This window comes from Artibeus jamaicensis, unplaced genomic scaffold (genome assembly GCF_021234435.1).
Source record: "Artibeus jamaicensis isolate MK-2021 breed Jamaican fruit bat unplaced genomic scaffold, CSHL_Jam_final contig_354, whole genome shotgun sequence".
In the NCBI taxonomy this organism is placed as follows: Eukaryota; Metazoa; Chordata; class Mammalia; order Chiroptera; family Phyllostomidae; genus Artibeus; species Artibeus jamaicensis.
Genome location: NW_026521803.1, coordinates 37,393,446 through 37,465,534, shown reverse-complemented (window position 1 = coordinate 37,465,534; position 72,089 = coordinate 37,393,446).

Genomic DNA, 72,089 nt, shown 5'->3' with positions numbered 1-72,089 from the left:
CATTTAATACTAAAGTAAACAAATATTTGTTTACTTAGTAATGAGAAGAAAATCAAGTTAACAAAAACTGAAGTAACATACAATTTAACCCACATTTGGTTAAATAGGTAACATTATATGCTACTAATAAGAATGTAAATTGTACAACTACTTTGTTGAACAATCTTGAATTGAAACTTTAAAAGCCTTCCTAACTATTGACCTAGTAATTTCTTTTCAGGATTTAAGAGTTTATTCTAAATGCAAAAAAAAAAATAATCACCTTTATATCCAAAGTTAGAAACTGGAATATTATTTATTACAGTGAAAAATTAAAAATAGTCTGATAGGCTTTTAGGCTATTTTAAATATACTACCCTACATTCATCTGATGTCTATAAGGAGCCAAAAATAGAGTAATAATGAAGCAACACTACTTTAAAATATTTAAAGTATCCAATACAAAATGCAGCGATGAATATACGGTTTGGTCTGTTATGGGTAAACAAATGCCAGGCCAGTCACATTTGGATCAGTTGGCTGTCGTTGACCTTGTAGCTGTGCTCCTGACCTTCATCTGAACTCTGTGGTCTCCATGCCCTCTCTGTGCTGTGCGGATGTTGGCCTGGTTGGACTTCTCAACACTAAACCCTTCTGAATTGGCCCAGGACCCTTGTTTTCCGGCCAGGAGTATCTATCTGGTTTGCTGGGGGAGATACTGTGTCTCCTGAGGTCCCTGACCCTGTGCGTGGTGGTATTTTTTTCCTCCAGTCCCTGTGGACCTGAGCTTTGGAAAGTCCTAGATGTGTAATGCTCAGACCTGCCTAGCATGTGACAGAGATGCAGAACGACTGGCATTCATGTTGGGTCACACTTTGCCACTTTGCCTCAGAAAGGTGATGTTTGATTTCTACCTGTTACTGGGACCTAGGAACTGTGGTGTTTGATGTATAATACCCTTCACTAATCTCAAGTCAGCGCCTGTGCTAAATATTTAATGTGTAGTATCATCTGTAATCTACACAGCACTTTGACAGAAGTAGCAATTTCCTCATTTTATAGATGAGGAGGCTGATGCACAGGCCTGGCTCCCAGGTGCATTCCCAAGACCTCGGGCGATGTCTTGTACCTGGTGCGCGGTCCATGGTATTTCATCAGCGAGAACAGCAGCAGCTTCCTGAGTGCCTACTATGTGTCTGCGTGCTCTACTGCTGGCTGCAAAGGCAAGAATAATTGGGGAGGTGATCGTACCCTTTCCAGCGCTGAGCACACAGTAGGTCAGCACTGGATTTTAGTAGAATAGGTAAATGCTGAGTAAATGAAAAGAACTCACATTCATTTAATTTATACTTAACCTCCTAAAATAAGGCTTTGTTGGGTTTAATATTCACAGTCTTTGAATGTACCAGTACATTATATGTCACATTATTCGAGAAATTACTTCTTTGATTTGACCACAGTTGCTAATAAAAATGACCTTTCACACAATGATTTGCATGGCACACTCATGGGATGTGCCTACTTTGTTAGGCAATCCATCCAGCACACTCCCCCAAATTATACATTTTATATATGTGAATAAAAGCAATTTAGATGTTTCAGATATACTCCAAAGCTTTTGTAGGTGAAACAAGATACGGTTTTTCATCTATACACAGTCAAATGGTTTCTTAATAACACAATTATCTTTTGCTGATTGATTCTGGGAATTTTGCTAGTTTTTTCCCAATAGCACTACAATATTTTATGTCACATATGACTTCAATTTTAAAGGGAAAAAATAGTATTCTCACTTTTTCTAGTACATTTTGTCTTTTGACAGTGCCAGCTATGAGTCTTCAACTGGCAAGTCCTGGATTCCTGGAATCGAGAGAAAGTTAGCCAGACTCATAAACTCCATGCATGGTCTCCCACTGCATGCAATATTTATAGGAGAACAAATATAATGACCAGGTTTCCAAAGAGAAGCTTCTTTAAAGCACACTTCCATGAAATCTTGAGTTCACTAATGAAATTGGGGATACCATTGGCTACCATTTAGCATACATCCACCTTTTAAGGCTTTCACACTGAGTATCTTTGGAAATGAAGGAGCTCCTTTGTTATTGCTCCTGGAGCCCCCACAGCCTGGAGGTTTCCCTGCCGAGGGAGGCGTCACAGTTAAATGGACAATCCTGTGAAGAGGTGGGTTGGGTCTTTCTCTGAGAGTAGCTTCTGGGAGCTTCGGAGAAGTCCTGCCCCGTGTGCTAGTGTGGCGCACTGATCTAGGCCGACAGCTCTGATGATGCCAGGGGGCCCTATGTGAAAATCTTGTGGCAACAGCACCTCCATAAGAATTCAGAAACAGCCCTCTGTAGTTTGATAAGTGGAGGTCAGAACAGCCCAACTGCATAACATTCATGGTCAGTGCATTGTGAGGTTATAGTGTCTTTCAGTCATTTTGCACTAAAATGACAGGGCATAAAGCTGGTGACAGTTGTACCATGCGGAAATAATCATACGCAATGGACACAATTGCATATGATCATAGAACAGTCTTTTTCCCGCCCTCCTCCCTCCCAACAGAAGATAAACCTTGAGCGCCCTCCTGCTAGAGGGCAAGGCGGTGAAGAAGGCTGGAGCCCGCTGCCCGCCGGCCCCACGGCTGGGTCTCCTTCGCCCTGGTGCCTCGCTGAGGAGTTTCACTCTCTGACTCCGAGAACGTCCCAGGTGCGGGCCGTCCCCATCGTCTTCATTCCTCTTGCTGGTCACTTGCAGGGCGCCCCCAGATGCACTTAAAGTAAAAGAGATGAAGCCACGGTGCTTTCTAGCATCACCTACATTATTTTCTTGTCTCTTCAGCTTTATTGAGGTTATACTGACCTGTAAAATTTGCATATGTATAAGCCGTACAGCATGATGATTTGATATTGTGAAATAATTACCCAAATCACAATCGAGCTAATGAACACATCCATCTCTTCATCTAATTACCTTTTTATGTTTCTGGTGAAACACAGGATATATTCTCTTAGCAAATTTCAAGTATACAGTACAGCATTTATAAATAGAGTCACCACACTGTACATTAGATTCCTAGAACTTATCTCTATCTTATCTTTGAGAGTTGCCCCCTTTGCCCAGCACCTCCCCCTTCCCCCAGCCTCCAGCCCCTGACAGCCACCAATCCACTCTGTCTCTGTGTGTTGAACTTTTTTAGATTTTACGTATAAGTGGGGTCATGCTGTATTTGTCTTTCTGGCCTGGCTTGTTTCGCTTAGTAGAAGGTTCGTCTATGTTGTCATAATGGCAAGACTTCCTTTTTCTTATGGCTAATATTCATATAAATATAAATATATATATATATCACATTTTCTTTATCCATTCATCTGCTGATGGACACTTAGGTGGCTTCCATATTTTGGCTGCTGTAACCAATGCTGTAAGGAACATGGGGTGCAGAGATGTCTTCGAGATAATGCAGTCATTTCCTTTGGATATATTCCCAGAAGTGGAATTGCCCGGATCATATAGCAGTTCTATTTTTAATTTTTTAAAAGATTTTATTCATTTATTTTTAGAGGGGAAGGGAAAGGAAGGAGAGAGGGGAAGGGAAGGAGAGAGGAAGAGAAACGTCAAAATGTGATTGCCTTTCCAGTGCCCCCTACTGGGGACCTGGCTTGCAACCCAGACATGTGCCCTAACTGGGAATCCAACCGTGACCCTTTGACCCTCGCCCAATCCACTGAGCAACACCAGCCAGGACTACTTTTAATTTTTTAAGGAACCTCTATGCTGTTTCCATAATAGTTGTGTCCAACATTTTTTGACATTTACCCTTTGAGTGCGATATCATATTTTAATTTTTATTATTATGTTAACAGAGAGACAGTGACTATGAAGTCACAAAATAAGCTTTGTACAAACAAAGGAGCAATTACATCCTGATCCTCATAAATTCTGATGGGGCTCTAAGCCTTTTGGTGGAGGAAGACGGGCCTCACTCAGGAACATCCTGTCCAGCATGCACACCCAAGCCCCACGTGGGGGATCTGCAATTCTATTTCAATCACTGTTCTGTACCAGTTCAGCCAGTTAGTTCATATTGAGGGTCATGGACCTGCTGGGATGCTGACATCTAGAGGGAACTCTTACAAATAAGATATTATTATCTTTATTAGTGTTATTATTATTGTACTCTCTTTGGTGCTTACGTTCTCCAGTAAGAAGTAAAAGCAGGAAGGAATGATTAAGGAAATATCAACCATTTAATTGATATATCGAGGAAAGAGGCCGCAGGGGGTTATGGGAGAAAGAACACGTGGAGGAGAGCTGAGCAGTTGCTATGGGAACCGGAGGCTACAGCCTTCTAAGCAGAGGTGGTTTTCCTGTGCCCTGTGACCCCCGCTGGAAGGACAGGATGGTTGCCCACCTCTGTTTCAGTTTATGAACGACATGACCATGTTTATTCCCATTTTACATGTTAAAAACAATACGCCTAAGGAGTCGAAAGCCACACTTAGTATTGGTTCCTTCTAGAATCTTGAGGAGCTTCACTTCTCCTGATAGGACAGACCTTGGTGGTGGCGGTGGTGGTTTTATCTGAAGAACTGCAAAAGTCTAAAACAATGGGAAGTAGTCTACTGGATAATAAGGCCAAGATGTACAGCTTCTTGGTCTTATTAGAAAAGTCAAGCGAAGCCTCTCCTGTACTAGCGAAAAGACCTCACCTACAATGCACCTGAGCGCCTTGTTTTCAAATAGGCAACGTGAAGGCCTATATGCGGTGCTTCTGAAATTCTGTCCGAATGTCTTGAGGAGGACATTGGGTAAAGGTCGTTCAGAAGTGGCGACAAGAAGCAGAGCTCTAGAAAACTTAAATATGCAGACATTTGAATATCTCAAAACTGCATTAGAGCTGAGGAGAGAAAGCCATGAGACGCCACCCTTTCTAGTCCTGGAGGATTTATTGTTAACATCAACTATGATTCAAAAGCAAATAAACTGAAGTCACTGCAATAAGAATGCTGTCAGAAACCCAGCAGGACAAGACCTTAGCTCGGGGCGCCTTCTTTCTCGGTGCTCGGGTGGCAAGGCCTCGACACCTCGGGTAAAACGCAGCAAGAAGGAGCGTGCAGGACGGCGTCTCCAAGGAGAGAGCAGAACGAGGCCTGTGCAGGGAGAGAGCCGGCTGCCAGCCCAGCTTGCTCCTCAAGGGCCAGCATCCCGGTTAGCAGCTCCGAAGGGGGCCTGAGTTCAGAGCCGCAGCGGGCTGTGCACTTTAACACCACCTTCATCGTTCAGAACTCAGGCTCTGCTGTGTAAGACGTACTTAGAAAGCTTCCTAGAATATAATTTTCTTACCTTGCTCATAAGAGCGTACGTGGACTTATAATCACAAACAAATGCTAATCATGAGTCTGTTTATGGTAGACTAACTCCTGCGGTTCTGAAGGAAAGTGTATTACGCTCTGGCTTCAGAGGGAAGAAGCGGGAGTGTTTATGAACAACTCCATTAACTCTAACTTTTATAACCATGTTTAAGGGGAGGAGATAACATCACCGGTTTAAATGCAAGGCCTCTAAACCACCTGAAAGATTTACCGTGTCGGGGAAAACCTCTGCTTGTTTCTGCATTTTAATAAAATTAATCCCTGTAATTTGTATTTGGGATCACATATATGACCTCATATTTTGAATGCTGACAGAAGATGAAAATTTTAGTGGACCATAAATTACCTTTATTTCGATTTTATCCTTGTATCAGTTGGCCATTACCTGGAAGAAATGCAGAAATGGGAGAGTTGAGGGTTGTTCTGCTGAAGAAAATTTAAAGTCCAAACAATTAGGGCTAAAGTGCTTACCTAAACTGAAAAACAAACAAACAAACAAAAAACCTTAACTCTTTTGTCTTTACAATTACCTTTCTTTTTAATGAACCAAAAATGTTGGGGGTGCTGGTAGGTACAGTATGTTCTGAGTTCCCTCTCCCTGGTTTGCCGGTGGCTGTCATCTCCTGCAGTCCTCACACGGCTGTCCCTTCATCTGTGTGTTGTCCGTGTCCCATTAGATCAGCGTCCATCCACAGGACCTCACGCCAATGATCCCCTCAAAGGCCCTGCCTCCCAAGGCAGTCATGTCCTGAGGCACTGGGAACTGGGACTTGGACACAGGAATTTTGGACACATAATCCCTGAACACCCTGGTGTTGGTTTCCCAGCCCTGCTGGGACAAATCGGCCCATGCCAGGTGAGTGAAAGGAACGGAAATTCATTCTCTACAGAGGCTTCTGGAGGCCACGTGTCTGACAGGAAGACACAGGCAGGCTCCAGCTGCCCCAAACCCTCTAAGGGAGAGTCTTCCCACTTCTTTCTGGCCGCTGGGGGCCCTGCCCACGTGGGCCGTCCCTGGTCTGTAGCTGCATGCCTCCACCTCTGTTACCTGTTCACCTGGCCCCTTTGCACGAGTCTTCACACGGACTTCACACACGGAACGCAGTCACGGGGTGTAGGGCGCGTCTTGACTCCCCGTGACCTTCTCTGAGCTCATCACACCTGTGAGAATCCTCTACTCAGGGACAGTCACATTCTGAGGTTCTGAGTGCACCTGGATTTTTGAGGGGTGCTGTTCAACCCAGTGCACCTCCTAATATAAGTTTAACTTTCATTATCCGCAATAGGTGATGTCTCACAAATAAACATTTTTCTTTTCTCATTTTGGAAATAGAAAGATCGCATGTGAGGAAAAGAAATGTGAGTGCTTATGACCACAGAAAGCCAGAGATGAATTTCTTCACGCTCAATCCTTGGCTCTAGGTGTCAGAAATTCTTCGAGGGAGACAAAATAGGCACTTGGAGCATTAAAGTGCTTTTTCCGTTCTCTCAGCATTTATGGCATTGTTCTGCATTTAGGACATGCTGGTAGCAGTTTTTATTCCTTTCTCTGTCTCTGTCTCCATTATGTCAAGATGGACCACTTTATTCCCATAAAGGCTTCGGAATTAGAGAAAATTGAGCTCCAATAGGCCAGTTTTTGAGTCAGAGTTTTCCTCATCTGTGAAATTAATATAACAGTGTTCAGCTCTCCAGGCTGCTGCAAGACAGTAATCACTTGGCCTGTCATATATGCTCAAGTGACACACAAGACACTGCATTTCAGTCTGTGGTTCTCTCTGGCCACCAGAACCTGCGTTTTGTCCTCAGGAACAACTTCAAACGGTGACCAGCAGGGGTTAGTGTGTGCATGTCCCAGCTCAGTCACCCCTGGAGGGCATAACACTGATGTGTGTCTTCTCACTCTGGCTCCCAGAATTCCCTTGCCAGATTATGCTGCAGGATCCCACAGAGTCGTAACTGGATACAGCATCCTTTACCGCCTCACTTCCTGTCTCTGCCTCGCTTTTTTCTTTAGCTTTTTTTCTTAATGGCAATTTACATTCAGTATTATTTTGCATTAGTTTCCGGTGTGCTGCCTAGTGGTTAGACGATCATCTACTATACAAAGTAATCTCTCGGATATTTCCAGTGCCCACCTGGCACCATGTGTAGTTATTACAACATTATTGGCTGTATTCCCTGTGCTGTACTTCACATCCCTGCGACTGCTTTGTAACTACCCTTCTGTACTTCTCAGTCCCTTTGCCTTGTTCACCCAGCCTCCCAACCTCCCTCCCCTCTGGCCACCATCAGTCTGTTCTCTGTGATCTACGAATCTGTTTCCCTTTTGGTCAGTTTGGAGATGTGAATGGGTCTAATGCTTGTTCTTCTCTCTTGCTAGTATTTTGTGTTTGTAATCTAGGAGATACATAACCCACAGATGAGGGTCTTTGGGGAGGATGATTAATGCATGCTCTTTGTGTATTTCAATGATATTACAAGTCTGTTTACCCTAAAAATGTCAGTGTGGACCCTGAATAGGCTCTTGCATGTGGCACACAAGTTAAATTCTTCTGGCTTGTTTACTGGTTCATCCAAAGGAGGGCATTGGAAAGTGAACCCTGAGTGAGGACAATTTTAGCATCTGCCTTTGCCGTCAGTCAGTCTGTGCACGTGAATTCAACTAGACAGTGAAAATACCGAGCTTCCTCCTTCACAGACTCCATGGTGCTACGTAACTCCACTCCATCTCGGTCACCCACACACTCAAAAAAATACATGAATCTACTAATGAAATGGCCAATTTTATTGGTTTTTGTTTTTCAGTGTAATGAACATTGCTTTTGAGAGAACACTAATAGTTTACCCCAGACTTCCCCAAATACTCTGTGAGCTCACAGGTACTGGGTTGCGGCCAAGGAAGATGGGCAGCATTCTAAGCAGACTCCCTGCTGTGTTCGCTTTCACTGCCATGTTCCTTCCCTGGCCCCTCCTGACGCCGCCATCTGCTGCCCCATTTCTAGATCTAATCAGTGCCTTCCTTTCCAGAATCATCCCCTTCTCCTCATAGGACCTGCTCTCAGCCTGTCCCATGATGAACCAATTCTTACAATTTGAGAATTAATGAGCAAGTCTCAAAGTCCTAACCTGTGGTCACATTCTTTCTTATGTCACTGGCGATCCTAGTCCAAGGGTAACCTCTGATTCAATGTCTCGCCCATTTGCCTTGTGTGTGTCCAGAGATCACCCCCTAAATGAACTTCCTTTATTTGAATTCTTGTCTCAGCATCTGCTTGGGCGAACCCAACCTATGACAACACTGTTGCATCACTATGGAGAATGAAATGTAGAGCTTTCAAAATGCTCCAAGGTTGTCTGTGTCCAGGCTTCGGGGAAGGTTCTTATCATCTCTGAGACCTGTTCTCCATTGGCGACTTCGGATGCAACCTGCTCTCCATTTCCCTTCTCATCCGGCCGGCTTTTCTCGATGGTCTGTTTGAGCATTTTCAGTCCATTGTGTTTTGTCCTTGCTAGCATCATGCGATTTTGTAGGAAACTGTCCGATCTTACTCAGGTGCGATCTCTCTCTCTCTCTGGGTGACTTTCCTCAACCAATTCCTAAGTCACATTCCATCCTTTGTGTGTACCCCTGATGCTCTTTTGAGACTCGTTGCCCTGTGGAGTTGGTGTCTTTCCTATTCAATTATTTAATACATAGGTATTGAGTGCCGGCTCTCCACCAGGTGTGTACTGGTCTAAGGAGGCGGGCAAGATGAATTCTCTGACCTCACTCACTTAGTAATAAGCAGCAGGAACAAAGGAGATACTTTAACTAGATGAAAGGAATTTATTCGAGCGCATGGAGTAGCCCACAGAATTTTTAAGAAGGCCAAAGAATCCGGTTTGAAAGCTACTCAGCCAGGAATAATACCCAAAAGTCACATCCCAGAAATGGTTTGTCAGAGCAGAAGTGCCATCATCACCGCTGCTGGAGCTTCCATACTGCTGGACTGACCTGGGTGGAGCAACTGGCGGCCCTCTCTAGAGAACAGATAGATGCCACACTTTCTGCAGGAGGCCCTTCTAAAGGATACCAGCAAGTGCTGCTTCCTGTACTCACATCCTTCCATAATGCCCACCCCCTAGTGTGAGTGAAACCCAGGGACTTGCTTCTAATGAACAGAGTATGTCAAAAGTGATGGGATATCATTGTGTAACTAAGTCATTAAAGATGTGACTTCTATCTTGCATGCATGTTCTCTCTCTCTCTCTCTTTCTTGTTTGCCTTTCTGATAAAGCAAGTTGCCATATTGTAAGATGCCCATAAGAGGCCCATGTTGCCAGGACTGAGAGCAGCCTCCAGCACATGGGTAGTGAGGAGCTGAGGTCTACCCTCCAACAGCCCGTGGGGTACCAAATCCTGCCAACAACCTTAGAGTCAGACCAGCTCCATTTGTACTTGGACACGGCTGCAGCCGCGTCCTGAGTACAATACCCTGTACTCAGGGTACCCTGAGTGCAACCTCAGAGAGATGCTAATCAGAAGAACCAGCTCTGCCGCAGTCTGAACTGATAGATACTCATACAACTAATGTGTGTCTGTTATATAACTACACTAAGGTATGGTGCCATTGGCAAGGCAGTGATAGGTAGCTAAGATATCACACGTAGTTATTTACATTACTAGTAGCCAATTCCAAATCTGGTAAGAAAACATTCACCTGGTCGGACCAAGATCATGCCCTTGTATCTCAGCTGCATGGAGACAGTGAGGGCAAGCAGCCAGCATTTTTATTGTTTACAGTGGGAAGTGGTTTCTTTCTCACAAAAGACACATGGGGGGGTTTCCTAGATATAGAAAAAGCTTGCACATGCTAGTCAATTAAAAACAGTTGAGTACTGTTCACTGTGAGTCCATGGCCAAAGAAACAACCCAAATCACAGTCCAGTAAGGAGCCAGTGCCCTGCCTCCCTTCACATGCATTTGGTAGCATCTTCCTTCTGAGCTGTCTTTGCAGGCTAATCCTTCAGTCACTTTCCTCGGGACTCCTGAAACCGGTGGGACCTAGAAAGAGCCAGAGAAGTATTCTATTTGGGATGCTTACTCATATGTAGGGTATGCATTTATGTTAACCCATGTGACTTACTGGAGAGAATTTAATTCTGCTGGACTATTTCAATTGCCCCACAGTTATGAGCCAATTGAGGTAAGAACAGGAGTGCTCTGAAACCTTCACAGACCGCCTTTTCCTGTGGAGCACATGGAAGCAGAAGCCTTTCCAAATAAATACCTCCAGTGGAAATAAAAGGTGTTACAAATCCAATGGAAAGCCCAGATGTCACAGCAGTCCTACCCAACAGCAAAACCACAGGCCTGAGGGCAGAGAGGAGACAGGCAAAGACCGGCTGGCACTGTGAGTCCTGCACAGGCGGCTGGGCAGGCCCACCTCCTGGTCCACGGCTGCTGCAGCTCCAGGGCAAGGGATGCCCTCTTGAAGGCAGACGTCCACCAGTGGGTGAAATGTTGTAATTGTGAACACTATGGAGGGGAGTAGAAGGCAAGCTCGTGGACTCCACAGGATATACAGTGGCGAGCCTCACCCACAGAGAAGAGAAATCCCAGGGGGAAGAATAACCAGGTGTTCTTCAATACCTGCTCAGGGCACTTGACACGGGCACTGGAACTCTTACAGGATGAGAGAAGCTCGCCCTGCCTCAGAGTAGTGCCCATGACCTTGTGGGGAAACAAAGATGAACACAAGGACAAGACTTAAGGACACAAACGAAGGCAGACTGGAAGAGTGCGGAGGGAGGAGGACATTGTGTGCGCCTGTGGCAGAGGTTGGGGCCCTGCTCACTCTCCCTTCTTTGTTAAACCTTTTACTAACCGAATGTGTTCAGAGGATTTGCAACTGTGAGAAGTGCGTTGTCCAAAAGGATTCATGCTTTGATTTTATTTTGAGGAGAGAGCCAGGCAAATTACAGCATCCCTCTAAAAGATGGTTCCAGAAGATGACTTCACATATTGGATTCCTGGGCAAAAGGGTTATGTGAAATTTTCACATCACTGGCACTGCCTGTTTCATTTTATTTTTTTCAGTGATCATTATGATCTTGATGTGTAAACAGAACAATGCTTTATCCCATTGACTGACTGTGTTGCTTCTCTTGGCCCTTGAACAACTTCAATGAGTTAATTAATGACTTTTTTGATGCATTTTCATTAGTACATATTAAATATGTGAAACACAGTACTTTCTGCCTAACCAAAGTCTGTACAATTCTTTCTGGCAAATTTGAATATACTGGTGATAACAATTCAGAAGAATTAATGGAGTCACAAATTGCATAGTGTATTGAAGAAAATCATGATTGATAGAAAAAATGATTGTTCATTAATGTAATTTAAGAATGGCTTAGGTAATTTCATTGAGGAAGTTGAGCAATTATAAAATACAGTATGTTAAGATTTCATACAAATAAGCAATCTCTACTTATCTCATTATTATACCACTTATCTCATTCTTCTGAGTTTTTATTTCAGTTTATTTTTCTTCTTTTGGTCAAGTTGTTCTTTCTTAAATTTTACAGGGTAGAAGGTTACAAAACACCTGATATAATAGGCGTTCAAGAAGTACATTTAATTGGTCATCCTCTATCTTTGACATATAACCTAGCACTATAGAATTATGTATCCACAGGTTAGAGAGATGTACATCAATTCAAGTGTACTGAATCTGTAGCCATATTAGGCCTGAGTCGACCTGAACAGTGACTACAAAAACTGGTGTGATTCAATTCCACTATCACATTGAGTTTTTCAGTAGGAAGAGAATTGTTTTCATAAGAGGCTAGTAGGAATAATCATATATTCTTGAGCAATCATTGAAAGAGACAATTGCAATAAAAATAAAACAACATTGTTGCAAACTCTTTATGTAGCATTTGTGTGACCTTATAGATTAACCTCTCAATTAATGATTTTTTATAATAATTCTATGTATTACCCTTTTTGTTGATGGACCTTGATCCATGGTTCCCTCATTTTGGTTTATTTATGTGCTTTTTCAGTTGCCCACTATTTGAAAAAAATACTTAGTGAAATATTTTACTGACTTAGATGACTAAATATCTTAAAGAACATGGTTTGTTCTCACTGATTTCTCTTTTAAAGTCATCTCTTAAGCCATGTTATTGTAATGTTTTTACAGCTAAACCTATGATGAAATTAGCAAAAATTATTGCAAGAATTTTACTTTGTTAAAATAAAAGTAATATTTAAGGTAGATGTGGTTTCTAATACTGTGGTACATTTGTTGGTTCTGCTATTTTTTATTTTAAAAGCTCTTCAGCCAAATGATCTGCAATTGTTTATTTATTTTACCTACAAGCAGCATGCCAAAGATTTGAAGGGTGAAAACATCTAGAAGATTTCTGCCATAAGTCATCCCATAAAATTATAACTAGAAATACAAGGCTATATGTGATTCATCCAAAATGCATTGGGCTTAGGAAACACCTAAAGTGGGAGGTCAAAGGGTACAGAGTTCCATGTGGGCTGGAGAAGAATGCCTTTGGGGGGGTGGCATGTGGATTTGGAAACAGAAACTTCAGAAACAAGTGAGAGTGAGTGGGGTACAAAGGTCCTGAGTGAGCGCTGGAGCCGAGCTGGGGGAAGAGCTGTCAGGTGACACTGGCAGGGGTCAGGGGCCGAATCAGCGTGTGGGGAAACGGTGAGGAGTCAATAAGAGGAGCAAGAGCAAAATAAGGCTGGGAAACATGTTTGAAGCATATGTCAAGTTTGCACCAACGACTACCAGTTTCTTGAAGTTACAGAGGAACAGGATGATTTGGGAAATCTAACTGACTGGTTCTAAAATCTGTCCAAATCAGGTGCACCTGGAATAGTTGAGGTGATGTGGAACACAGCTGGAAGGTTTACACCACCAAGTATTCAGACTTGCTCTGAAGATTTAGAAATGAAGAGGCGTATCAGCACAAGAATGGACACCTAGTCAAGTGGATTAGCACAGGGAGCCCAGAAATAGTCCTGCACCCGAGACACAATCAAGGCACCAATGCAATGCACCAAACGGTGCTGCATCAAAGTATGTATGTGTGGAGATTAAAAAAATATGAACCGTATGCTGAATTTATATCACACACGGAATTTGAGGTGGGTGATAGATGGTTTAATATGAGAGATAAACAAACAAACAAATAAATAAGCAACATGAGTTTTTACAAAATAGACATAGTCCTTTAACAGTCACGCCAGAAAGGATGTTCAAATGACCAAGATGAATGTGCAGTGTTGCTCAGCTTCATTAACCGTCATGTAAATGCAAATTAATATAATAGTATAATAATCACATACATTCAACTCCTACCATATTGGTGAGAACCCTGACAATCACCAGTATGTAGTGTTGGCAAGGGTATGGCCAGTTGGAATGCTGATTTTACCAGGTGGGATGTAAATTGTTTCCACCACTTTATGAAACTGTTTGGCAGTATCTTGTAAAAACTAAACATACGTATGCCTTTAACTCAGTAATTCCACTCCTGGCTGTATAGCAACCAATGAGTATTAATGTCTATTAAAAGACATGTTTGTAAAAGTTCGTAATAAAAGATAGCAGCTTTACTCATAATCACCACAAAAGGGAAATAATCTAAAAGTTCATCAATAAAAGGATACAAAAATTATTAAATATTCATAGAATAGAATACTTTACAGCAATGGAAAACAGCCAGATAACAAAGTGGGTAATTCTCGCAGACACCATGTTGAATGAAAGAAGCCAGACACAAAAGAGTGAATATGTTATTATTTGTATGAAGTTCAAGACAGGAGTTAAAATACTAATTACCTTTGAAGGGTGGTGTTGCCTGGAATGAACTGTGAGAGAGCCTTCTGGGGCTGTAACATGCCTTCTATTTTGATTTGTACGGTAGTTATAGAGCTATATACACATGTAAAAATTTAATGAGCTCAACATTTAGGCTTTATGCACTTTACTGTGAGCAAATTACTCTTCAATTTAAAGTCAGAAAGTTAAACAGATTTTAGGAAGTCTCTTACTTTTTAAAAATTGCTTGTCCACATTTTTTTCTTTATGTTTCCACTTTTCTACGCATATAGTACCATCTCTTCTCTTGCTGGTTTCTTCTTACTCATCTTGTCTGTTGACCAGGTCTCTGCCATGTTTTTCTGCATTGGTTCCCCAAAGATAAATACCCACTCCCATTGGTGTTTGTCACTTATTTTCATCTGTGAGATACCATTCATAATCACTGATAGTCGTTGTGAGGTATCGGGCTGATTAACCTGCATTATCCCACTTCATTCACACAAAAAGCTCGTGAGCCACTACCGTACCTCATAATGCCCACGTTCAGGATGAGCCCAGGGATTCTGGGTGGGAGCAATGTCTCTACCTTTGCTGTGGCATTATTCAGAGTTAAATCATTTACGGGTCTCTTTCATTAAACAGTTTTTAACAACTAAAGATAAAAGGGAAATTAAAAAGAACACGAAAATTAGCAGGGGAATGCATGAATAAATGTGAATCCAAGATGAAAGAAGAGACCTATGTTAGTGCCTCCTGACCACTTGAACACTAAAATGTCCTAGAGCCGACTGGAACAACCTCGTCCGCCCCTCACCTGCGCCCTCAGACGCTGCTGCAGGAGTTATAAAGCATCATCTAGTTTGAATTAGGTGTTTTAGGTAGTGGACTTGAAGCAAGGATTTGAATCCTTTATCTATTCCTTTTTATTCTTCTTTTGGAATTAATGAGCAGATTTTACATGGTGATTTTTTTTTTCAGAGGAAAACAGAATATTCTATACCTGTAGCTAAAACCGCGTCAACACTGTTTTCTTTTTCTGTAGAGACTAAATTTTTAGGCTTTACCATGTGCTACATTTTGGAAGGTGAGATGTCCCTAATGCCACAGGATATGACAGAGCACTGTCTTCCCCATATAAACGTGCACACATTTAGTTAAAGAAAATTTTGTTCTGCGGTTCTTATTAATTAAAGTTTTGTGGTGACTGATAATTTTTCCACAGTTACAAGATAAAAATGATTGTTAAATTCCTTCCATAGAAACAAACAGTTGAATAGAAATGTATCTGTGATGTCAAGTTCAGTGTCAACCGAGCTGTGACCCCCAGAAAGAAGGGAATTCTGACCTATGCTACAGCACTAATGAAACTTAAAGACACATGCTAAGTGAAATGAGCCAGATGCAAAAGGGAAAATGTTGTTGGAATCCAGAGCTGTGAGGCACCTGAGTGATCAAATTCACAGAGACAGAGAGTAGAGACAGTTACCAGGACCTGGGGAGAGGGGGGTGAGGGGTTGTTTAATGGGTAAGAGTTTCTGTTTGGGAAAGTGAAAAAGTTCCAGAAATTCATGGTGCAGATGGCTGCACGTGATGTGAATATACTTAATGCCATGGAACGGTGCACTTATATCGAGATTAAAATGATAAATTGAACACGATGTGTATTTTATCACAATAAAAATAAGCGCTCCTGTCATCAACTCTCCCGCCCATATGCTTCTCTGCCTGATAAAACCCCAGCCATTGTTAAATCCAAATCATTCAACCCCACGCACTTTTCTGGATAAACTTGGGCTGAAGCCGAGTGACAAACTTCACTGACCAAGCTTTCTTTACATTTGAAACCACAGCAGTCAAAGTGACCCTTTATAAGGCAAGTCATCATGTTGCTCCCCTGTGGAAAAAAATCCACAAATGATTCTCCATCACAAAATAAAACCCAAGTCCCTGCACGACGTGGCCCGTTCTTTTCTCTTCTATTTCATTTCCGCTACCCTTCCCCTTAATCACTCCCCACCTGGCCACACTGGGCTCCTCACGGTTCCGTGGAACGGTCAAGGATACTTCCACATGGGACCATTGCATTGCCATTCTAGGCTTGGAATGCCCTTCTGTAGATATCTCTTTAGGTAACTTTCCTATTTGCTTTGTCTAGTCCAAGTTCCCCTTCTTAGAGAGTCTTTCTCTGTCCATTCTGTCTGAAGTAGAAACATTGCCACTATCTTTACCATTATGTTGCTTTATTTTTTCTCAGAGTGCCGACCAGTACATGCTTTGCCACATGTAATACCAAAGTATTACCACATACTTGGTTCTGTTGTCCCTTGCCTTTTTTCATCATTAGAAAAATACCATGAGGACACTGACCTTTTTATTTCCTTTCAATTCCAGTCGACATACAATGTTATATTAGTTTCGGGTGCACCCATGCTCCAGACTCACTGGGCTGAGCACCTCCTAAGGCACCAAATGCCTGATCACAGTATTGTAAGACATTGACTTCTGTTCACTGCCACATTCTCGGCACCCACAAGAGTGTCTGCCGGCTGGCTCCAGTAAACACGCAGTGCATGATGGGATTATCTCACAGATCCTCAAAAGGAGCTCAGAAAGCAGCCCAGAGAACTAGTTAAAAAGGCAAATCCTGATTTATCTTAACATTTTTATTCTTCATATACAAACTCCTTCCCTTTTTGAAAATATGATTTTTGTTGTCCCAGAATGAATGGTCTCTTCTTTAACCTGTGTAATAAGCAAAGCATGTTTTTTATGACTGTAATTAAATAGCCTAACTGTGACAGTCTATTGCTATGTACATTGGCAATCTTGCCCCACGTGGCTGAATTAAATAGACTACACTGAAGAGCCCGGGAACCTCCTGTCTTCTTGGAACAGTGAATTTGTGTAAAAGCTAACACTAATCCTAGGGAACGTCCCTACTGCTTTTTACCCCTGGGATGAGGGCACCTTATTTATGTAATTCATGTTTTCCTGTGTTAAAGTTATGTTTATTCTGACCCTCTTCACTGCTGACTTGTGGGCTTTTTTTAGGTGAATAATGAAAAAAAGATATGTTTTTTTAAAAGAAAACAACTATTAATTAAGGAAAGTACTTCAATGGGGGTCAAAATATTTTAGGACATTAATTATTCCTTTATGAGAGGTTCTTTATGATATATAACTCAGGTTCCATTGATATACAACTATGTGTGTGTATACACACACATAAATATATATATATGTGCATGTGTGTATATATGCACACACACACATATATAATTATGTATGTCCTATAAATGTGCCCTGAAAAGTCTTGCCATGTTTTCTACATGACCTCCATTTATGGTTTTCCAAGAAAAACTTTTAATCAAACCAGGCAGTTCTCTTTCTGCTTAACCGTGTGCTTATCTCTGTTGGAAATAGTATATACAGTAGAAACCTGCTGATATTCATCCACCAGAAAAATGCCAGCCAGTTCTCTCTTTGGGACCAGATAAAGCTGCAATTCATGGGAGCTGGCCTGGAGTGTGCCATTGGGTATTTTAGTACCATCCGGTTCTGAAACTCCAAACACTTTTAATGATGAGAACCATTTCACCAAATAAGAGGCTTCGTGGTAAAAGTGATTGACTAGTTGCTATCTGCAAACAGCAATTTATAATGAAAGGGGGCTCTAAGATCCCGGAAATAATTGGCAGCTCATTATTTGGATTAAATTGCTTAGTTTAGCTTTACATTTAAGTTTGAGCAAAACCACGTTTACCAACTATTAGTGTAGGCTTGGCGAATTAGTGCGCTGTCTCATATCACTCTTCTAAAATGACAAAATGACAGGGGAGCTATAAGTGGGTAGCGGTGCCAAGGCTTAATAATGCAATTAACTAACACAGTCCTCAATAACAAGGAGGTTTGCTCCCACCTTCAAAGAGCTATCTTTGCCTTAAACTTTCCTTACAAGTGACTCCAAAACTTGTTAAACAGAAAGGTGTTATTTGGAACTTGGCACTGAGTGAGCACCACGTGGGACCCCAGTAAAGGGCAAGGGCGCTCAGCTCTTTGCAGCCCTGGGACAGGGTTGCCCTCCTTCCCACCCAGCCTTTGACAACCACAGCCCGCAAATCAGACGGGGATGGGGCCACTGCTCAGGGCTCGGGGTTATGTGCTCCTGTTGTCCTCTATCGTCCCCCATGAAGGACGGCATCTGTGGTTGTCCTAGAAAAGGTCTCCCGACTCCAACCCAGAAAGAAATGCTCAGCACGTCCAGGTACTGTATGAGACCCTTGGCCTAAGGCCGTTACAACCTTCACAAGCACCCAAAGAGAAGAGCCTCATCACACCCAGTCTGGGTACGAGGACACCAGCCATCAGAGCTAGGGAGTCATCTGAGTTATTGAGATTTTAACTGAGATCATTTGACTGCAGTGTTTGGTGTCTTCCCACTTAACCGTTTTGTTCTTCTTAAAATATTTAGGTTTCCAAACAAAACAGATCTAGCCTCTCTGTGCTTCAAAGATAAGATGTTAGCAGGACACTTGATCGTCCAGTTTTGCCCCAGTAGTTTCTAACTAAAGTCTGGGGTCGCCGTGAGAATGAGCTGGGCGGCTTCGCAGGCCCAGTAGGAATGTCCCTGGGAGCAGGTGTGCAGCCGGTGACAGGTACAGAGACAAGCTCCTTGCTGTTGTTATGCAGCGTGCTATTTCAGGGCAAATTTATGCCTCTCCCAGGGATTCTTCCAGAGTCATAATCACTGACAAATGGCGACCCTGTTACACCTTGGCTCCCTGAATAGCTCCACCTGAATTTCTTTCGCGTGTAAATTACAGTGCTCATGTTAAAGGAGAATCCCACAGAGGTAGCATCATCCCTGTTTACTGAGGGTGAAAAGAAAAATGTGGTTTGTCAGAACATCTTTCAATCACTCTGTACTTTCCTCTATTAATTTTCTTGTAACCTGATTTCAGAAACCTGGGCCCCTTTCTATAAAAAAAATAATAATGTCACTGTGGAAGTTTATGCAACCAGGTCTTGCAAATAACAAGAAACAAATGTGAGGGGGCAACCATAGGATATCAAAATGGTACATTTCCACTTCTTCAACTTTCAAATGTCAGTAACAACTACATTTTCTTTAATTTTGTGGGAAATATATTTAGTCACTGCCATTTTATGTATAGTTATTAATAACAGGCTGCACTTTACCTTCTCTGTGGCCCCATCTATGTTCTCTGGTCTCTTTCTCACCAGCATCTCCCCCACTTGCTTCAAACTTGAATCACTAAGTTCGAGACTGATGTTCTTACCCCTACCATCAATGGAAATGTCCCCGGAAATTGTTCCATGTTTTTTCTTAATTGAAGACATACCAAAATGTGGGATTAAGAGAGGCTAAATTAGAATAAAGCGCTCTTCACCTTCTCTCTGAATTGCTCTTCGAGTAGCTTGTCAGAGGAGAGGTCAGTAAGCTTCATTAGTTGGCCAACACACATTTTCCTCCCCCTTGCCCCCAAATGACTATATATTGTATCGCACGGTCTTCCTACAGTTAGAGTAGATACAAATACACGGCTTACAAACACGACCCACTGACTGGTCTTGATACAGTGAAAATCTAAGCAGGTGTTCAATAAAAGCACAAGAAAACCTCTTGCAAGAGAAGCATGTTTTCCTCGGTGTGTGTCAGGAGGTCCACGTTGTGTCTCTTTCTTAGAAAAACTCCTTGCTTGTCTTGGTAAAAGTCATTTATTCTTTCTATGATTGTTTTCTTGTCTTTGAAGAGAATGGGGTCATTTTAAGCATCTATTTGAAAGCTTCATTATTTATAAAATCAATTAGGTTTCTCTTCTTATGAAAGTAACATCATTTTTAGTTGCTATTTAATATTATTGAAAGGGTCAGAGGTAAGGATTCTTCTTAGAATTCTTCAGCTAAGAAGGATTCTTCTTAGTTGGCCACATTGCTTTTGTTTTTTTCAGAAATGCAAAGAAAGTACCCAATAACCTTTAAAATGCATTATATAATGTATTTCTGCCTTTATCATAAGTCTCCTTTGTTAGTGAAGGACTCCTTGCCCCACTCAGAAACATAAATAGTAAACTCAAAAGGAGATGATGGACAGACAGAAAGACATTTATGTTCTATGGAATCTATAGTATTGAAAAAAAGAAATGCTGCCCTCTGGAGGCCATGAATAGAAAATGCAAACCAAGTCATTCCATCATCTAACCATGTTTAAGGCTCCAAATTTGAAAATAAACTCTCACTTTCACCATAAATAATGGCGATAAATAGAGGTAACACAGTACAGCAGGGTTAAACCAAATCTGAACGTCACCTTATGACATGTATTTTTGTGATGAGATGGGTTCTTTCCTCATTATTTACCCGCCATGTCTTTCCCAGTTACCAAGGATCACGGAGAGAAGAAATTTGTCAAGGAGAAAACTGGAAGATGGGGTTGACCAAAAGCAAATTAATCCTTTTGTCTACTCCACCTCCAGTTGGCATGTGTATGACTTTGGGCTGTAAGTGGTACTTTATGCTGCTTTCCCACATCAGACAGGTGCCAAGTTTGTAAGATGACAAATATGGTTTAAACATAAATGACAGGGGAAGAGAAGGCTGTGAGTATGGAATTAGAAACACACATCATATTTCGCAGTGTGTAATATGCACTTTTTGGGGCCCAAATTTTGAGGGGAAAATAAGGATGCATATTATACATGGGCAGTACTAATTCCGTATTTATAAAAGGGTTTAATCTTTTTATTTATGCATCTGCATTAAAAGTGTAACTCTAGGAAGTAATAACAATATCTGTATGCAAAATAATACCATGGAATGTAATAGTTGGTTTTATGCATAAATTAAAAATTGAATTAAAAAATTAAAACAAAAGATTTTTTCCTGAAAGTTGGTCCCAAAACATGGGTGTACAGTATACACAGCAAAATATGGTATATTCTTTCTACATGAAAACATCACTTCTCTTGTGAAGGTTAAAATACCATAATTAAAGAGAATAGCTTTGGCAACTGCCTAGTTAAGAGTGTGTGTACAAATGACCTTGGTCTTGGAATACAAGGTATAGATAGAGTGATCATAAAAATGCAAAACTTTACATTTTAAGTATTCAGAAGGCTGCAAAAAAAATCACCATTAGGGACCCAGATATTGGTATGTTTCTTACTAGAAGAGCTCTCCCTTCCTAAACATTTCAGTCTTACAACCTTCAGGAGTAATTTAAAATTTCAAGTCCAAGAAAAAGCTTTCTGTACTTCGGTTCATTTTAGGGACTTACTATTTGTTGTACTTCTTTGACCTTCTCACACAGTCCCACAGTGCTTTAAACCATCCCTGCTGTCTCCCTGTGTTTTAATACACACAATTAGTGTTATTCACATGCCACTCTTCTAAAGTAAGGTTATTTATCTTACCTTATACGTAAGGTAGCAAAAATCAGTTAGGCTTCTTGGTTTATTTCTTTATAAGAAAATAGTGCAGTCTGGATTAGATGCAAAAGATAAGACTTCATAATTGCTTCTTCCTACTGTATACCATTTCATTTAAGGAAAAAAACAATACTTAGATGGACTCAAAACATGAACCATTGAAAAGAGATGGAAATTTTAGAATAACTTGGATACAAAGCCATACTGATGAACAAAATGTCAAATAGTAATTGAGCATTCTGAAAAATGAAAGAAGAGAGAAAGGAAAGGGGGAAGAATGGAGGGAAAGAGGGAAGGTCTTTGGAAAGAAAGGAAGAAGAGAAGCCGAGCATTTTGCTCAGTTCCAGGTATGATGCATTTTATACTTTTCGCTTGCCAGAGGAAAGAGCATAAAAATGTGATTTTTAAATATGAGGATCGCACAGGTATTTCTGGAGTAGCAAACTCAGGTATAGAAAAAAAGAATATTATGAGACAGAAAAAGACCCTAAGATGATAATGAGCCACCAGGGCAGAGATGTGGTTGATTAGAAGCAATAGTTAACTATACAAAGACATTTAATGAGAAAAAAAATAGAACACTCTATTAAAGGGCACATTTTTAAAACCATTTTCCATCTGTGTTCCTGGAAATGTGAGTTAAATCGATGAATAATTCATCCAAAGGCAGAAAAAGGAAAAATACAGAATGTATTTACTTGGCCAACCTATGCAGGACAGTCAACTGGTAACAGCTTCAGTTGCCCTGGTATCAAGGTTTAATTGAACTGAAAAGCAATTCTAAAATTTCAAAAAGAAAATTATTTCTTTTATGAAATCTGTAAAATTATACAGGAGCTTTTGAAGACATAAAACTAAATTGAGGGTAAAATAGGCTTATGAATTCAAAGCATAAGGGTTATCAATTTTATTCCTACCTACTTCAGTTAAGTAGGACTCATTTTCTTTCCACCCAGCTTCATTTATTGTCTCTTATACTCATATGTCACAAATTCTATATGCAGATACTATGGCAGAATGTAGATTGTGAACAACAGCAGTATCTTGCTTCCAACCGGAAGCCATCATATTCTGGGACCATCTTTCTAAGAAAACTTTTTCATCAGTTGGTTTTAACAGCTTTATTAAAATTATCATAAAGACTGTGACTTGAAACAATAGCTACTTATTTGGCTTGGGTACCTGCTTTGGTTTGAATCACCTAGAAGGTCCTCAACTGGTCTCATCTGGGTTTACTTATACACCCATGGCCAGGTCCCATCTCCTCTTCCTCCTCCTGTTCCTCTTCCTCCACATCTTCCACAAAGAGCTCTTGAAATGTTGGGAATAACCACATCGACTGTGATTCTTAATAATCTTTATTTTTCTATAATATTCAGGATAAAGACCAAACTTGGAACACAAAGATATTTGTGCTCTAATCTGTTTTTTTTTTTTTTTGCTTAAATTCCCAAAAACATCTTTGCTAAGCCCACATGTCACTATTTTTAAGTACTTGCCATCTTTGCAATACCTTTTGCTCTCTCATGATTTAGAAAATAATTACTGCTCCCTGGAATATGAGAATGTTTTTCCATCATATCTTTTTAATATCTCCAGCTCCTACTCATCCTAATTCAAGACTCCACACATGTCAGGCACTGCCAGGAAGACCACTTGATGTCCGTTTGCACTGAGTACCCCTGTGGGGGCCTCATTGGATGTCACACATCACACTTTACTTTGTGTTGACTGGTTTTCCCCTAGGCCTTTCACATGACCACAACAACTGAGGGAAGACAGTTCGACCACAGTATTTTAGTATAGAGCATTGCACTCAAGAGATGTGTGAAATAATTAGGTGGGAGAAAGCCTGTACCACAGAGAGGGAAAAGAAAGTTGATGTATTAGTTACTTAATACCCTCACAGTGGTGTGTAACAAACAATCCCAGTTCCATAGCGGTAGAAAACACATTTATTTTTGCTCTCAGTCTGTGAATTAATCACCGGCTCTGCTTATATGGACAAACATGGCTGATGTGACTGGACTTGCTCATGCACTTGAATCAGTTTGTGGGTTGAGTGGGGCCTGGGCCTGGCTGTTTTAGGATAGCCCCAAAGAAGAATACTCATCTCTTCTTAGTGTTGCCCCTAATCCTCCCCTTAGCCACTCCAGGTATATTCTCCTGGAAGGCACAGGCATCTGCTAGAGTTCCCAGGCTTGGAACTGGCAAAACCCTTTTCTGCTTCATTGTACTGGCCAGAAAAGTCACAGGACCAGCACAGACTCAAGGAGTGAGGAAATACACTCCACCTCATGAGAAGGCAACAGCAAAATCACACTACAAAGAGCCCAGGTAGGGTGAGGGCATTAACTGGGCCTGTGAATGCAACCAACTCAGCACACCCTACCTACAGAGTGTTGTGCTTATTTACATGTGTATCCTTATCATTCAATAGAATGCTACTAATCCTCTCCTATGTATGAAGAAATGGAATCCCAATGTAGATGCTGAAGTTGTTCACACTGCTTTAGTTTGAAATAAAAGTTTCTGATGAAAAAAGTATCTAAAGACAAGACCATCATTTCAACAGTAAGCACCATAACTCAAACAATAAAGAAATTGTAAAATAAAGATGCTAATGCAACAAAGGGAAGTGAGGAAGAGGGGGAGGAACAGATAATGATTCGGCAGAGCCAAACAAATCAACCGTAGCAATCAAAGCAAATGGCAAGAAAACAAAAGGCACTGATTAAATTCAACCTCGGTGCTCCCAAATAATATGTATGCTGCATCCTCTTCGGTAAACAGCATGGTAAAGACCTAAGTTAGAACACAACTAGCATTCTCAATTCTATTTTCATTGCCCCTAGAGGAGAGAGGCATTTTCCTGATCCACTGGGGGAAATTATTCCTAATAAAGTACTCTGTGTACAGCAATTGTGGGCCACTTGAAGCTCTCTTGTCCTTGCTCTGGCCTTGAAGTATCAGAAGGAAACTTTATCATCATCCACATTGAGCTTGGCAGAGAGCAAAATGACATTGCTGTGGAGGTGAAGCCTCTGTTTCCCAGATCAAGGGGCAATTCTCTGCTCTCAGGACAATTTCCACAGTGCTGTGGCAGGACTGAAGGCTGAGTGTCAGACACATGAAGTTGTTGGCTAAAGAAGCCAGTGGTCACAATGCCAGATGGCTTCTTCCTGCCTCCTGGTCCCTGACCCCCTTCCCACCCTACTACCCCACATTTACAGAATATACATAAGTCCCTCCGCTTCCTTTTCTTAGAGCATTTACTTTAGAAATTATCATTATACAATCTTCCTTTGTCCCCTTGAGATGCAAATCTTTTAAAAATCTTCTTGCTCGTTCTACAGCCCAGGACATTCTGTCTTAAGGACCTGGGGCCTCCCTTTGAAATGTCCTCATCAAGGGAGAGAGGGCTCCTGTCTCTGGGAGTGAGCCTATGTTCCCTTCCTGGGCACCCGGATACGTGGGTACCACTTCCTCCTTTCAGGAAGACCCTGGCAGGTGTCTTCCCCCTTGGGCAAAGGGAAACAACAACGAGACTCCACATGGAGTCTTGGAAGCTCAGACTGAACTCTGGTCTCTCTCCCCACTGTGATGGCCTGTCACAAAGTCTTCCCTCCATGTTTAAGTTTGTCTGGTACCGTTTGGTTTTGACAGTGGCAGGCACACATTACAAAAAATGGTGATGTTTAAAATATTCCTAAAATTTCAAACATTATTTACTAGAATTCTAAGACTCCTGGATGTCTCTGAATCATATTTAAAAATCAAATAGTTCATCTTTAGAAAGCCCTATTATTCAGAAACAGTTTAAGTTGTTAGGCCAAAGTTAAGAAACTTTTTCCCCTTAATTGGGGGAAGAAAAAAAAAGAGTTTTAAGTTGATCACAGGTAACTCTAAAGATTTGTTCTTTCTTATTTTTTCAATTATAGTTTATATTTAATATTATTTTGTGTGAGTTTCAGGTGTACAGCATAGTCGTTAGACACTCATACACTTTACTAAGTGTTCTCTCTAATATTTCCCGTGACCAAAGGGCACCATACATAGTTATTACAATACTATTGACTATATTCCCTGTGCTGTACTTCATCTCTGTGACTACTTTGTAACTGCCAATCTGTACTTTTAAAATCCTTTATGTCTTTCACCCAGTCTCCTAACTCCCCTCTCTTCTGGTAACCATCAGTCTTTTCTCTGTATCTATGAGTCTGTTTCTGTTTTGTTCATTTATATTGTTCTTTAGATTCCACGTATGAGTGAAATCATATGATCATATGATATTTGTCTTTCTCTGATTTATTTCACTTAGCATAATACCCTGTAGGTTCATCCATGCTGTCACAAATGGTGAGATTGCATTTTTTATGGCCAAGCAATATTCCATTGTATACGTGTACCACAGCTTTTTTATCCACTCATCTATTGATGGGCACAAGTGTTGCTTCTATAGCTTGGCTGTTGTGAATAGCATTGCAATGAACATAGGGGTGCATACATTCTTTTGAATTGGCATTTTGGGTTTCTTTGGATATATACCAAAGCAGTTCCATTTTTAATTTTTTGAGAAACCACCATAATGTTTTCCGCAGTGGCTGCTCCAGTCTCCATTCCCACCAACAGTGCATGAGGGTTCCCTTTTCTCCACATCCCCATGGGCACTTGCTATTTGCTGGGTTATTAATGAGAGCCATTCTGACTGGCGTGAGGTGGGTGATACCTCATTGTGGTTTTAAGAGTTTTTAAAAAATATTTATTTATTTATCTTTAGAGGGAAAGGAGAGAGGGAGAGAAACATCAATGTATGGTTGCCTCTAGTGCATCCCCTGCTGGGAACTGGCCTGCAACCCAGGCATCTGCCCTGACTGAGAATTGAACCACGATCCTCTGGTTCGCAGACCTGCACTCAACCCACTGAGCTACACCACCAGCCAGGGCTATTAAGAGTTTTTTATGAATGCTTTTCTATAACTATAACAGCATAGATTGCTCCCCACCTTTTTCCTCTGAAGTTTATAATAGGAAAATATGGCCTACTTGCAAATCAGCTAAATTTGAACCTTGTTAAGTTCAACTTCAATTAAATATACATTTAGTAGCTTTCCCTTAGGTCTGCTTCAGACCACTTAGTCAAATGTTGATGCTCTCCGAGGCTAGTACAGAAAGTAGATAATCACACAACCGTCTCTGGAATGATGCAAAGAAAAAGGGAAACTCTATGAGGGAGGCAAACCAAAAACGGAGATTTATAGGCACCCAAAACCACAGAGGAAAAATGCTTGATAGCCAGGTCTTAAAGGATGAGTGGGTACTCAAAGGGTATACAGAGAAAAGAAGAAGATTCCAGATGAAGGCAGTAGCTTATAAAGAAGCATGCTCGCTTATGTCATGCTCTGCTGTGCTGCAAGCAAATTAAGAACTTTGCACAATCTGACATTGCTTAATTACTCCATTAATAACATTATTTTCTTGATTTTTGAGAGAGGAAGGAGGTTAGAGGGGGAGAGAGAGAGAGACATTGGTTTGGTGTTCTGCTTATTTATGCATTCATTGGTTGATTCTTGTATGTGCCCTGACCAGGAATCAAACCCACAACCTTGGTGCATCAAGAGGATGCTCTGACCAACTGTACTACCTGGCCGGAACCAATCACTCCATTTTTAAAGAATTAACACCACCAAAAGTGACTAAAATGTGAGATTTGCCATTTTTACCACTAATTTAAGAAGTTGCTTTGGGTTTACACTCATGCTATATATAATTCTATTAACTTTCTCAAGGGTTGATTTATGTGAAATAAACCCCATCCATTAAACACACGTGGTTTGGTGAGTTCAGACTGACACACACGTCCATGAAATCACCACCTCAATGAAGACGGTGAGTATAAGCACCCTCCTCAGATGTATGATCCATTCTCTGCTCCCAGACATCCATGTTTTGTCATCATGGATTAGATTTTCTGGAATTTCATACAAATGATATTATGCTTGTTATGTATCTTGCTTATTTTGTTCTGTATGGTAAATTGGAGGATGGCTGATGGTCATTGTAGGCTTACCTTTTTAAGCGTCTGACGTGGCCGTAGCACTCACACTTCCACCTGCTGTGTAGAAGATTCTGGTTTCTCTGCATGCTTGCCAGCAATTGGACATTTTGGCCTCTCAAAAGAAGAAAAATTACAAAGAAATTGGCCATTCTAGGGAGTAGGTAGTGGTATTTTATCGTGCTTTTTTGTGTGCATTTTCCTGTTAACTAATCGTTTTGGGCATCTTTTCACATGCTGCTTTGTTATTTTATACCTTGTGAAATACCTGCTTGAATCATTTCTCTCTCATCTCTTAAGTGGTTTGTCTTCTTAATATTGAGTTGTAGGAGTTATTTGTATATTTTGGATATAAGTTGTTTGTAAGAAGCATATATTTTGAATATTTTTCCTTTCTGAACCCGACCATTATATTTTTGTTAATGTTGCTTTCTGAAGAGCACAATAATGTCATTTTAATAAAGTACGGCTTTTTCAAAGTTTAAATGAGCCATGCATTTTGTGTCCTATCTAAGGAAGCATTGCATCATCCTATACTGCAAAATATTTTCTCTTATGTTATGTCTTTCCAGTAATAGTAGTGGGAGAGGGTTCCTTTCCACATGAGCACCCTAGAAGCATTAGAGACAAATCAATTATCCATAAATGTGCAGTTCTATTTCTGGGCTTCCTACTGTGTTCCATTGATCTATTTATCTATGTTTTTTGTAATTCCACATTGTCCTGATCATGTAACTTAACAGTAAGTTTGAAATCAGGTAGCATATTGTACTACAACTCTTCCTTTTTTTTTAAAGTTGCTTTGGCTATTCTTCATTTGCATTTCATATATTTTAAAATCAGTTTGTGAATTTTTATGAAACAGTGCGCTGGAATTTTGATTGGGACTGCATCTATAAATCACTTGGACAAATTGCCTTCTTAACAATATTGTGTCTTAGAATTCATGATCATAGCATAGCTCTTCAATGAGTTATGTGTTTTAAAATTTCTGTGACAATGCCTTGTGTTCATTGTAGAGGTCTCGTACATTTAAGGATGATATTCAGAAGGATTTATGATCTGGGTGTTATAAACATAATTTAAAATTTTTTATTTCTAATGTATTGTCCCTTGTATAAAATTAAATTAATTTTGTGTATTTACTGTGTGTCTTGTAACCTGGCTAAATCTGTCAGTTCCTATTTATTTTATAGATTCTACCTTAAAATACTGATAGTTTCACATCTTATTTTCAGTTATTTGTGCAGTTTATTTCCTTTTCTTGTCTTGATGTAGTGGCTAAAAGCTCAGGTAAAATGATCAATAAAAATGATGAGTGCTGGCATCTTATCTTATTGTCGTTTCTAGATTTGGGGAAAACATCTCTGCTCTCCTTTTAAGTATGATTTTTGCTGTAGGTTGTTTTGAAGATAAACTTTATCTGTTTGAGACTATTTTCTTCCATTAGCAATTTATTGGGAGTTTTTATCTAAATATATGCTGAATTTTGTCAGGTGCACTTTATGTATAGTTTAAGATGATCGCATGATTTTCCTTTTTCAAATGCTCTATTTTTAAAATGATAAATATTATTTATGGATTTTCAAATGTTAAACTAATTTATTTCCTGGAATAAACTCTATATGATATTTTTATGTATTGCTAGATTTAACTTGGTAATATTTTGTTATTTTTACATCTATGTTTGTAAGGAATACATATTATTTTAAGTAGATGTGGAATGTCAGTGTGCATAACTTAATCCCTAGAATAACTACTAAAAAATACAAATTGATATAGCCCAAAAGACAATACATAAATTAAAAAGGAAAACAAATAAAAAATCCAAGTAATCTAAATCAAACCAGGACATCAGAAGCAGATGAACAAAAAAACGGAGTGGACAAACAGAACACACATAATGAAATGGTAGACCTAAATCTGTTCATATTAGTAATCATATTAAATATTAATAGTCTAAACATTCCAGTTAAAAGACAAAGAATGATTGAGTAAATAAAAAACAAAGTTTAAAAAAACACAAGCCCTTCAATATGCTTGCCATAAAAGACATGGAGTGTTTAAAAGTAAGTGCATGGAAAAAGATATGCCAGAAAATAGCACAAGAAGGCTGGAAACCTATTATAATATGTGATAAAATGGACTTACATTAAGGCATACTATTGATATAAGGAAGAATTTTTATAACAATAATGAGGATCATTAGTCAAGAAAACATAACAGTTATAAATATTATGAGCCTAATAAAAAATAGTTAAAATAAGAACTTGATAGAACTGAAAGATGAAATTAAAAATCTCACAGTTATAGTAGATTTTATTACTGTTCTCTTAGGAACTGATAAAAACAATTACAGGAAAAGCAGCAAAAACATAGCTCTAAATTCTTGCTCTAATAGGAATTTATTGATTATTATAGCCAACAACTAAGTCTCAAGAAATTTAATATAGTTAAAATCATGCAAATTATATTTTTAAGAATGGTAAGATATCTAGAAAAATCCATGGTAGTGGGAAATTATACAGAATAATTTAAAATTATACATGAGAAAAGAAAAAATACCTCAAGGGACATTAAGGTATATTCTAAAGTAGATAAAGAAAAGTATAATATCAGAATTGGTGAGATACTGCTAAAGCAATGCTTAACGGGAAAGTTATTTTAGACATTTCTTATATTAGAAAAGAAAAAAATAGTTAACACAATGTCTTCAGGTCCTACCTTAGAAAGCTTAAAACTTTAAAAGGCAACCTAAATAAAGAACAAACTGACAATGACCTAAAGGGAGGGGGGAGGGTGATAACAGAGGAAAGAAGGGGAAGGGTCAAGTCAAAGAACTTGTATGAAGGACTCATGGACAAGGACAATGGGGGGAGGATTGAACGTGGGAGTGGGGGTGGGCAGGCCAGGGGAGAGTCATGGAGGAAAAATGAGGGCAACTATAATGGAATGGCAATACATTTTTTAAAAAAAAAGACAAGCTAAGTAAACCAGAAGCATGTACAAATTAGAAAATAATGAAGAGAAGACATTAATTCACTATAAAGGGATGGAGAATAGAGAATGTTAATTAAGCTAAAAGCTAGCTCTTTGAAAATATAGAAACAAAATGAACAAACCATTTAGCTCTACGGATCAAGAAAAATATACTAATCACCAATGAAAAGGAGTTAACCACTGCAGGGCACACAGACATTCAAAGGATATAGAAAGAATACTTAAAACTTGCTGCCAACAAACTTTAAAATTTGATGGACAAATTTGCTTGAAAAACTCAACCTTTTAAATGTGATACAGAAAGAAACCGACTTGTGTGCCAAAAATCATTTCTTTAAGAAACCTCAAGAATCATATGGTCAGATCCACCAAACATCGAAGGAAGAAATAAGAAGCTTCTTCACGAAGTGAAAGAACAGAGACCACTGTCCAAGACTAACTTGTCCTATGAGGTCAGCGAGTCTCTACTACCAAAAGCTGATGAAACCTTTTATGACAAAGGAGAACATCACCAACACTAGCAAACTGTAATTAACACATTTTAAATGTATACTACATTATGGCCAAATAGTTATTTCAGGTCATTTGCATTCAAACATTAATCAAAAGTAGACCAACGTTCATAGTAGCTTTATGTGTGAAGAAACAAAAGGCGATCAGCAAAAGGAAAATTGAAAAACAATTCAGCATTTCTTGTCTTCAAAGTTGGCAGGGTATTAAAAAAGTGACAATCAATGCAGGGTGGGGCAAAAACAGGTTTAAACAGAGGTCAAAGTTTTATATATGACGCCAAGAAATTATATACTTCTGCTGGCAACGTAAACTGGAACAACCATTTAGGTACTTTTGGTGTGTTCCAGTGAAGTTAAAAACAACCAAAACTTTCTCCTACTGAGGACACACCCTAGTGAGACTCTTGCACGTGGTCTCCAGGAGGTTTACCCTTGTTCCTATGGAAAATATACAATGATTCATAAATAGTAATGCAAGAATCAACTCTGTGTTTTGCATACTTGCAACTGTAAACAACTTTTCCGCACCCTGTATGGAGAGCATCTTTCATAGTAGTAAGAAAACTGGAAACAACTCCACGCCCACAGAAGAAGGGGGGATAAATAACTCGCCACGTGTTCATGTGCTGGAATATTACATAACAGTAACAACAAATCAGATGCAGATACATGCACAAAATAAAGATCACGGAATCTTTTTTTTAATTGTGAAGAATAGACACAGAAAGGCTAATATTTACATAAAGTTCAGAAACACTTCAAAATTGAAAAATGCATTTTTAGAGAAAAAATAAGTCTATCGCAAAAAAAAGGATAAACCTGTAATTCCGGGAGAAAGGCAGGGAATCACAAAGAGCTCTCAGGATGCTTATAAATTATTAGCGATGTCCTGTTTCTTAAGATAGGTGGTGTGCAGATAGGTGTTCATTCTATTTATTAGTCTTCATAACTTAGATAAATCTCATCTCTCAGCTATGATAAATAAGTACTAGGGGCAGACTCCGTGTCTCTTCCTTGTTCACCCAGCCATCACTTCTCCATCCACCACACACTTGCTGTTTATTCCTGTAACTGCAGTGTTTCTCCCGAGAAAAAGAAAACAATTTGGCATCTCTTCATTGGCTTTGCCATTACTGATGGTGATAATTATAATATTGTTTTAAAAACAATTGCAAAATTCCTGCCTTCTTTCGCTTCCTCTAGAACTAGAGTAAGTGGATATATTTTTCTCATTTCTATAAATTAATTTCTCACATATCCCTCTGTACCAGGTGACCAGCAGATCTTCTGGTTGTCATTCATAATTTAACACAGGTAAAAGTTGCATCTTTAGATGTATCTCTCCCTGTGAGAACCTGCCAATTTGGGAGTAGTTAGAAATAATATCAGCCAAACTCAAAATTTCGGAGCCTTCTGAAAGGTTTGACACGTTGTCTTGGTTTTCCTTTCTGGAGCCTAATCCCCCAGTGCTATATCACCGTCATCTTTTCCAACAATGGGAAGATTAATAGTGAGCATCATGTGTGCGTTTGCTAGGCCATTGGTCATAGAGGATGCGTTGTGACCAGACTTACTTGGTAATCAAGGCAGAGCTTGACACCAGCAAGATTTATCTGGAGACGTGCTTCCCAAGAAGAATGGCTTGGCCTGAGTGATCACAGGCGTGTGCATTTTTTTTTGAAGTAAAGTTTGGATAACTGGGATTTATGACAAACTCAAAGCAATTCTCACCAGCATCATCCAATGGCTTTCAAAGAGGAAAGTTTACAGTCTCCGCAGGATCCATTTTCGATTTCCCAATATTTATAGGAATTGGCAACTAATAAGAAACTTCCTCTAGTAGCTGTTTACAATTTCACATCAGATCATCTGTCCCTGTCACCGGAGAGAGCTCTGTGAAGTTACTGACAAGTGGAATCACACAGAGTGTACACTGTGGCCTCTGTCCACGTGAGCAGGTGTGGCATGGTGGGTCCTTCTCTCGTTGCACAAGCAGTTGACAAGTTCTTATCACATGTGGTGAGGGAGGGGTTGTCATGAAGCTATAAAACCATAGGACAATATAAGAGAACATTTCTGCAATAGAATGGGTGATACTTTTTAAAATTAGGACTAAAAGCATTAGGATTGAAAAATGATGAATTGGACTGTAAAGTTTTAATACATTTACTCTTTAAAAAAAGTTGAGAAAATGAACAGTCAAGATACAGACTAGGGGATGGTTTTTTTTTTTAATATAAGTATCTTGCAAAGGACTTGTATCAAGTATTATGAACAACTTCTGCAACATATTACCCAGAAAACAAAGTGATAGAAGTAAACAGAGGAATTCAATGGACAGTTTAGAAGAGAACACAAGAACGGCTGATAAGCATGTGAAAAATACTCTCAGCCTCATCAGCACCGTGAAAATGAGAATATGAAACAGAACATGATATTATCAGGCCCCCGTGAGAATGGCCACATATTTTTAAAGACCGAAACCTCAATGTGATGAGCGTGTGGAGTGGCAAGAGCTCTCTTCCCTGGCTGCCAGGCCTTTGAAAGACTCCATTCCCATCATCCAACAGTCTCACAATTGTTTTTTCACAAAGTTAAAACACACCATATGACCCCCAAAAATTCTCTCCTGGGCACTAGCCAGGAGAAATGTTGAATATCTGCTCTCAAGTCCACGTAAACACCTGTACAAAGTGTTCAGGACAGCTTTGTGTAACACACTCAAAAGGCGCACACCTCGACAGGAGAATGGCTGCAAGAACACCCACAAGTTTATTCAGTGGGACCCTCTTCCTCGGTAGAGCTGCCCATACAAGCAACAGCTTGAGGAAATTTCAGGAACCTCCACGGGGAGAGAAAAGCCAGTCACAACAGAGTGCACTTTGCCCGATTCTACTTTTCTGGAGTTCGGGGACAGCCAAGCTAAGCTAGGATGTTAGAAATCTCACCTGTGGTTTCTCAGTTACTGTGGCAGGATAGGGTGGTGAATGGCAGCGAAGGAACATGAGAGAGCATTTCTGGCGTAATATCCACATACATATTTGGGTAGTTACACTAATATACACGTTCATCAAAGTTCATAGTATTGTATCTTAATTATACCTCAATAAAGCTATTTGCTTCAACGCGGAGGAGGAAGTACAAGAAACAATAAGATATTTAAGAGATCAAAGAACCCAATGTAATGCAGAATCTTTTTTGGATCTGATTCAAATGAATCAACTACATGAAGATATTTTGAGACAAGAAGAACATTTAATTAGGAATGAAAATCAAATTATATTAAGCTATTAATGTTAATTTTGTTAGGCCTGAGAACGGCATTGTGGTTATGTGAAATAATGCCCTTACTTGGCAGAGATGCAATGCTGAACTATCCGCTGGTGAAATTCTATGATGTCTTAGAGGTGCTTTAAAATACTGGGGGAAAGCAAAGGAATAGAGAAAGTAAGAGTAGCAGAATGTTGACAGTTATTGAAGCTGGGTTACGGTAAGTGGGCATTCATTTTATTATTCTGTATATTCTGTGCATCTGGAAAATTGTTCATAGTGAAAGGTTAAGATGTCTGATGAAGGTGTTCAGAAATTACAATTTTTTTCATCTTGAAATTAAAATTTACCTTTGAGTGCATTGTAAAAACTATAAAAAGCATTTTCAACTAAAATTGTCTTCGGTGTTTTAACCTCTCATATCCTTTGAGTTCATTGCCTCGATGTACCTAAGACCAGGTTCATTTTACCTCGTATTCATTTTATACGAGGTCCTTCAGAGTTGAGTTACGTGTTGTTACTTCCAGAACGTCTTCCCCCTAACAACCTGCCATCTCTTCTATCATGTATCGATTTTCTACCTGTACAAAGATCTTGCAAAAAGTGATACCTGCTTTTGTATGCAAATTTAATGTATCAAAGCTATAAGGTGTGTGCCTTTTGAGCGTGTCCACGTCTGAATTACAGCTGGCATTTTCCCCATTTTTGAAGAGCGTCTTAGTTTGGGTACCACTGAAAACAGAACCCTAACACAGGACGTTTCCTTGGCAGAAGACAGTGCTGAGCGGGTAGAGGGGAAAAAACGAAGAAAAAGCCAGCTATGCGTGATAGAGACCCCTGCTCAGGCCACAGGGGCTCAGTGTGGATGGGACCTCTGCAAAGCACGAAGAAACGCCTTCCAGGACAAGGGTCTTCCTTCCAGACTCTTCCTTCCAAAGGACAAGGGTCTGGGGATTGACCCGCTGGCTCCAACTGCCATTGGTTAAAAGTTGCTGGAGGCTTTGGGTGCCCCGCCCACCCCTCTCATCTCCCACTTCTCCTCTTGTGCTTGTGCAGCCCCAGAGGCTGCCTTAGCTCCTAACACAACTCTGAGGCCAGGAAACAGAAGGGCTTTGGGGTGGGTCAACGTGAGCGAGAGTCAGCACGGCCCACCAGATCCGTGGCCAAAATAAAAACGAGCAACCCCCCCAGGGCGCATGCCAGTGTTTGCCGTTTGTCTGTTGCAAATGGAAAGAAGTCTATCCAGAATCAGGTTCATCCAAGGAACAGACGGAAGACACACTGTAGCAGAAACCATTGCTGCTCTTCAGAAGCCGAGACGACTCTACTGACTATATAGTTTCCCGCGGTGGAGGCACTAACTTGAGTATTTCCCCATTAATTATTTGCTGTGTGTCTGCTAATGGGTGTTTATCATTATTTAACTCTTTTATGCCCTAGCTGCCAGGCAATCAGTGCTATACACAGGAACTGTACTGGGAGAAAATACCTTTTTCCTGATCATCAAAACATCCCCCAAAGGTAGATGTTATCACAGTCTTCACACATGTGCAATCCAGAGATAGAGAAAAAAATTGCTTGTTTGAGGTCACTTGGTACTAAGCGGCTGATCATTTCTGATCCGAGGCTCCTATTATTTCCAGCTCCTTACCTTTACTTTCTTGACCCCAGAGATGGATGTTTTGGATGGCTCCGTGTACCAAAGTCTGGGTGACAAGTCCTAAATGTCATGAGTCTCCGAGGACAACTTGTCCAATGTTTCTCAAGCTTTGCTCTGGGTGTCAGGCTCCTCTTCCCGTTGCTGTGATGTACAGAACTGTGGGCAGCATCAGGCATAGGTCTTCTCCCTGTTCCTAAACCGCCTCAGGAGGATCAGATCACCAAAGACGCACCTGCCAGGAAGCCCTGCCCACGCACAGAGACCTGGTAGGCCAGGTCCTGCTGACATGTGTGCTCATCAGCCTCCTGCAATGCCATCTGTGGCTTCAGGTGGAGAGAAGAGCATTTATTGTTTCCCTTTCCACTCTTCAGCGTATGATTATTGCTACACCTTTCCTGCTTGGTATTTTTTCCTCCAATAGGCTAAAAATATGCAAATAACCTTTTTAATTGTTCATGAGAACTCATTAAATTTCTTATGATGAAATTTTATTCTTTTAATCAGCAGTTGTTTGGAACAGAGTAGATTTTAAAAAGTATCAGAATTACCCCCTGCAAAAGGAGACGATATATATATATATATATATATATATATATATATATATATATATATATATAATTTAACAGAAGGGAAATTTTAAACTGAAGCAATTGCAGAATTTAATTTAAAAAACCACATTCCTTGCTCATCTAATTAGAATTTTAAAGTGGTTTCCTGTATCACAGCTAAACGATCTGACCTCCCTTTGTAATGCTCATTGAGACCTCTGGTTCTGTAAAGCATCAGACATGAATAAATGAAACTGCACCATTATTCGTTTTCTCTCCGGTACCTTCTTCTCTCTTTTGAGTAAGAAATGTCAATTCCTTCTTTAAGAGAGGGAGAAAATTCACAGGATCTGTTGTACTTTGAATTAAAGAGAATGTTTGTCAGAGTCTGAACGGCAGAGCCCAGTGCAGGGGGGAAGGCTGAAATTACAAGGGGCTAGGTTTTCTCGGGAGACTAGGAAATGGCGTAATGAGGGAATGCGTAGGTTTCTCCTTCACCCCCGTTCGCTACTAGGACACTCGTTTATCGGGTCCATGGCTCATCTCCGACCGGTGAGAATTAAGAGAGAAGCTTTGTTTTCTCTGGGAAATCCCGAAGTTATGGAAATACCTTAGCATATTCTTCTGGAACCTGTGGCAAATTTTTTGATACGCTTATCCTCGTTTTATTTATTCTCTGTCTTTTACCCTATTTTTGAGTGATATGTATGTTTGTATCTTACATTACCTCTTCTCTAATCATTGCTCATTTTTGGACAGGGCATTTCTGTTTGAAATAGATGCTCCTGAATTAAGAGCTGGAAAGCGGGGGAGGGAGAGGACGGGAACCTTCATTGAGGGCTTTCTCCCTCGGGCCCCAAACTCTGTGCCCCCTGCCCTGACAGGGCCCTGCGATCAGTTTTGTGCCCTCTCTCTGTTGGAGAAGACAGGTGGTTGACATCGCCCACAACCAAACTTCTGACATGGTACAGGCTCCGCCGTTCCACCGGCCAGCTGCTGGAATCTTTGTAACCATTAGAGGGGAGCCAGAAGCTTATAGAAAATGCTGGGCTCCAGGCTCTGGGTTTCCCAGCTGTTGCAGAACTGAGTAGAGATGGCCCCGAGTGCACACACGTGGGGACAATAAAAAACGTGGCCACAACAATATGCAACCAGAAAAGGACAGGAGCAATGCTGGGGCCTCTTACGTATTCCTCAGTTCTGATCCCATAAAACTGAATTCGGTAGATGGTCTCTGTGCAGTCGACTGCAGGGAATAATGTGTTCATTTATAATGAGAAAATTCTAATGATAGACTTTTTCTAATTATATGCTTACCCATATATTTGGGTACAATGTAACTATGTCATTTGTTAACATTGTAGTAGTAATTTGACCTTATGACCACGGTTTCAAGAGAGTTACTATCGTCCACTGGTAAGTCAGAAAGCCAATCAGAATAGAATTCAGAAACTAACATAAGAAATATAAAAGAATTTAAAGTAGACCCAGCTTCTTACGTTTTTCTTTCACCTTTATTTCTTTGACTATACGTTCACTAGTTTCTCTGCCATATAAACAGAAAACTATATCTGATACTGACCTTAATCGTATCTTGCAAACATCTTAGAAAACAGAGAATGTAATAACCTTTTAACTGGTATGAAATACGTATTCCATGATGCTTTTGCTCTGTCTTTTAAAATGTGAGGAACTTTGCCCAGAATGGCTTCAGAAAAGATCCACACTTTCTGTACACACACAAGGAGCAAGTTAGAATTGGCCCTAACGCTGCCGCAGTTAATTTTCCCACAGCCCATCGCTGTCTGGAAGACCCAGACCCCTGGCCACCCCGTCTACCAAGCATCATCCAGGAGCAACATGATTTAACTGCCACGTGGTGACGGCTGCCTCGGTGCAGGCGCCTTGAGAGCCCATTAAATCTAGTGTCAATGTAAATCTCCTCTTCTGTGTACTCTGGGTGCGCAATAAAATTGAAGTTGATGTAGACAGTACATGAAAGATAAGAAGGGAGGGGGAGGTTCGCCCTCACTCAGCCGATGAAACACACAGATTTGCCAGGATTGAAAACCACAGTGACAGACGGAGGTCAAGAGTATGCTGGTCATAGCGTCGGGACTGCAAATCACACCATCTGACGGTTGCTTCTCCTCCCATTTGTCATGTGTACAGTGGCGCTGTAGAGTCCTGCCTTGTTCTTCCTCTCGCGTGAGATTTAATTGCATGAGTTTTCCCATGTAGTCCAGGTCTCAGTTCCAAAGACATGTCTATTATTGATATTGGGCCTCTCAATGTGAATGACACCTTAGTGGCAGCAATGGAGATCAATGGACTTTCGCTTTTTATTTTTAAAATATTTTATTTATTATTTTTAGAGAAAAGGGAAGATAGGGAGGAAGAGAGGGAGAGAAACATCAATGTGTGGTTGCCTCTCATGCACCCCCTAGTGGAGACCTGGCCCACAACCCAGGCATGTGCCCTTACTGGGAATCAAACCTGTGACCCTTTGCTTCGCAGGCCTGCATTTAATCCACTGAGCTACACCAGCCAGGGCTGGTTTTAATTTATTTTTGTAACAGCTTATTTTTTTAATAAAAAAAATTTTTTAAATTTAGTTATTTAGCATAACATCTTAGTGTTATTTAGCTCTCAGCCTCTAAGATGCAAGTATCTTTTCTATGTTTAAGTAACTAACCCTGATTTATATTCTTTGTAATTTCTAACTAGTGGCCTCAATAACAGAAGCTCAAATAAGCACAGGGTAAAAAAAGATTCTGAACTTAAAGGTGGAGCAGAGTTTTAAAGAATCCGTTGCATTTCACTTGTTCTCTGGGACTCTCTGTTATTCCCTGGACACTAATGAGGATATTTTAAAAAGTGGGCTAAACAGTGTTCTCCAAATATATGTATCATTTGGTTAACACAAATATCCGTTATTTAGCATTTTATTTACTTTTAAATTGAGTGACTGCCTATGACTCTAATAAAGTGTTGAAGTGCTGACAGATTCTTTAAGATCTTCTGGATCTGTGGAGAATCAGTTGTAAGCCACCTAACTTTGGTGTTTGAAATGCGCTCTTCTGTTTCGAAACAAGACAGAAGATGAAGGGAACTGCAGCCCTGAATGGGTGCTGTGTGACTGGGGAGCTAGTACGAGTTAACCCTCTAATGCCCAGTTTTCATCCGTTCATTCAGTATCTTAAGAAGCGCCCCAAATGCACAAGTTATTCTCAATGCATCCGCTCATATAGTATCTAGTAGAATAGATTGCATAAGTAATAAAATATTGAACAGATAAAATAAATGTCTTACTTATGAACAGGGAAATTGAATTAGTCGACTCCCTACACTACTTTGGAATTGAGCCATGACTTTTTGTATATATATGCACTTTTATATGTGTGTATTTCTCTTCTTATTCTTTTCTAAATTCTATTTTATTGATCATGTTATCACAGTTGTCCCAATTTTTCCCCTCTTTGCCCCCCTCCACCTAGCATCCCCACTCCCTCAGGCGATCTTCACACCCTTGTTTGTGTCCATGGGTCATGTGTGTAAGTTCTGTGGCTACTCCATTTCCTACACTGTACTTTACATCCCCATGGCTATTCTGTAACTACCAATTTGTACTTCTTAATCTCCTCATCTCTTCACCCATTCCCCCTCACCGCCCTCCCAAAATGTTCCCTGTAACCATGATTCTATCTCCGTTCTTCTTGTTTGCTTAGCTTGTTTTTTTTAGATTCAGTTGTTGATAGATATGTGTTCATTGCCATTTTATCATTCATAGTTGTGATCTTCTTTTTCTTGAATATGTCTCTTTAACATTTCATATAATAATGGTTTGGTGACGATGAACTCCTTTAGTTTTCTTCTGGTCTGAGAAGCTCTTTATCTGCCCTTTGATTCTACATAATAGCTTTGCTGGGTAGAGCAATCTTGGCTACAGGTCCCCACTTTTCATCACTTTGAATATTTCTTGCCTGTCCCCTCTAGCCTGCGAAGCTTCTTTTGAGACATCAGCTGATGGTCTTCTGCATCTTGGTGGTGTACATTGTCCAGCTCCATCCTCTTGGTGGCCTTGGTGCCAAGGTTCCCACTGAAGAACACCCATGGTAGATGATCATCGCAAGTGTGTGCTTCCCAGCTGCCCTACCGACGTGGGCAGGGTGGGCCGCAATGACGTGCCACCCCTCCTCCATGCGGCCTGTGCCCCCCCCCCCCCCCAGTGCTCCAGCGCTCACCTTCTCGAGATGAAGATCAGGCTCCAAGGACACTTGACAGCAGCTCACTGAAAAGAAAGTCCAACTCTCTCTATATATGAAAACTCAATTAAATCAGACAAAAAGATAACAAAATGCTGAAAACAATATGGGTTATGGGAGTGAATTTAGGGAAAAGTTTACAATTTTCTCCGAGGAAAGTCAGTGCGGGTTGGGTGCAATGTCATAGCAAATGAAATATTTACAAGAAATATTAGAATTAACAGTGTCCCTGAAAGTAAAAAATATGTGATGACTTTCTTTCCTGGTTTTTAAAAGGAGATTTGAAACTGATTCGACTCAAATGGTTTAAGTGCACACAGTGCTTAAAGACAGGCACGTGTAGGCATATCTAATCTACATTCAATAAGTGTTTATCGTACACTTACAAGATGCTAATGCTGTGCCCCATGTGGGCGGTTTAAAGATGGAAAGACTTCGTCACTGATTTCAGCAAGCCCACAGTCCAGCCAAAAGACACAGGCATGTAGAAGGATAAGAGCAATGATTTGTCAGAAGTAGGGCTGGGGCCAGAGAAGGTGATGGAGCACTTGCCTTGGGCATAAAATTAATGCAATAATCTTAAAAAGCAAAACAGATTCGAAAGTTTCATGTTGAAGAAAATATCCACATTTTAAATGAAGCAAGATGGCTAGGACTGATAGTTGCCTTTGCCTCCAGCTCCAAGGCAGCTCAGCATAATAATGATGAAAAGTACCAGCCTGGGACAGGCGTAGGGCCGGCAGGGTTCTAAAGAAGGAATATTGAAAACTGTTCATGCTGAGAGCAAGATATGATCCGCACAAGTGTCCCCAGGGAACGGGAGAGCCATGTGAATGATGAGCCTGAGTTAGCTTGATAACGACGGGAAGTGGACAGGCATTATAAGATAAAGCAGCAGTCCATACAGACGTCTGTAAAAACAGTGACTTTGGTTTTTGACATTGGGAACTTCTAACTTTACGATTCCGGCTCACGTTAATTATAAGAATAAAAACAGGACACTTTGTTATTTCTTTACAGTGGAATAAGCAGACGGCCTCAGTAACTTGTAGATCCGCAAGTACATTAATGAATCTTATTTTTGATGAGTTGCTGTCTCATACATGTTTTTCCTTTCTTAATCTAATTGTATTTTCCTTCATCTGTAGCCTTTTTGCTCCGTCAGACCCAGAGTTGCTGATTTCTCTATTTCTGTAAGTGTACGAACACACATGGTTTGAATTTAACTGAGTCTAGGGTTAAATACCTAGGCAATTTGGGGGCTTGTAAATGTAGAATTAATTATCTCCTGGCTGATGTAAACTCATGGTCATTGACTATGATGTTGGAAAAGTGAAAGAAAGATTTAGCAGGACATATAGATTTTACCATTTTCTTGAAGATGTAAAATGGTGTAATTTATAGCACATGTATCTGAATTGCTCTGGTATGTAATTGCTATTAATCAAACTTTGAAAATACTTTTATCATTTGTCAATAAAATAATTTTATAATTCCAGGCCCTAAGAATCTTGACAAACTGTTGAATGTATTCATAGCAAAAGAACATTTTCCACGTTTAATTTATATTTTTAAAGATTTTATATGTTTATTTTTAGAGAGAGGGAAGGGAGGGAGAAAGAGAGGGAGAGAAACATCAATGTGAGGTCGCCTCATGCCCACCTCCTACAGGGAACCTGGCCTGCAACCCAGGCATGTGCCCTGACTGGGAATCAAACCAGCAACCCTCTGGTTCACAGGCCCATGCTCAATCCACTGAGCTATACCACCCAGGCTCCACTCTTGACTTCTTAGTCTCTGATTAACAACCAAAACATTATGTCATTATGGGGTTTTGTTTCACCTTCATATGATTTCTGTTTGGAAGGCGGGGCACAGAAGATCTTGTTGAGTGACAATGAAAGAACAATTCAGATGTTTAAAGAATGTAGAAAATAGTTAATTTCATTCAATGAGTAAAGTTACAACTGGAAGGCTTAGGAAGAGAGCAGTCTATTAATTAAGGACTTGAGGATGCACAGCTCTAAAGAAAGGCAAAAGCAGTCATCGTGTTCAGGAAGAGCAAGGTGCATTTCCGATTCCATTCATACATTCTGACAGAGTTGGGTTTGGCTAGTATTTAATATACAGATGGACTTCCTAACACTCCAACATCAACTGGAGAATCTGTGGTATATCCAAGGAAGATCGCAACTTCCACAATTTGGAAATACAAGCAACAATGCCCTCACCTGTAGTCCATACTTGGCAAAACCTGAAAATGTATTTGTTGCCAGTGAAGTGGATTTGTGGATTACATTATCTAGTTTTAACTAAAACTAATCCCCAGAAAATAAAGAAGTGGCTTAAATAAATTCTTGAAAAGAAAACAAGAATGTAAATGGTACTGATAATGTGATTTCTGGAAGGTGACATTTTTACTACTAGTATAAACTCTTCCTCAACCACTTTACCTGGAGACGATGATGGTGGACTAATCAGATTTGACAACATTAGCCAAAGTTCAAAATATTAGGAATGTTATTGCCAATATAAATTTATAACCACTGTAGATAATGGTAAACTTGTTCCAAGAATATATTTTCCATTTTATAAATTGTACCATTGTGATTATGTCTTTTTCAGTGACAGTTGTTATGAATCATACATCAAATAAACTGAACTTCAAACCAGATTTTTTAATTGCTGTATCTCAAAGTATTTAAGTAAGATTTTCCAAAGGGGAATATTGGATCAGATTATTTTTACTAAAATGGGATAAATAACCTTTTTCAGTGAGATCAAAACATTTGCTACTATAAAAATTAAAATATATTGTATAATGAACTATATTCTAGATCTTTCTAATATTTGTTTCTGTATGCTTTTTGATACATACATTATATTATTAATACAATAATGGTATATAATTTATAAATAACTGTATATGGGGTAAATAAAAAACTCTTAAAAATTTTTATTGGTTCATGATTGATTGTGTACCTGGCCAAATAGTTCAGTTGTTTAGAGCATCGTTCCAATATGCCAGGGTTGTGGGTTTGATCCCCAGTCAGGGCACATACAAGAAGCAACCAGCGAATGCATAAATAAGTAGAATAACAAATCAATGTTTCTTCCTCGCACGCATTCCCTTCCTCTCTCTTTCAAATCAATCAATCAATACAGTAAGTAAAGTGAGACCCAAAAACAAAAAGGTAGAGAAAAAATTTGCCTCTATGCATTTATTTAAGGTGACATAGAAGCCTGGTTAGATAGAATAGAACAAACCTGTTTTAATTGCAACATCTGAATGGATTCTTGACAAGCCCAGCTGGTTCTAGGACACAATAGAAGCCAGAATAATTGGAAGATCTGACCACACAGAAGGGCAGTGTGCTGAAAAAAGAGCCAGGCAGACAAAATCAGAACAACACAAGCCGTGGGCATCAGTGCCGAGAAGTTCCAGGAACCTTTACCAGTACACTTTTTTGTTATTGATTTACCTTTATTTCATCTTTTTTTTTTTTACTGTGGTTTTCAATGGGGACTTTTTAAACAAGATAATAGAGGTAATTCTAAGTAGACAAATTTCCTTGGAACTGGATTGCTGAGACATTCATCTTTGCTGCAGCTGTTAAAGACAAACAGTGTGGGGAATAAGCATTGAATGGCTAACACTCAGGCTCCAGCATTCAATACCTGCGCCACAGGGAAAGGTTAATTATCTCCCCAGTAGGCTTTGAAGCCGTAGACACTATCTGATTTGTTTGTTTGTTTAAGGTAAAATCAATACTGTGATGAAGGAAGCTGGTTTGTTTTGATTTAAAAAAAATTGAACATTACATTAAAGCAATGGTTCTCAATCCTGAGCAATAGGACTACCCCCTAGCCCCATCTGTAGGAACACTTGGCAACCTCTAGAGCTATTTAGTAATCACAGCTCAGGAGATGCTACCAGCATGTAATGAGTAGAGCCAAGGATACTGATAAACATCTATAATGCATGGGACAGTCCCCCACAACAAAGAATTAATGGACCCAAAATATCATAGTGCTATGCTGAGAAACCCTGCCTTAAAGGAATCACACTGTTTCCTGAGTTCAGGAAAAATATATCTGCTGTAATTATTTAATTGGAAAAAATTTGTTTCCATTGCTTTTAGAGAGAGAGGAAGAGAGAGAGAGAGAAACATCAACTCGAGAGAGAGAAGCATTGACTTGGTTGCCACCTGTGCTGCCCAGACTGAAGGTTGCATGTCCTGGACTGGGGGCTGAACCGGCAACCTTTCAGTTTATGAGACGGCCCTCCAAACAACTGAGGCACGCTGGCCAGGGCTGCGGGAAAGTCTTTAAGGCAGCCTTTTCCAATTACATTTTAGATTACCTTTGCATTTTCTCTCTCTTTTCTAACCCTGTCCATATGAAAGCATTGTGTACAAAAGCACTTTTAATCCTAATTCTGTGACCATTTTGTTGTTATTATATAAGGCCCGGCCACAAACAATGCTCCCCTTTTATTATGAAATCTTTTATTGCAAAATCATAAGCGTGTAATTCTGTAACATAACAATATCACACTCAAGTACACCATATGACAATTTAGGTGAATTGTTCAAATTAAAACTATACATTATCATACCCATATTATTACCTTACCAACCACACTCAAGCAGGCATTCCTTCTACCAGACCCTGTATTTGTTCTAGTTAAATAACTTCTCTTTATCTAGAATAGCAATAGCAGCTGAACGATCGCTGTACTTTTCTTTTCCACCTACTTTGTTAATTAATATGAGTAACTATTAAATACTGTCAGGACCCATTAAGGAGGAAGTGCTCTGGGATTCACATTCTCACGTAAAAACTGCCATTCCCCACATGAATAAATAAATTTCCAAACAAGGGACAGAGCTATTTAGCCTTATTCACTGCATTTTTCTCATATAGTTTCCTTCTCTGCTATAAAGTGGTGATGCTCTATCATATTTGATTAGTTTTCCATTTTTCCCTCCCAACATTAAATCCACATCCAAATACCTTTGTGAGGCTTGGGCTGCTTCGGCGACCTCCCGCCTTTCTTCACTGCTCCTAATTGTTCACTTTGCTCACAGAAATCTATTTTCTAATTCATATGAGCAACATGGTAAAAAGTTGGGTAACTGAGGCAAAAAAAAAAGTTATTTGCATTGTTCAGAAATCCATCTGCAATGTGAAATTCTGACTTGAGAAGAAAGCATATTGACAAAGGCTACCTTAGATGCAGAAAAAAAATCAATTTACCAGGATAATAAGGCCACACTGAGAAAAGACATTTTTAAAAATAGAAATAACACAAAAACTGGATTTGGAGCAGATAAAATTTCTCAACTTACAAAAAATAGAACTAATCTTCTGTAACTTTGATGAGAGTATAAACCTGTATTTTCAAAATGACAAACTTGTAGTTATATAAACACTAGATTTGTAAATGAAAAAAAGCCTCTAAAATTTGCAGATTACCTGGAACACAAGTATAAATGAGATATATGAAGCATTTAGAGGAAAACAAAATCAAAAGAACTGCATTAATAATTTAGGGCAATAAAATGATGTAAAGATTGAGAAAGCATTTTTGAAGCTATAGCAGCTGAACAATCGCTGTACTTTTCTTTTCCACCTACTTTGTTAATCAATATGAGTAACTATTAAACACTGTCAGGACCCATTTAAGAGGAAGTGCTCTGGGATACACATTCTCACGTAAAAACTGCCATTCCCCAGATGAATAAATAAATTCCCCCCCACACACATGCACAAACCTGAGAAGTTTAGTTTATAAGAAAATAAAGCAGAAAAATAACAGTAGAGGTACAAGAGATACAGAGTTTCTAAATGAAATGATAAAGTATATAAACAAAAACAAAAGATTCTCAGAAGAATTTCACATTTGCAATAGAAGTTATTTCTTTATGATAATCACAAAATCCAAGCAACCAAAACCTCCACATGTTAAAGCAGCAAAGTAAATTCACAGACACTGATTGCTGGTGTCCTTGAAGTGATTGATGATGCAATAGCTTGTTCAGTGCTTGTTTTATGATGCGCTCTATGAAAGATGGGGAAATTGCCCTGCTGTTCTGGGATTCAGCCTGCTATCCAGCTCCGTGCTACGTATGTGGGCCACACACAGGCACAGAAATACCAAGCCAGACGAGACTTCCAGGAAGAAATGGACCTTAACTAACAGATGAAGACATGTATGAATAGAGTAGACACTTCAGAGTGGAGGAAATAACACTGACAACAGAGATATCTTGGCAAGAATGTCGTAACAGTAAAAAATTCAGTTTGGTTTCAGGCACGTGGACAGAAGCAGTGGGATAGAAATTTAGGTAGTTTAGTAGCTCATAGTTTCTTAAACACTATTGAGAGCAGGAAAGTCAACCGAACTCTATGTACTGGTTAATGTTATGAAGTTTGTTATGGCTTTTATTTTACATGATGAAACTGTAAGAACTGAGTTTTCTTTTTCCTGTAAGCAATCGATACAAAGACCTGAGATCTTAAGGGCAAACACCATAGCAAAACAGTTTGATTCCACAAAAGAGCATTGGAAAAAAACCCCAAAAGCTTTATGAGCATCCCCAAACAATAACAGACCTTTTGGCTTCCTGGGCAAATTATTAACAATGGAAGAAAAGTCAAATAATTTTCACCACTATTTAACAGTCACTTTTTCCACAAAACAAGTGTGCATACTTGCAGAGATCCACTTGGGAGCAATTTTGCCACGATCGCGCTGTATTGATACCCATAACTTTATAAGGTCTATATTATACACAGTACATTAAGTCATGCCATCTTGTCCCTGTTCTTAAAGGTTGTTAAGCTATTCTTGGTCCATGATCTTGAATTTGCATTTTTATACACATTTTTTATTTGAATTGTTGTTTTCAATAAAAAGCTGTGGGGAGTTTAATTGACATGGCAGTGGTTCTATAGTTTAATTTGATAAGAATGGACAACTTTATAACAGTGATTCTTCCACATTTAAAAATGACACCTAGGTATTCTTTCATTGTAGCAATATGTTATTTACAGCACTTTTGCACCACTCAACTGAGGACTTTCTATAAAGCAGTAGTAGTCAAGGTTGTATGGTGTTGGCAGAAAAATATATGTGATGACTATTGGAACAAGTAGAGAGCCCAGAACCAGACCCACGAAAATGTAGTCGACTGACCTTTAACAAAGGTACAAAGACAACATGATGGAGCAAACAGTCTTTCCAACAAATGGCACTGGAACAACGGAATAATCATATGCAAAAAATCAGTGTAGACACAGACCTTTCATCCTTCACAAAAATTAACTCAAAATGGATCACAGACATAAATGTAAAATGCAAAACTGTGCCAAATACATAAAAATATGGATAGCTAATATTTCTATTGCATCCTACAAAATGTCATCCAGGTGTTACTGGACGGCCATCGTCCCCGAGCAGGTCTGCCTCAGGCCAGCCTGTAGCATGTAGTTTCTTCACTTTGTGCAGGAAAGATTTCACAACACCAGTCCAGGTGATTTTGAGAGCACGTTCATTAAAGCTGAGGGCAGTGAGGCAAAGGAAGGGCTTAGGGTAGAAGAAGCAACGGGAGAGAGCCCAGGCAGGACTCTGCTTTGGTGCTCGGGAAATGTTGCAGGAAACAAGTGGGTCACAGGGGGGCTGCTGTCAGCTCACTGGGAAGTCAGAAAAAAGGGGGGCCATGGAGACAGGTTCAGGGGTAAGCCAGGAGTGAGCTGCCACTGCCCGCTGTTCCCCTGGTTGCAAGTCTCATGGTGGCCCTTAGAGTGTACTAGGAGGAAATGTGAAGTTCATGCCTGGAAAGGGACATGGGCAAGCTCTAGACGCACATGCAGGGGTGCCCAACATTTTGGCATCAGGGCCACACTGGAAGAAGAAGAGTTGTGTTGGGCTACACATTAAACACATTGAGACACGTAGTCACAAAAAAATTCTCATAATGTTTTAAGTAAAGTTACAGCTTTGTGTTGGGTGCATTCACAGCCCTCCTGGGCTGCGTGCAGCCCACAGATGGCAGGTTGGACACCCCTGAGCCCAGGGTGAGCCCACATCGGGCTTTGTCTTGAGGGCTTTTTTCTCTCTTCAATGGGTGAGAGTCTTAGGAGAGGGTTTCAGCAGAATGTTCATTAAGTTTCCAGATACATTTTTTAATATTCTGATGCCTCAAAATGAGTATATGATGGGGTGTTGGGACTATTCTTTGGTCTGCTTCACTGATCTACTTCTATCTCAGGTCTATCTGGCTCTAATGGGGCTGTTGTTATTTGTTCCCCTGACTTCATCCATCCTTGGGTGTAGCCGGCACGAATGGCATTAATTGGGTCTCTGTCCTCTATCTCCCCAACCAGGGTGATTTAAGATATGTATTCTCTGGTTAGGGAGGAGAGGTATAAACCACCTGCTCTCAGGTGCCCTTGGTTGGAGAAGATAAGGTCTAGCAATTCACTAGCTGGCTGCAAGTTGTTGAAATTGTTTGGCCTTGTTCAATTTTCTCATCTCCATTTCCCTCTTCCACTTGTCCAGGAATTTCCTAGCTTCTTACTATTCTGTCACAGTGGAGTTAAAACTCATGTGAGACCGTGAGTCTCACACTGAAATGTTAAGTATGTTTCAACTGTAAAGAAATGGTAGGATCTGAAGAAGGTAGGTAAACTCTTGGTCAATTCAGTAAATATGTAAGGAACCTAATAAAGAAATCATTTCTAACTCCAAATTTTGGAATCTGCAGCCCGCCATCTCCAATTATACTGTGAGAGACCTTCACGTGCCTTAGACGTTTAGCTGAGAAAGGAGATTTTGATAATTTCCTGTTCTACTCAGAAAATGAAATTAAACAAGTAAACAAATGAATGAATGAGTGAACAAACAGATGAACGAACGAATGAATAGGCTAAAGTAAATGCTGGCTGAAGCTGCCGTACGTCAGTAATAAAGTTAAGCCAAGTGGTTCTTTAACTCACAGTTTCCTTTAGTGCAGTGCTCTGTGGATCCAGGCTAACATGAAAGAAGAAGATGTATTCTCACCACACCATCCTGTATCTAGGTTTCTGCCTGCCCCTGTATGTGTGAGGAGCTACATAGCAGACAAGAGGACTGGCCAAGACAGAAGCGAGCTTCAGCATCAGTGGGATGCACGAGGCTAAGTCTATTTGGAACCTAACATCTTCCAGAAGAGTTACTAGTTCACACCAACACAAAATAAAAACAGGTTACAAAATAGCAAAAAATAATTCTGGGATCTGCGCATGAGAGATTGAAAAAACCAAATGCAATAGTAGGATGGGCCTTTAAGAGTCTCAGCTCTATGGCTGCCAGAGGTTCAGAGTTTTTTAAGATAAGTGGCTTGACATGTTCATGATGGCAGAAGATAAAACACTGCGTTCCAAAAGCATGCACACAGGTCTTACCAGAAGACACTGTCACTGTGACCTGGGGTTATCTTCCTTGCTTTAAAAACCTTTCTTAGCTTCTATCTGTGAAAAATTTCAAGTTGACAAAGGACCTATATCTCTATTCTGTTGTAAAGAATATCATGTTTCATTAGGTTATTCTTTCCGAATTAAAAAAAAAAACCACACTTGACTATCATCGGTATAACTGTATGTCAGTCAGCATCTCTTACATCTTCCGGTCCTCGCAAACAGGGATCCCTCTGTCCAGTAGTTCCCCTGCCAAGTTTTGTTTATTTTTTTACTACAGGTTATTCTCTTATTTTGGCTGTTTGCCTGCTTTTCCTGGATACCTTATATTTTTCTATTCTTTTCGTTTGTTCATACTTGTTTTTGTGTTTTGTGAAAATATGTTATTTCAAACCTATAAAAATTATAAAAACTATGTACAATAGGAAAAGGACTTTGAAATACTTTCTGATATATTTCATATCATGTAAATACTGTTGTTCTAGAGACTCCTTTCTCCCCACCCCTGTCCGCTTTGCAGCAAGGCCTTTCTGGTTTTCAGTGAATACTCTCTAAAACAGGGGCATCATTTTTCAGCTTTGACTTTCAAATGGAGACTTTTGTTCATTTGTTTGCTTGTTTGTTGAAACCGGCAGCAGGGCAACCTTGAACTCTGGCTTTGTCAGGACAGTGGGGGTTTCTTTCAGCATTTCAGAACTCCTGCAAGGCCACCAGGCCCCTTATTGTCCATGACAGGTGCTCGAGGCTTGCTGCATAGAGTTGGATTGACCAAAGACAGCAAAGTCCAAACCTGCTTTATCTTAATGGGAGCAGGGAAAGAAAAAAAAGGTGGGGACACGAGGTAAAGAGACAAGTGGCCTGAGGGTTTAGGTCTTTTGTAACTGAACGGGTTCAGAATCGAGGTAGGAGGGAGACCACCTGAATGTTGAAATGTAGGAGATGGCTTAAGTGAGTTAGGGTACTTCCCAGTGTAATATTATGCACTCATAATGCATGATGGCAATCGTGGTGTTTAATTATGGGGAGAAATAAGCTTGGTTAAAAATGGTGTTTAGTGTACAGATGTAAAGATGTCAGGGAATCTTTGGAATTCAACTGGGAATGTAAGGTTAGGTGCCAGGAAACTGGGTGCCAGGTGTTCACCATCTCTCTCTCTCTGTCTGTCTCTCTTTCACATTAATTGTCTCTTTGATTTTCATTGTGTATCTGCTTCATATTCACCCTTTCTCTCTCTCTCATCAGTTTTTCAGTTCACTCATCAGCTTACATGTTCCTGCCACACTGGCCTCAGCCCCCAAGTTTTTCCACTTGACTTTCAGGTGAGTACCTGTGTCCGAATCCTCATTTTTGAACAGTGTCTGTTTTGCCTATCATGCTTCAGAAGTTCATAGCTGAACCCATAAACAATAGCTATGGGGCACCAAGGTCAAAGAGGGCATAAATTTGCCTGTTTCAGGGTGATGGTTAGTACAAGATTTTCATGATAGGAATGTAAGAAAAGAAGTTATATTTTTTGAATAAGCTGATACGCAAAAATGTATCTGTTCCATACAGTTGGGAAATCCTGAGTTTGTCAAGATTACTCAGGTTTCCTTCACATAGGACTACTTAGAGGCTTTGATATATAAATGAACATTGCAAATATTCATACTGGTGATGTAATATCCCAAATTAAATTGTCTAAAGAACTATCTTTGGGAGTTTCTTAAGGAGTATTTTATTGCATAGTTATTTTTTAACACATTTTAAAATTTATAGATCCATTTTGGAAAGGAATGATGTTTAAAGGAGTATCTTTTTATTTTTATGAAATGCATATATTTAAATGTGAATATGCGATTCATTTGTTCATTCATTCAAAATCTATTCAAGGCCTACCATGCGGCAAATATGCTGATGCACGGAAGAAAAATTCTGAAGTTTAAACAGCAAACGTGCAATATTAGTAGCTACTATTTCTGCGTCATCTAACCATGCTTAACGTATTTTTTACTTAACTTATTGCTTAGCAACATTTTATCCTTCAGTGAACTCTACCGCTTATTTGAGAAAATAATGAAATAACTTTCTGGACTAAGTCATTCAAGAAAAAAGGAAGCTCTAGAAGGAATTCTATTTGCATCATCAGTTACAATGTTGACACATCAGGCATCACCAACCAAGTCCGGGAGCAGCCCCGGTTGGACATATGAAACCACCACCTGCTGAGACGTTCATAAGCATCATGGGAATTTCTGTGGTGTTGTTATACTCGGTCGTTTCACATTCAGAGACAAGCTGTCTCTTTAAACCACTCAAATCTACTTTACTAAAAATCCTTTCATGTGCTTGGGGCTTAAGAACACTGAGAATTAAAGAGAAAGCATTTGTATTTTTGCCATTGAAGTGGTTGAAGGGGGGCCAGAGACCTTTTCACTTATTAAGTGATTAAAGGATTTAAGCAACAAAGACATTACGTTATTTGTTCAGTAGCTGAATTAATCAATCTCTTCCACGTGCAGGAAAAGACTGTACTTCCTGCGTGTTTAAATTAGGTGACTCTCTGGCCTGCTCTGGCCAACGACAACAGGAGCCAACCTGGTGGGTGTGACTCCGCAGTGGAGGCCTGAAGAGCCAAGTGCAGTAACCTTGCTTTCTCTTTCCCTTGGCCTTCAGAGGTGGCTGCGTCACCAGCTGGGTTCAGGAGGAAAGATGCGGAGCAGAGCTCTCTAACAACAGGCACCGTTTATGGTGCCTGAGCAAAGACCTTTGTTATGTTTAACCCTTGAGATTTGCAAAGATGTGCATCCCCCTCTTGGCTGTTTTCCCCCTCCTGGCTGACACACAGTTAATTGCACGTCAAAGAGTATTAAGAGTCCGGGCTCTAGAATCCTACTTCACAGGTTCCAACCACACCTCTGCAATTAACTTTTTGTGGACTACCTTTGGCAAATTACATGCACTTTTCACTTCACTTTCCTTAAAGGGGAACAGTAATACCTCCCTTTATAAGGGTCTCAGGAGGAGTACATTTGGTAATACATAGGTGAAACTAAAAATATTATGCCTTATGTTTATATCATAAAATTCTTAGAAGCACTATCTAAATGGAAACTTTGTGACATTTCAGTAATTGAAAAATATGGTAGAAGAGAACCCGTCAACATCATCATCATTTAAGAGTTTTAGAAGCCAGCCTGGACCGGGCAGCCCCGTTGATTAGAGTGTCATCCCTGACACACCAAGGTTATAGGTCAGATTCCTGCTCATACAAGAATCAATAAATGTGTAAGTAAGTGGAACAACAATTCTATTTCTCTCTCCCTCCCTCCCTCTCCCTCCCTCCCTCTCTCTCTCTCTCTAAAGTCAATATTTTTTTAAAGAGAGTTCTAGAAATCAGTTTCCATACAAATGCTGATTTTACAAAACTTGCATGAAAACATGGGCAGCTCTAGTTGGCATGAGTTACTTTAACTGTTTTTTTTCTCCCTCTAAATTAGGATGCAAATTACAATGATCACCTCCACTGTACATGGTAAAGATCTAAGTGCTGAGTTTCACCCTTTAGATCTAATGAAGGTTACGTGATACTAGGAAGAGGAACACAGGTGGGACAGCAATGTCACAAGAAAGAGAGGGCCGTGATTGCCGAGGTTCCTTTCTGACTAAGGAAAGGCAGGAACCAAAGGGAAATGTGGCCGGGAAATGTGCTCATTCTCTCTCGTATTCACGGTGCTAAAGGCACCACACTGCTCCTGAAACATCAAGTGCTGCCGATTTATCTCAGGTGTTTGGACTGAGTAGTGTCTGGGATTGACTGTGAGAAGAGGAAGCTGGAACTGATTTTAGGAGCTAGAAAAAAGTCAGCTTTAACTCCCACACGGTTAGGAAGACTACGGCTGCGCCCTTGGAGAGAAGGAAGGCAGGAGGGCCTCCCGCAGCCTTTTTCTTTTCCTGTTTGTGTGCTCGGGACTTTCGCTGCATGTTCAGGAAGAGAGGCCACGTGAATGAATGAACCAGAGAAATTTCTAAGGCGGCGAGGGGGGGGAGGCAATTTCTTGATAGTGTAGGGAATGTTATATGCATACTTTGAATTTTAGAGCTGAAAAATGATTGAGTTAGGGTATTTGACGATATGAACATTCAAAGTGGCCTGGTGATGGGCACAATTTGGAGGCACAGCTATTTTAAGAGATGTAAATATCTTGTCCTCAGGGAAGCAGGGAGGTCAGAAGAAGTGACTCCACATTGTTTTTGTCTGGGCCGCCAGCGTGGAGATTGTGAGATGCGGGAACAGCTCTGGGCCAGGAGTGTGTTTCCTACTCTTGTTTTCCTTGAACACTGAAGGATACAGCTCGGAGTGCTGAGTGATTAGTGGCAGGTGAACATGATTTGCCATGTGCTTTTGGAGTAGTGAAATCTGTTCCTCCCATTTTAGTAAGAGTTTATGGAACATTGGATTATTTTTATTATTGAAGGAAAGGTAAAAAAAGAAATGGTTTAATTTTTTATTCAAGTGAAGTCTCAAGAGAACTGTTTGTCCAAATGGATGGGGTGAGTTATAATTTATTATTGGTTCCTACTACATGTGGTCAGTTAATCTTGGTTATTTGTACTCTTTGAAACAATGTTACTCCAAATACTCTGAGGCAAGTTACAAAAAATCTGGCTCCTGGGATGCCAAGAAAAACCAAAGATGGTATCATGAAAAACTATGTTTATTTGCTCTGCTGTGCTCACACTAGTCCTGCATGTAAAAAATGGTCATGGTTAATTTATTGATTAGTGATAAATTGGTGGATACACAAAATATAATCCCTGGACTTGAGAGTGATTTGCTAGTTATAGAGTTCTAAAAAAGCCAAGAATAAACCTCATTTTTACCACTTTTATTAGCAAACTTTAACTTGCTAATGGATGCCAGATCAGAGAGTTAAAGCAGGAAGATAAATAGAGTATTTACATCTTACTGTTAGTACTAATACAGATTTTTAAATGACTCAAACATCTCTCCATGGCGCTGAGGGAATATGTCTATGTTGCCGAGCAACAAGAGGTTGGCACGCACATCCCATTGGCTCAAAAGAACGTAGCTGTAGAAGCTTAGGTAGTTCTGTAGAGACACAAACAGACAAGAAACCAGCTGGCCTGGGAGAGGAAGTGCAGCATCCTGGTCCACACTCTGCTGGTAACGGACCATGTCAGCTCGGCTTCTGTTTTCCTATTTAAAAAATAATAACTAGACCATTTGTAGGTCCCCTTTCAGCTTGTCTTGCACATTTTGTGTTTCTGCAAACACAAGTATTTGCTGCCAGCATTGCATGAACTATTATGGCTGCTTCTCCTGGTGGGATGGCATTCCTCCCCCCGTTGGAGGTTTGGCCCCTTGCTGCTAGACCCCAAGAGGGCAGCTGACCTTTAAAGACTATCGGCCACCAAGTCAAATAAATTGGTGCCAGTACATAGTTAATGATAGATGTATAGAAATAAATGCAGGGTGGGGCAAAAGTAGGTTTACTGTTGTGAGTACAAGAAACAGTCTATCCTTGTATGATTAATTTGTTAATTATTGTATTGTTTTCAATACAAACCACTGTAAACCTACTTTTGCCCCAGCCTGTATAATCGATCCTCACTATTTGTAGACTCTATATTTGCCAATGTGCCTACTCACTAACCCGGCATCAACGGTCACGGTGCTTTGTGGTCCTCCACGGGTATGTGCACAGCAGCAAAAGGCCCGAGTCTCCTGACCTGTGTGCTCACCACTGCGTCAAACAAGGTGACTCGGTCTTCTCATTTTGGCTCTAACTCTATTAAAAAGAAGTGCACTTTCCCTCATCTAGCAGGTGCTATGTTTTTCTCATTGTTTTGCTTTTTGTTTGCATTTTCACTATTTAAAATGACCCTTAAGCATAGCAATGCTGACATGCTACCTGGTGTTCTGAAGCTCGAGAAAGCTGTGATATGTGTACCTTATGGGAAAAAAATATGTGTGTTAGATTGTTTGCTTCAGGCCTGCATTATTATGCTCTTGGCCATGAGTTTAATGTTAATGAATCAACAATGCATATGCAACAAGGTGTCATTAGACAGAAACCCACATTCAATAAGCATATGTATTGAGGCATAGATAAAAGTGTTGGGAAGAGAAGCTCACAGATATTGTCCCGAGGAGCAGTGAATCAGAATTCACTAATCCACTTTCCACAGTGAGTTTATGGAACATAACTGCCGTGAGTAATGACAATCAGTTACACACGGGAGGAAGCACTTCTGCGTGTGTGTGTATCCCGTAGGCACGTATGTATATGTGTTTCCCTGAAGGCTGCCCCCTAGTTATTGAGCCCTTTCCTCCAGGCATGTGGGCCAGTATGAGTGTAGATGAAAAAGCTGTCAGGAAATTTCACATATAGGACCCATGTCATGACATCCAAATATGATTTGATATCTATCCCCAGCATGATTCTGAATTCATAATTTTTATTTATTTATTTTTAGAGATTTTATGTATTTACTTCTAGAGAGAGGGGAAGGGAGGGAGAAAGAGGAGGAGTGAAACATTGATGTGTGGTTGCCTCTAGGAAACCCCTGACTGGAGGGAATGGCCTGCAACCCAGACATGTGCCCTGACTGGGAATCGAAGCAGTGACGCTTTGGTTCACAGGCCTGTGCTCAGTCCACTGAGCTACACCAGCCAGGGCATGAATTCAAATTTTTAATGTCAACTGTGGACCATATAATATAAGCCAGCTTTAAATGTCACGATGTGCAGTCACAGGTCATTTTCTACACGAGGTATGAATGTAGGCTATGTAGCCTTAGAAAGCTTAACATGGAACACGTTAATGGATGCTGAGTAGTGTATAGCTGGTGGTCTGGGAACAGTTTTCTCGATTTTACAGTGTGCAAACAATGAGAGCTTCTGGGCCAGCACTGGCAGTGTGTGCACATCCGTTCACACCTTGCACATATCTTTATATCGGTCAACTGGGATTTGATATGGTATCTGATTACTTGATGAGTGTTTGTTAAGATTCATAGAGTTTAGAAAGGTCAATGTGATCATCAGAGTTATTGTTTGCGTCCTGAATATCACAGAGCTTTACTAGCCACAGCAGAATTTGGGATTTGTAATCTAAGCACCCTTCTGCACACCCCCTAAGTACAAACAGCATGAGCTGTCTAGCATAGTGGACAATTTGAAGAGAAAACCAGCCTAGGGAGTGTAGGAAGTAGGTACCGGGATACAAAAGTCCCTTTAGTGTGATTGAATGGTTTGAGATTCGGCGAGTTTTTCATCCCATGTGGTCCTGTGACCACGGGTTTATGGGTGAGAGAGACTGTAAGAGGAGTAAGCAAGCTGGAGGGATCTGGAACATCCCAAATCCAAGTGTTATTTTGCAATTTAGGATCTACCAAGTACAGTTAAGCAGCACCCCCTGCAAAGCTTTTTCGTGCAAGCCACAGTAGAAATAACCTTCCACAAACGGATTTTGAGTAACCCCTTGAATGTTCACACACACAGTGTGGGAACCGAACAGCCCGCGTTCACACAGAGGGCCTTCTGGACCTGCCGCCTCCTCTGGTCAAATGCAATGGTATCATCCAACCCTCACAAGCAGAAAAGCATTATTTAATTATTATTCCCTTGGAATAATGATTCCAAGGGAATGGAACTTTCCAAGGGATGGTCCTTGGAACTTTTTTCACAAGCTATTTGCTTTACCTCCATTTTCGTCTCACCCTTCTATCAAAATAAGGTAAATATTGTCTGACATTCAAACTGACAAATGGAAATCTCACTTGCTCCTGAACAGCTTAAGAAACTAAATATTTTTACCCAGCTGGTGTGGCTTAGTGGATTGAGCACAGGCCTGCAAACAAAAGGGTCACTGGTTCGATTCCCAGTCAGGGCACATGCCTGGGTTGCAGGCCAGGTCCCCAGTTGCGGGTACACGAGGGGCAACCACACATTGATGTTTCTCTCCCTCTCTTTCTCCTTTCCTTCCCCGGTTTCTAAAAAGTAAACAAGTAAAATCTTTAAAATAAGAAATCGATCATTTTGTATTTTTATTTTGACTTAGCATGGCAGGAATTTTCTTTAAAAAGAAGTCCACACTTCAATAGCAATGGTGCCTTTTGGCACATGTGGGGGCGTGCAAGAGAGATACCCCCTGTGGTGCAACATTTAAGGAGACACCAAAACAATCAAACAAAAACATCCCTCGGAAATCAAGATAAATAATACTTAATGTAATATTTTTAAAAAACAAAATTAATACAATATCATGAACAAAATATTTAAAATAAAGATATAATAAGCATTCACCCTTTCATTTCAAAAATATTTATTGAATGCTAAAACCAGGTGACAGAAATATTCTATGAGCTGGGAATACAGTGGAGAGCAAACGGCAAGCTCCCATCACCAGGTAACATTATAGAACAAAGCGATAGAGGTTTCTTCTTCCTCTTTGAAAACAGTGCATCAATTAAGTGAAAGCCAGTTTCAGTGCTCATTCCTTTTGCAAGGTTTACAGCAAAAGCAAAAATCAGGAAAGGGGGAATAAAACTATCATGCCTATTGTCTTTAACCAACAAAGGAAAAAAATGGAGTCAGTCAGCGATCCCAGGTGAGAGAAAGCTGCCCCAGACTGGAATGAGGAATTGTTACCGTGCCGGGGAGACGCTTAAAAGTCAAAGAAAATAAGCCACTTGTCCTCTTTCCTTGTTTGCACAGCTGCTGCCCAGCACCTATCAGAACCAAAAACTCTGACAGGCTGAGGGATACAGTGAAGAGGCGCAAGATTCTCGACAGAACATACCTGTTAGACATCATTAGGAAGAGGTTACCTCCCTCTCCGACTACTTTTCCTAAGACTGTGGCCAGAAGAACAGTTTTTCTGCAAATGGAAAACTGAGTCGAGTTTGTGATGTGTAAGAAATTAAGGCCCCCCCTTTTTTTCTCCCAGTTTCTACCTGACCCAGTGGTAGAGACCCTGGCTGGGGACAGCGTTGTCCCCTGACCACCAGCACCAGACGTCATCACCTGGGAGCTTGTAATACACAGAATCTCATATTCTGCCTGCACCTACTGAGTCAGAATTTATGTTTTAACAAGATTCCCCAGGTGATCCATCTGCTCATTAAAGTTTAGAAAGCAATGCTTTAAATATAATAAGTGAATTCTTAAGAAGAAAAATATTCCCCATGATTTTATCTCCTTAAATAAAGCAGAAGTTTATTTTTTCCACCTTATAAATCCCTGCCCTCATCCATCCACACTTTATATGTGGACTTAGCCCAAGTTTACAAAATTTTATTTTCTTCAAAGTTATTATTTACCGATAATATTTCAACATATTTTTTAAATTACTGCCTTTACTGGCTGCATGGCATTTCCTCAAATGTGTATATATGATGTACTTTGCTAGAACTTAAAAATGGTCCATAAATCTTTAACACTGGAGATTATGATTTAGATAGGGTGGCAATAGCCAACTGTTATGGACTAAATGTTTTTGTCCCTCAAAATTACGTTGAAGCCTCATCTCTCGACATGATCGCATGTGGGGGAGGGGGGCTTTGGGAGGTTGTGAGGTGTAGATGAAGTCATTCGAGTGGCACCTCCATGACAGGCTCAGTGCCCTTCTAAAGAGAGTCCGAGACCAGGGTCCCTCACATGACAAGGGATGTCATGTGAGGGAACTTTAGAAGGTGCCTGTCTGCAAACCAGGAAGAGGGCCCTCACCAAACACCGAATTTGCTGGCACCTTGATCTTGGATTTCCAGCCTCTGGAACTATGAGACATATGGCTGTTGTTGAAGTCACCCCACCCGTGGTCACCTGTCACAGCAGCCTGAGCTGACTAAGACATCAGCATAATGTGTGTAGATTCTTGGTCCTTTGCATTTATTGTCACATGTAAGATTATATGTCGCTGGATACAAGCGTGCTTGAATTATTATTGTTTAGTTTTATTAAATTTGTATACAAACGCTTTGTTCCAATACACCCTCTCTCTAGCATTCTGTGAGTATCATGATATTCTTGGCATTGTATTTGTAAAGATATGCAGATTATACTAATTTAATTATTATAAAATGACAATCCCTGTTAACTAAAACACCCTTGTATTGTATATGTAGATGGTTTCAATGTGAAATATGGACTGATTTTCTAACCAGAAAAATAGTCTAGAGATTGGTACCCAAGAATACATATTAAGCATTTAAACTAGAAACACCAAAACATCTTTTTTAAAAGAGTTTCGTCTTTTTTTAAGAGATTTTATTTATTTATTTTTAGAGAGTGGGGAAGGAAGGAAAAATAGAAAAAGAAAAACATCAATGTGTGGTTGCCTCTCATGTGCCCCCTACTGGGGACCTGGCCCACGACCCAGGCATGTGCCCTGACCGGGAATCCAACCAACTATTCTTTGGTTCGCAGGCCAGCACTCAATCCACTGAGCCACACCAGCTAGGGTCATAGCAATTTTTTAAAACAAAATTCTTTACTAATAGGTCTCTATTTTTTCAGCATTGATGCATACTCCTGGTCTCAGTCAGGAAGCACATCAACGCCACAGCACCAATAATGAGACGGTAAGTAGCTCCACGTCAAAGCTCCAAAGGAAGAGGCTGCACTTCTCCAGCTGGTGTTGGGACTGGAAGGGGAACTCAGCATTTAGGAAGGGGATCCTCTGCTGAACACACTCTGGGGCCACTGACTCGTACGTGATGGTCCTTGGAACTTTTTTCACAAGGTATTTGCTTTACTTCAATGAGACAGTGCTGTGATTAGAATGATAGTTCAGTGCCAGTTTTACAAATTTCTGTCTGATATGAGATCATGTATTTGACTTCTTCACACTTTGGTTTCCTCCTCTATTTAGAAAAAAAGGATGATTATGTTTCATGAGGGTATTATACTATTATAATACCATGTAAATCATTTAATAGCTTCTCAGTATTAGTCCTATTTACAACCCAGAGGCCTCTGATCTTCACTTCTGACTTCCAGCATGTGCCATTAGCGAATATTTCAAGTAAGCCAGGATCCATCATTTTTATTCTCCATGGATATACTAAGAATAACCTTGGCTATTTTTGCTTAAAGTGGGAGTTAAATATAATGACCAACCATATCCCAGCTGGCTGACCACAAAGAAAAGGCACCAAGCATGAACTGGTTATGTGCAGAACTCACTATCTGGCTCCAAGAGTTTCCTCATGTCAGAAGACTGGTCAAAAGGAAATATTCCCACAGATACCAGTTTAAATTGATGGCCACCGGTTTAGCAAGCCCCTTGTCAATCTATGCATTTGTTTCAAATATGACATAAAGACATTAAGTGAATACCCCAGAAGACATAAAATACTGTACACCTGACTTTTTAAAAGTAGCTAAAAAGCTCTGGTGACTGTAAAATTGGTTTTGCTTCTTTTATTATTGGCTGAATTATATGACATTTTAATAGCACATAATTACATTATCAACCTTCTAAAAAAGCCAGATAAGTTTAAAAACACAGAAATCTTGCCATTTGGCACCATGAGAAAAGCAGTTACCAGTTTCACACGAATATTTTCTCTCGCATGTGTATGTTTACCCATATCTACTCTCCATCATAAATTTCTAGGTTCCTAGATTAAACTATAGGAAATCTCAGCATTTTCAATGGATTATGGTTCCTGTGTCCATCTGCCAAGTTTCTGCCTTTGCAACAGATTGGAATAGAGCAAAGTGTTTGTGTTCATAGATTGAAATCTTTGGCATTCTGATTGGAAAGTAGTATGACTCTTTTCTAAGCAACTAGTATAATGTAGGTGTGTAGTAACTAATCCTACTGCATAACATGGTTATGTTTTAGTGACTTTAAATACAATAGAATCATGCAAAATGATAGCTACATCCATTTTAGCCATCCGGTATTCTTTAAATGATATTCTTTTTGTAAATGGAATAAGGAGATTTGCAAAACATTTGTAAAATCATTTCTGTGTCAACTTAAATTTAGAAAGCTATACTTTTCATACATTGTATAGTCTGAGATTAAATAAAATAAGCTGTGACATGATAAAAGCCAAAATATTTTAAGATGCCATGAGAGGTAATATTTACATGCACAAGAAATATTTAAATGAATGTGAATGACACTGTATTGTCATGTCTCGAAAACGAGGCACAGATTGTTTGACTGCCCATTATGCAGCACTTTAAAAAAATCCTCCCATGCTTAATGTGTTTGAATATCATAAAAATTGATAAAGACTCATCTTAGAGTACTAGGTGCACTCCATGAACTGAGGAAACCAAAAGGAAACATAATCTGAAGAAATTCAGTAACTTGATATTTTACAGTGCATGCCCTATTTTATAAAATCCATTAAGTTACAGCTGCAGCTCTCAAAGAGTGAGAGAGGGGAATCTTCAGTCCATGTGACGGCAGGTCTTGGATCTTCCATCGAGTCAGATGGCAGCGCTTTAAACTTAGTCGGGGTCATTAGGAAACAGATGATGGAATTATGTCTATTAAAAACAGTACAACTGAATGCACTCTTAAACTTCTCGTTTTAGGTTACCAGTCTCTTGATGTTGCAGGTAAGGCGTAGAAAAGGTTAAAAATTGGAGGAATCATGCGACAACAGGAAGACTGAAGGTTCAGGTTCACTGCTAAATACAGGGTCCAGCAGAGTGAGGCCTGCGTGAGTGGGGCTGGCAGGGCAATAATATGGGTGTAAAAATTGACAGTTGTAATTTGGACATTTCACCAAAAATGTCAGACGCTGTGCTTGAGTGTGATATTGTTAAGTTACAGAATGACATGCTTATGATTTCGTAATAAAAAGGGGCGTTCTTTGTGCCAGACCCTGTATATGCCCACTTCACTGAAGCCTTATTTTTTTAACATTTCATTCTGCATGCCCATTGGAGAACATAATTTGGAGTTTCACCCCATGTCTCAGAACCCCACCAGTGCCTATCAAGGAAATGCCTGATATCTGAGTCATTGCTTCCCTAGAGACTGTTCGAGAACACCTCTGTACGAGGCATTGTGTTCCTGAAGGAACTCTGGATTATTAATACTTGGCTCTGGGTTTTATTTGCAAAAGCCTGTGAGGCAAAAACTGATAGGCCTGAAAAGTGAAATAGACCGATCCACAATAATAACTGAAAATTTCAATACTCATCTCTCTGAAATTGATGGAATAGCCACAAAATCAACAAGGATATAGAAAAGCTAAAAATACCATCCGTCAAAAATTCATGTGTTGAAGTTCTAGCCCCTCCTCATACCTCAGAACATGGCCCTGTGTGAAGACAGGGTCTCTTTAGCGCTGCATAGAGGGTTTTACTTATTTAATGACATTGAAATGACGTTGTGAGGGTAGGAGCTAACCCACTATGACTGGTGTCCTTACGTGGAAAGGGAATTTGGACCCAGAGGGAAGACCGCCATCTATGAGCCACAAAGACAGATCTGGAGCAGATCCTCCCTCCTCCGTCAGAAAGAACCAACCCTGCTGATGCCTTGGTCTCAGTCTTACAGCCTCCAGAACTAGAGGAAAACAAGCTTCTCTAGTTAAGGCCCCCTGCTCAGTTGGCAGCCCTGGCCAACCGACCCAGTGCTACACTGTTCCGTAGTTACCTGCTGCATCTGTCTGTTTGCAGTCACGGCAGTTAACGGGTTGTAATGTTATTTAAATTAACTTCTAATATGCAATAATATGGTTCCCCTAAGACAGGGACCACATTTTCTTGTCCGTGGTTGTATCCTTAGGCTCTAACTCAGCATCTGTTATTAATAATTTTGAAAATGTATTCCTGGGCTAAGTGGCATAGTTACATAATTATGTAGTTATTTTAATAGGATAATCTGAACAGTGCCACAGAAGGAGAAAAAAAAAAGAAAGCCGTAGAGAATGTATATGCAAAATAATTTCTTAGGACCAGTTTGAATGCCTTCTATGCACCAAGAAGTTTATAAACACTAGGTCATTCAATTCCAGGTTTGTTTATTAGAAAAATGAGAGAATGTACAAGATATCATGGAATGGGGCCCGAATCCACCCAAGGCAGGAGTCAGCAAGCTTTTTCTAGAAAGGACTGGATGGTAGTTACCTTGGGCTTTACACTCAGTGTCTGTTCCAGCCACTCAGTTCTGCTGTCATGGTTAAGAGCAGCCACAGAAGAATTAGGGGTGAATGTGGGTGTGTTCCAACAAAACTTTATTCACAAAAACAGGGAGTGGGCTGAATTTGGTAGTGGTTTGTCAAGCCCCGATCTAAAGTCTTATCTTGTCAATCTGCTAGTCCACACATTTAAGAAAACTGAATTTAAAATTGAAATGCAATCTTTATTCCCCTTCTTAAAGCCTGTATAAGAATTCCAATTAAGAACTAACTGTCTGTGTATTTTTAACACATGATGTATCTCTCACTGTGATGGCTTAATTAGTACACAATCCATGCCTAGTTAAATGTAAATGAAGTGCTTACTTCATGGTTATTTAAAATGTTCTCTTGTATCATGAGTAGTTATTAAAAGCTTCATGGACATGATTGCTTATTTTGTTTTAAAATGTATTGTCAAGATGCAAGTTGGCGGGTTTTATCTTTTCTTTTTCTAAATACTAAACGATTACATGGCGTGGAAGAAAATGTCCAATGGAGTATCTTCTTTGGGGCTTAGCCTATAAAAACTGCTACAATGGTATTAACACCACAGATTATGTATTCAGTGAATATATATATATATAACATATTGGGTACCATGGTCTGAGGCCTGTGGATGATTTATTATTTTAGTGGGGTTAAGAGCACATGATTAATATCTCTGTTGTATCATTTTTTATTTTACATGGTAATTTCGTTTTTGTCTGAGCATCATGATGGTGAGAGTGATTATCTTTGTATGGGAAAGAGGATTCTGGAATCTTCAGCATTTCTTTTACTGAATAACTTTGGCAAATACACATAGGTGGGCTTCATTAGGCCACATTTATAAAATCCTCCTCCCTAAAGAAATGCATCTCGAGTCAACAATCTGAACCTGCATTTTAAATTCGAACAGGTTACCTGAGGATCACGATTTAGAAAAAAAACTCACCTAACCTCTTAGATCAATTTGAATTCTCAAGTAACTGCCTTTACACATGATATAAAACTCAACAGAACTGGCGATGAGGGCATCATAAGACGATTCCCTAGAGTGGCTGCAGCACAGACGATGGAGGTTTGGGAGAGTCTTGGTGATCATCATCCACATTGACCTCCTAAAGCAGTGAAGCAGGATCAGAGACAAACAGCGTAGAAAGAGGACTTATGGTCCCACCGGGAGCCCTGAATGCACATCACAGTGAAATGACAAGCACACATATTTCTTTTCCTATAAATAAAACAAACAAATAAAGAGAAAAAAAGTGTCTTAATGAGGTTGGGAGAAAGGTAGAAACTTACAAGACAAAATAATAAGTTTAAAAAAAGGAAGCTGGGAGTCTTGGGACGAGAGTAGTTGCTGACCTAAAGCTAATTCTCAACAACACTTTTTCAGGGAGCGGCTATGCAAAGGGAGGCATTGGCCAGCTAAACAAGGTAGTGCATGACTAAAAGTAAAACGAGAGCCCAGGCATTGGGTGGTCACATAATCAGATGTTACTCCAAACCAGAAATGAGCGGCCAGCCTGTACACCCAGGAACTGCTTGAGAACATTCGTCTTGGTGATTTACATAATGAATTACCTAATGTGAGAGTTTGGAGTTTGGGTCCACTTTGAACATACACTATGGATTTCCTGTTTGCCCTCAGAGCAGTAGAAAGTAGATATGAATCTGATTATAAGGAGAATTCTTTGTTAAGAACCAACAAGAAAAAAATCAAGAAAATACTCTCAAAAAACACTTTCCATGCTTCCATTCAAATAGTTAGAAATAAATGTTAGAAAAGAATATGCTGGGTAGTTTAGTAAATTTGAGAAAAGCAATTCATTTTAAACATGTGATGATAATACTGTACATTATTTTTATTGAATAGGCCTGTAATTTTAAAATGGTGAATACAAATAAAAACACAAGTGCACTTAAAATTTATATGTATATATTAACGTTTTAAAGTTTGCTTTATTTAAACTGTGAATGAAATTTTTATTTAAAATTTAAATGGATTTTTGGAGACATTTTATTAAAGCAATTAATTTGGTTGTTTTACTTGTGCATTGAGTGTTTTGCAATTGAGTAGTTACTATAATTATGTCATTACAATAATTATGCAATTACTCTCTGTAATTATATAATTTAATTATATAAATATGCTTATAGGAATTAGTTGTATAATTAGAACATGTAATTACATAGTAAAATAGAAAACTGTATTTTAAAACATACTAAGTTGGATACATTGATCTATTCCAAATTATAATATTCAGAGTATTACGATTGTTTTATTCTGTGTAAAGTCTCTTTAAAAATTTTTTTTCTTTATTGTTTTTCATGTACAGTTGTCTCCATTTTTCCCCAACCCCTCCCCCACACCTACGCCTCCACCTCCCACCCTCAGTCCTACTTCCCCTTTGGTTTTTGCGTGCATCCTTTATACATATTCCTTGATGAGCCTTCTTCTTCTTTCCCTTGTTAACCCCTCCCCTCTGGTTACCATCAGTCTGTTCTTTATTTTAATGTCTCTGGTTCTATTTTTGCTTGCTTGTTTGTTTTGTTGATTAGGTTCCACTTAGAGGTGAGATCATATGGTGTTTGTCTTTCACCTGGTGGCTTATTTTACTTAGCATAATGCTCTCCAGTTCCATCCATGCTGTTGCAAAGGGTAGGAGCTCCTTCTTTCTTTCTGCTGCATAGAAGTCCATTGTGCAAATGTACCATAGTTTTTTTGACCCACTCATTTACTGATGGGCATTTAGGTTGCTTTCAACACTTGGTTATTGTTGCAAGGATGATACAATATTCGCAAATCAATAAACATAATACATCATGTAAATGAAAGGAAAGACAAACGCCACATGATCATATCAGTTAGATGCAGGAAAAGCATTCGATAAGGTACAGCACCCATTTATAATACAAACACTCAGCCAAGTGGGAGTAGAGGGAGCATTCCTCAACCTGATAAAGGCCATATACAAGAAACCTGTGTAAAATTTCTTAAATTAAAAAAACCCTTTTTGTTTTAACATTATCATTTTCAGAAAATCCATATTCCCTTCATCCAGGTATCTCATGCAAGTTTTGCCAATTGTCCAATTTTGTCTTTTTTCACAACTCATCCAACCCAACATCAGGCATTGCACGTCAGTGTCTCTTTTGTCTCCTCCAACGTGTGTGTATATGTAATGTTTGTACATAAGATAATATGTATGTGTGTATGCAATGTGTTGTGTCATGTGTGTACATATGTAATGTGTGTGTGTCTGGCTGCTGCCCCACACCTACAAGGTGAACCAGCACATCAGCAAAATGTGAATGAACAAGAAAATTATAAATGTAATTAGATGAGATTAAGTCTTGTTTCTTGTTTGCCTTTAGTTGTTCATATCTTGTAGAAAAGCAGAGATCAGCAAATGTGCCAATTCTTAATACGTTAAGACAACTTCTTGGCCAGGTTAGGTATTACTTATTTTCTGTTCTTCCTCTCTATCAGTTTCTAAGCAACCATGTAGAAATAATGTTCAATTGAATAATTTCACCTACTTTGACTTTATTTCAGAAATACTTTATCATTATTGATTGGTAGGGGAAATGACTATATGATCTTGGGGGCACCAATGACTATAGCACAGCATCGACTACTAAAATAATCGCACACTCATTAACAAAGATTAATTTGTATGCTTTTAATGGACTAACCTCAATATATCTGGATTGTTCCTTTATATGGAACATCTGCTTCTCTGTGTCTCCGTTTAAATGCCATTCTGTACATTTGCAGCCCTTGGTACATAAATTGAAAGCACTGAGAGAAGGATGTGGGTTCCAAGTAGACTCCAGCCTCTGCCTGTGCTACCCACACTGACATCCACCTTCCCCTTCGGACTCCCAGGTCTGCTGACTTCAGGCTGAACACCAAATGCAGAAACAGCTGCTTTTGGTCAGTCTCTCAATGCGTCCCCCACTGTGTGAGGTATAACCCTTACCAATAGCTCACTCTGCATAACTTGTTTGTATTATTTGGTGCGTTTTCTCTAGTGACTAGAACACTGTCTGGCATACAGTAGATGCTCAGTAAATATTGTGGAATGGCTGATGGTCAGGACTGGGGGGAGGGACGAGAAGAGGTATGAGATGCTAGGAAGAACAGAAGAATGAACATGTTGAGGACAATATTGACCCATGGCCCCTTGTACAGGACAAGGTACTGCCAATGTTTCTGAATGTCAAACTCTGCACTCTCCATTTGTTAGCCCCTAGCCACATAGGGCTATTGAGGACATGCAAGGTGCCTACTGTGAACTTAGATACTCAGTAAGCATAAAGTACACACCAGGTTTCAAAACAGAAACAAAGGAGTGTAAAATATTAAATCAACCGTGTGTATGCTGATTGTAATTTAAATGATAATACTTTGCATATACTGAATTAAATACAATGTATTGCTAAAATTAATTTCTCCAGTTTCTTTCTCCTTTTTATGCAGTCACTAGAAAAATTTTAAATATTTGGCTGACATTATACTTCCACAGGACACTACATGTCCAAGTGGTTCTTTTGTAGAGGTTTATGAAATCATTGCAAATCATAGCGGCCTCATTCATTGGAAAGTCCAATAGTTCTTGATGTCGAACAAACATGTTCTCATGTAATCTTCAGAAGAGCTTTTTGTTTAGCCACTGTTTACCGACAAGGATTCAGACTGCAGCGGGCAGCGTTTTGAAAGGTACATATAGTGTAATAACAATATCAACAAACCCCTTAGGAATCAGCTTTTAATACCATTTATTCCTGATTTTTTCAAAAGTAGAATTTTTTTTTTGTAGAAACCAAAAAGTAGAATTCCATGTTAACTAAAAAGTTTTCTGTATCACTAGTCTATAAGAGAGAATATCACTTCAACTAGCTTCTGTCTCTAATGTTTTATTCCAGTGTTGCCTTAGGAATTGTGTTAAAATATCAAATTCTCACTGTCTCCTAACATCACAAAAAATTATAGGAAAATTGGCCTTTGCATTCTAAAGGACATGCATATACATTCATTTTATAACCTGCATTTTATTTTATTTTATTTTATTACAAACAAATGTTTCTTATTATACTCTCATTGTTACCAAGTCTCCACTGAGAGTTTAGCTCTTAGCATCATCCTATGTCTACTTTATTAATTAATCAATTAATTAATTGGGGTTACCTTGGTTAACAAAATTATTTGTGCTTAAGAGGTACACGTCTATAATACATCATATGTATATTGTACAGTGTGTTCATCACCCCAAGTCGAGTCTCCTTCCATCACCGTTTATCCCCTTTTACCCTCTCCTGCCCCCCATCCCTACCGCTTTTCCTTCTGGTAATGTCTATGCTGTTGTTTATGGGGTTCTTTTTTTTCTTAATTCCCCCAAATTGTATAACCTACATTTTATACTTTCACAATATAGATACATTATCCTGACATCCTAATGGATGACTTTAAAATTATGTTTTGAATATAAGTTGTTCATGTGGACAAGAGTCCAATAAGAGTTTTTAAAACTTTACTTTGTGTGTTTGTCAATAAACTGTGTCTAAGAGTAATTGGTAGTGCTCCAGGTGCAATGGCATGTCCTCTGCACACGTGGGCTCTGAGTTTTTCTAACATCTTATTTGCTTTTGCAGCAAGAGGAATATTTTAAATACCTTCTTTTGAGGGAAATTTGTAGATGTTGGCAATGCACTTGGAATGGAAGCTTGTTCCCCATATCTAAATATGTCATTCTCTCTGAAGCAGGTAATACCACTGGGCTTTTAAAAATCTAATCCTCCTGTAAGATATATGAATCCATGAACTTTAATAATGGAGTCTCAAAATAACATTTTTAAAGTAAATATCGCTTGCTAAATGACAGCTTAAAGGTGTGTGAAATAAAATTCCTCATTTTTAGATGTTTAAATCATTTAACACGAGTTATATTTTTATTAGAAAAAATAGAATTTCCTAAATAAATTCAAGTTTGGAGAAAAATATATCTCAATAATAGATATTTCATGTATATTAGGATGAAAATGAATGCCTTTAGCAATTAAGGTTCTGTTCGGTCTGCCTTTTAAAAATATATATATATATAGCAAAAATAATTTGAACAAAGATTACTACAAACTGACCAAATGAATTTCTTTTCCTGACTTGTCTGGAATTAGTCTGAATTTGAACATGCTTTTTAAAATTACAAAATTATATAATATGGTAATTTAAACTATCTTCTCATAATTTTTGTAGTTAGTTTGACTTTACAGAATCTGAAACTGGTTTACTATTTATAAGACACTTTAATGTCTCTCAGAAGAGATCAGAAGTGACCACGACCAAGTCCCCCAGCTGCCCCAGCTGCCTTCACTTTCATTCCATGTATTCTATGTTTGTTGGCACATAGGGCTTCTCCCATGACTTAGTTACCTTCTAAATGCTGATGGCTCTCCTGTCTATCATCTATCTATCATCTATCTATCTGTCTGTCTGTCTGTCTATCTATCTATCTGAGACTATTACTTGGCTGCCCAACAGGTACTAAAAACCAATGACTGAAACTGAATTCCAATTCTAATCTCTTCACTCCCCCTCTTCAAACCTGTTCTTCCTCTTGCATCTACTGTCAACTCATGTTGCAACTCTCCACCTAGTCACTAGTCTTTTGCAAAGATTGTATCTGGCAACCACCAGGAAGCCCAGGCAATAGGATCTTGCACAGGGACTCTGATAAGTGCAGTGGTTGGACAGCAGCAGAAACACGTTCAGCCTAGTATTTCCTTGCTCTAATCTCAAGTTCTGGCTGTGGAACTGTGCACAGGTCTACATGCACTTCCCCTCTCTGTGCTGAGAGTGTGATAACCTCAGCTGTGCACCGTGAGTCTTCATAGTTTGCCTTCAAACTTCTCCTTCACTGAAGATCTGGGGAGGATTTTATTCAGGCTACATTCCTTTGCTGCGCAGATGTACGAGGCAGTTAACACCTCAGGGAAAACCTCAAATAATAAGGGAGGGGAAGTATTAGATAACACTCTTGTTTCTTGTACTTTAGATAAACAATTCAGTGAAGGATCTTGCTTACTTTTCAGGAGGTCCCATTAGGACCCAAGTCCCCATTTGTAATTTGCTCCTATATTGATTTTTCTGTCTCACTCTCTTGGCTTTTTCAGTTCTTCCCCTTTAGCTCTGCTCCCACAAGAAATACTGTGCACACACTCTTGTGTCAGGTTGTATTGGTTCTCTAATAGGAGAACAACTTGCAAAACTGCGAAGTTCAAAAAGTTTCCCATGTGAAAAACAAATAAAAAAACAAAGATTAAAATAAGATACATCCAAGAAGATACCATGAGACTGGGGTTATTTTAATATCAGAAAATATGAGCATTTTCATATAGTTATAATTATAAGTTGCAAATGTTATAACTTTTCATTTAAATTTCTTATGAATGAACTATTCTCAAGTACACCACTTATGTAAATTAATATGTCTAAAGGGCTTGTAAACATACTAATCCCTTGAGTATTTATACACT